Source organism: Ixodes scapularis, unplaced genomic scaffold, assembly GCF_016920785.2.
Source record: "Ixodes scapularis isolate PalLabHiFi unplaced genomic scaffold, ASM1692078v2 PGA_scaffold0__279_contigs__length_252992795, whole genome shotgun sequence".
In the NCBI taxonomy this organism is placed as follows: Eukaryota; Metazoa; Arthropoda; class Arachnida; order Ixodida; family Ixodidae; genus Ixodes; species Ixodes scapularis.
The window spans coordinates 217,685,978-217,758,066 of NW_024609835.1; the positions used below are offsets into that span (position 1 = coordinate 217,685,978).

At 42.7% G+C, this 72,089-nt stretch overlaps 1 protein-coding gene and 1 long non-coding RNA gene across 2 annotated transcripts; both read right to left on the bottom strand.

Moving 5' to 3' along the window:
• Nucleotides 1–41,853: 41,853 nt before the first annotated feature.
• LOC115308980 lies at nt 41,854–43,815 on the bottom strand. Its single transcript, XM_042294068.1, has 2 exons — nt 43,698–43,815; nt 41,854–43,559 (listed from the first exon to the last, which is right to left on the bottom strand). The coding sequence occupies exons 1-2, from the start codon at nt 43,813–43,815 to the stop codon at nt 42,124–42,126; spliced, it is 1,554 nt and encodes a 517-aa protein (XP_042150002.1). The 3' UTR covers nt 41,854–42,123.
• Nucleotides 43,816–44,627: 812 nt separating this feature from the next.
• Nucleotides 44,628–46,047, bottom strand: LOC120850388. The gene is made up of 3 exons (XR_005718136.2): nt 45,994–46,047; nt 45,265–45,372; nt 44,628–44,687 (listed from the first exon to the last, which is right to left on the bottom strand). It is a non-coding gene; the product is annotated as an uncharacterized LOC120850388 (long non-coding RNA).
• Nucleotides 46,048–72,089: the final 26,042 nt, after the last annotated feature.

A 72,089-nucleotide genomic window follows, 5' to 3' on the forward strand; every position in this document is an offset into this window, starting at 1 on the left:
AGCTCTGTGGCGCACATATCACTCCATGGAGCAGGGGGGAAAACAGCCCGACCCAGCTTCGTGTGTTCGTCTCGCACTGCAAACCACACCGAAAGATTTTGCAACTTATGCGGCTCGAACATTCTTCCCCAAATATGACGAGACTTCACCCATTCAATGCCCCGATATTGACGAGCCCGACTCCACCTCCCAGGCAGACATTTCTAGTTCTTTTAACATGGCTGAACTTATCGCGGCGACTGAAACTGCTAAGAAACGCACGACCCCCGGTCACGATGGTGTCCCTACTGAGGTGTTCCAAAACCTAGAAGGTCCGGCTCTTGACACACTTGTAGAGGCAATCAACCAAGTATGGGAGACAGGAGATATCCCCACTGACCGGAAACATTCCATTGTTGTCCCTATCCCGAAGCCAGGAAAGACACCCAACAATCTCCAAGCGTTACGACCGATTTCGTTTACACCAACGATTTGCAAGCTTGTAGAGAGGGTGCTGGCCACACCAGTATCCTGGTGGCTCGAAAGATACGGAAAATATCACCCCGCACAAATCGGCTTCCGACCGTACTTGGGGACTGAGGAAGGCCTGTCGATTCTAACGGACGACATCATACAGGTGTCACCCCACAGTCAGGTTGTACGCGCGGTGGTAGCTTTAGACATTGCCAAAGCGTACGACAATATTGATCACAGAGTCATAATGAGCAACCTTATAGAGCTGGGGCTTCCTCCGCGGGTCACACGATTTGTTTACTCCTTCCTTAGGAATCGAACATTTGCTATAAGGGTGGATGGACAACAAGAAGGATGCTTTACGTCCAATAGGGGCGTCCCCCAAGGCTCCGTCTTGGCTTCGCTTCTTTTTAACATTGCACTCACACCTCTGGCATGGCAACTCCATCGGGTACTGGACGTCAAATTTCTCGTCTATGTCACAAGGACCTCTCTAGGCAAGCCAAGCAACTTCAAGAAGCCCTTGACATTCTTCTGAATTATTCACAACGAGCCGGGCTGGAAATATCTTCGCAAAAATCTAGCTACGTTGTGGTAGCAAACAAGGCAGGACGTAAGAAATTTACCCAGGCCCCCTTTCAACTCAGGCTGGGTGCTATAACAATACCTGAGACTACGAATGTCCGGATATTGGGCCTGGATATACACCAGTCAGGAAGTGGAACTCAATGGCTCCGAAAGATTAAGCAAACATCTGCCACCACTCTCCATCTCATTCGACGCATAGCACCGAAAGCGGGTGGTGCCCGTACAGACATTGCTCGACGGATGGTGCGTGCCATCTTGCAACCGCGAATAATTTACCAAGCGCAATTCCATCGACTCACGGCGGCACAGTGGTCACATTTGGAAACCATAAATCGTGACGCAATGTGCGTCATCACGGCACTACCTCGCATTACTCCAATTCCAACCCTACAAGAACACGCGAGGCTGAACACAATCACGGAACTCATCTCAAGTGAGAACAGGCAAGGGAAATTAAAAAACAGTTTGTACCAGCGGTTGCTGCGCTACATGCGCATTTTCAACGTGGCCACCCGCTGAACGTGCAGTCGGAGCCGATACCTCCATGGAAATTCACCCACATTACCACCAACAAACCGACCAAGTTACGACGTCGCGATCAGGGGGGCACACCCTCCCAACGTCCCTGTCCCAAAACCCAACATGACGACCACTGTCAAGTTTACACAGATGCAGCGATCTTCCCAGACGGTGGCCGAGTCTCATTCCTCAGCTCCACACATACATGCATCCAAGGGCATCAGCGATATACGTCTCAGGAAGCCGACCCACTTGTCATGGAACTACAGGCCATTCACGACGCTATACAAGCAGTGACCACCAAGCTGCCGACGATCCGCCATCTTCACATTTTTACAGACTGCTTAGAGGCAACTCGAGAGCTCAAAAAGGTTTCCAGAGCAATGGAACTGTGTCAAAGGATACACACCCTTCACCGCAATACCTCGACCTGCATTAAGGTGTACTGGATTCAAGGTCATGACACGAACCAATAGAACCTTGCAGCTGATCAACAGGCACACTTTCCATCTGATCCCGATCTCTCTTCCCTCCCTCTCCCGTCTGAACCGCTTTCCCTCCTCTACGCCCGTAAACACTCTCTCCGGCAGGACACACGCGCTCTTATCCCTCCATGCGTCTGCTCCCTCCCCCGTCCTCTCACCAGGGTGGAGGAAGTTGTGCTTCGGAGACTGCGAGCTGGGGTGGCCCTTACACCGACTGTAACCTGCACATGGAGCTCTCCACCCGGCACACGACGTGCGACATGCCCCAAGTGTCCCCTAGACGGGACGGAAGCGGATGTGCGTCACCTTATGTGGACTTGTCCTGGCCTGCAGACTGAGCGCACTCGCCTACTTATCGCTGCAGGTCTCCAACACAGTGCACCCACCAGCTACCATAAGTGGCTGCATGACAACAACTATCACAATACATTGCTTCAATTCATCCATACCACAGGTCTTGTAGCACACATATAAGACATTTATGCCTAAAGGCAACCCCCTACGTAATAAAAAAAAAGGCCGTACAGTTTTCACAAATATACATGTAGCTAGAAGATTTTTAGAATGCTGCGACGCCTTTCAAGGCCGGGTAGCAATGTTGCAACTCGACTTTTTGAAAGCGTTCTATCGTGTTTGGCACCGAATACTTTTTCGTATTTTGGAACACGCCAATGTAGGGTACATTCTGTTAGGAGGTTTGAAAATGGCTTATAAAAATAGCCTTACAAGTTTGGTTGTAAATAAGAGAGTTACAGAAAGCATTGAGATACGTTGTTCAGTTAGGCAAGGTTGCCCACTTTCGCCTTTGCTCTTTGCTATATTTTTAGAACCGTTTTGTTTGAGACTTCTTCGGAACGATACGTGGTTTCAAGCTAAACACGAATGGCGTAAAAGTTCTGTCATATGCGGATGATCTTGCGGTTCTTTGCGCGGATCAAGAAAGTATTCGCGAAATTGTCAAGGTTGCCTCTTCTTTTTGTGCGAAAACCGGGAGTGTCATCAATTGGGACAAAACAGTAGGGTTTTGGCACGGTAATTGGGATAGTAAACCAAATGTTTTTATCAATGTTAGGTGGGAGAGTTTACCCACCAAGTATCTAGGTGTGCCGTTAGTCCATTATCGTGACAGTACTGCATACTGGAATGAAGAGACTGAAAACGTCAGAACAAAGGCGGAAAGGTGGAGGGGGAAGGATTTCTCTATTTTCGTGCGTTTCACCGCGTGTAATGTTTTTCTGAGTGCAAAGATTTGCTATGTATTACAGGTGCTCTATATGTCTCGGGCCAATGTGCAGAAGTTCCACAGAGTTCTTGCTGTTTTCATTGGAACTCGAACTGGGAGCGCTGTGCCCGCACAAATCTTTTTCGTTCAGTGCGACATGGCGGACTAGGGCTAGGTCATTTATTAATAAGGCAAATTGTTTTGAGATTTATGTTTCTTGGGGATCAAAACGACCCATTCTTACGTAATGTAATTCAAGTTCGCCTGCAAAGTTTTCTGCCTGGATTTGTTGTGTCATCCGGTGTTGTAATAGGCGCATGTGTTCGTGGGTACATGAGAGAAGTTTTATTGTCTTTCCGCATGTTGAAAGTTCGTATTTCTATGGAATATTTGACTACAGTATCAAGGAAAAAATTGTATAAAAATTTAGCCGATGCTTTGTTTCCTATACCATTGTATCGATCATTATACAGTGGCGGCAGTGGTTTAGACGTACTAAAAAGAATGAAAAGAATGCCGGTCAGGCCAAGTGTTAAAACCTTTTCCTTTCAATTACATTGTGGCATTCTCCCGGTGAAAACTTGGCTGCAGGAAAAAGGGTTATTCGTCCCTTGGTCCACCAACTGTTTAATGTGTAAAAAAGCCGAAACCGTAGAGCTCGTGTTTATCGAATACTGGGACGCTGTGTTCCACTGGGACATCCTCCAGAGCACCCTCAAAAAAGATTTACCTCTCAACCCACGCGGTATTCGTTATCTGGCTTTGAAATATGAAGATGAAATTCCATATGATATGATTATGCTCTTGAGTCTCCACAGTATGTGGAAGACGAGCATGAGTTTACAACACGCAGATGTGAATATTCACACGGTGCGCGAAAGCTTTATTGAATATAGTGTCTATGTAAGAGAAGTATATCGCGCCCTCGCCGAACCTCCAGATTGGTTATTACTGTTGGATGAGTTGGCCATGTTTAAAAGATTTTAGCAAACCGCCACGGCCTTCGTACGGCTGAAGTTTTTTAGCCTTTCCTTCTTGTTTCTATTGTAAGAAATCTGTCTAAGCAGGCAATAAAGCAAGAAAAAAGAAGTGGCGGAGTGGACTAACGCGTCCCAGCTCGAAAGCTTGCGCTGGGAACCTCCTGGGTTCGATCCCCGCTGCCCCCGCCTGTGCGCTAGCGATTAGTGATAACTAGCGTGTGTTTGTGTTGAATGTATTTTCTCAACTGTAAGCTAAAAATGTGTGTGTGCATGTGTATATGTATCTACTTGCAAATGTGGAAGAATTGAAATAAACTATAAATAATCGGTCTCCTTTTCTTTGTGTACGTTTAATTGCACGGTGACTAGCGCCACCTGTATTACTCATTTCCAGTTTCAAACTTTGTTGCACCCGCCATCTGGCGGCCAGTGGCATAACCCACCTTTTTACCGGAAATCACGTGACTAGTTCCGTTTCCGGTCTTTCGTCGGGAGGTAGCGCTAGCTACTAGATTCAGGTAGTAGAATACATGGATTCTACTTAGAGGCTAGTAACCGTTACTAGCTTGACCGTTACTACCTAAGGTTACTAGGTACCTAGTAACATATGTGACAAGCGGTTACTAGCTCTGATCTAGTAAATACTACTAGCTTTTTTCTTAAGAGTGTAGCTGTTCAAATATTGTTTTCCGGGTGAATCGCAATTTCAAATTAGTGTAATATTTGGGCAGTGCTCGCGTTTAGACTTCTTGAATCGACATCAATCGCCTATTGTAGTTAACCTTTTTATGATAGTTGCCCTTTAACCCTTTTATGTCCTAGCCTTCAGTGCGATCAGTCAGCAACTGCACCAATCCGGAGTGTATTTCCTCCGACGTGCGACCTATGGCAGCTCCCCGATTGCTGAGCCCTATAGTATACACGACTGAATGTTTTTTTCACTTAAGAGAGCGCCCCTCCGTGCAGAAGCACACTAACCTATTTCGCGATGATACGGGAACTGCTGGCTATGTGTATCTTTGCAATGTTATGGGTGAGGCCAGACTGCCGACTGAATAAATTCGGCTACACTTTTGACATGTAAGGTACTAGTGTATTCAATAAATGAAAGGAACATATTTTCAGCTGTATACATGTGTACAATATTATTTTCAGGAAACGCCTGCGCCACCTGTGCGCGCTCTGGGCATTATTGGAGCTATAAGTGTGTCGCGCTATTAAATCCAAGCCATGTCTAGCCTAGCGGGGCTTTTGCACGCGAGTGGAAAACCCTGCCACTCGAACATCTACTCCATTTTAATTTATTTATGCATCCAGGCAAGCTAGCGGTGTTCAAACGTTGTTAAGGCGAGCTTTTTTTTTTATTGACGAAGAAATATAAAGTCTGCCATCTAATCCAACTGATGCCTGTAACAATATTAAAATAGCATATAAGAAGCGTGTGTGATACCTTGCTCTTTTCGCACTTGGCCCACGCGCGATGGTACGTACAAAAAAGAACGGTGGCCTGTTCAAAAAGGGGCAATGGACAGACGTGTTGTGATTGAGGGTATCCTATCTCATTGGGGTAATGTAACGCAGCACAGGGAACTGCAGATTCCCACGTGCCGTAAACAGGACCTTAACGCGAACGTAGGCAACGTGGCTCTCGCGGGTGGTGAGATGGTAGCAGGAGACGACGGAGCAGCGACCCTCACTGTTCCCATAATGCCTCACGCGCACCACTTGAGTGCTCGCGCTACCTTGTAAAAAGGCCGACTGGGAACTCACGTTCACCTCATGTGTTCCTGTTGGTGGTATCGCTTAGCTGTTTCGTGGTAGGCTGCAGTGTTGTTCTAGGTTTCGCTGACGAGCCTCGCCTCTCCCGCTTGGTCTCTTCGAGTTGAGGCCGGCAGTGCGCATGTTGGTTGCTTTCGACATAGCGATCGGAACACCGCCGAATCTGTGGGTCCTCGGGTCTGAAATATATGGGTGCGGCGCACCACCAAACCCGTCGCTCACACTCGTCAGGTATTTCTTCTGGACAATGCCGATCGGATCTCCTGCTTCTCCGGTTCACAGCCGGGGGTTAAGATTTCTCGTTGTGACCGCACGAGTTCGGGACACAGACGCACCCGCTGGTCCATTGTTAAACACATAGCTGCATTATCTAACTACTCTGTCATGACTTATATGCTGCCAAGTCGAGTTCCGAAGGGCACTCCGTTCGCACATTCACCAGTTCGCATGGCTCGCGCTGCACTGTTCGTCCTCGACGGCAGCTTGGAACAGAACACTCAACCTTAGAGGAAGTCTCCATATCTTGACGGCTTGACAGCGGATCGAAGTCAACCCGAGGGGTGTTGCAGCGTGGAGAAAGCTGGCCTGGGTCACGTTGCGCTGGTACTTGCGGTATATGTAAGGTCAGGCTTCTGGGCAACTCCTCAACAGCATCATCAGGAGCCGTAATATCAGCCCCAGCTTCAGTGAAACATGGTGCTGGTGGCGACTGCTCGGACGTTGTTTTTCAGAGATGCTGAGTGGCCATAGCTGCTGGTGATTTCAAACCAGTGGAACATATCGAGGTGTGGTCCACGTGCCTGCGGATTTCTCCAACAGCCATTTGAATCAGACAACATGTAAACCCTAGATGCTTGCGTAGATTTCCTGGTAGCCTCAATTTTCTGCTGAAATTAATAGAAAATACTGGTTGTCCCTCAACAAAACAATGCGAAGACGTTAATTGTTGCCTTTGTTCCTCGCCTTCAATGCCACTGTTAGTTTCTTGTTCTGGTGTCACTCGGAGCCGATCAGCTGAGACAGACGAGGATCAGAGTGACCGCAGAGCGGGTTGACGATGTATTCGAAGGTGTGATCGCTCGGCTTCCTGTGTGCAACCAATCCTTTGAAGGGCTCTAATGTCGTCGGTCCACGTAGGGTAAGCAGGAGAGCACGCTCCTTGACGCAGCCTTCAATACCGTTTATTGGACGTAGTAGTGAAGTCGCTCCGGGACGAGAAGCCCGTGCCCGAGAACTCTTCCACGCAGCCATGCGTCGTATTCAATCCTCTAATATACCGTGGTGGAGTTCATTTTGTTTCCTCGCCGGCAATTGTTAAATACATGAGTATTTAACACAGTTGAACTGTCAATACTGGTATAACAGTCAGTCAAGCTCTAAACAGCACGCCGTACGCGCCTTCGCCAGCTCGAGAGAATGGCTTGCTTAGCACAATCTGTCTTAGCGGCTGCTCGCTGTACAACATTCACCTCTCTAAGTGCTTCTTCTGGACGTCGCCGAACGCGTGTCTCGCTTTCCGGTTCGCTGAGTAATATCTCTACTCTTGCCTCTGTCGAGACGACTGAGGTACTACTAGAGGAATTCGCTCCTATTCTCCGTCATCTACTCGCATATTATGTGAATCTGCAGTGTATTGTAAAGAACGTTCTCCCAGTGTAGCTGCGAATTCGGGATTGTAGTGTCTAGCGGCGTTGAGCTTATACGCACACGGCTAGCAGACCTTTTGGTTAACCGATTATCTTCAAGACAATGAGACGCTGCTTCAAGTCGTTGAACATTTCACGCTCTCATAAACGTTTTGCTTTTAATTTAGAAATTATCCTAAATGAGGAGACATAGATACCAATGTTTTAAGGTATGCGTGAGTGAGTGTTGTTTTGTGTGAAAGTTGTGTCATCATGTTATTTTTTTTCCTCTTAATGTTTAACCGAACAAACCTCGTTTAATTTGCTAGGTTCATGGTCTGTGAGGAACAATTTGTGTGTAACTATAGAATGAAGTTGATGTGTTCAGTAATAAGTGTGGTTATGTTCTCCTACCATTTGTATACCATCGCACGTTTATTCATATGTCGCTTCTGAAGGCCAAAGAGACCACGTCACAGTTTACTGCAAAAACGAGCTTTATGTTCACTCGCTTTTTTTGGAACAAGTACCTAAATACGTTTATGCATTAAAGGGCTCAAAGAAAATATACTACACCTTTATGTTCGGAAAACATAGATTACATATTCTCGCTCTGTACTGAATTGTTTATCGAGCTCAAGCAACTGCTTTTTTTTAAATTATATTTTGCCTACATGTCCAAATCTACCCTGTCTTCTGGTTAGAAAAAAACAACGACATTTCTTGATGTCTGAGTGCGTATTTTGGGGCGTCTTAGCTTTAGATATAGCCCTGCCTATTTTCCACTCGCTATTCCCGTGTATGCAAGAAGCTTTGTGTAACGCTGCGCAAACCAATTTCCACGCTGGACAAGAGGATATTTGGTCATTAAAACTTACATCGTTAAATACGAACCGTATGTTAAGCTCCTGCACATTCGAATCCTACGACAATAGAGATTTTTCAAGTTGTCCAGGAGGCCGCGATCGAGCTCGCGGATTTCCTTAGACATCTAATTAAGTCCCGCCTCCGTAATTAAACTAAACTTGCGACGCCGGCTCCAAACCACCGCGGTAATGAGAATACTTCAGGCATTTGGAAACAGACTTCGTGGAACAGACGCACTGATTGCTCATGAGAAAGCGTAGAGTCTTCGCTTTCGTTCCTTTCCTGCCGCCACAAATGTTCAGCTAATGACAACCATAAATCCCGTACTTTCAAGGAAGGTTTAGTAGGGTTTTACTGAACGCCTTTCAATTGAGAGTTATATATGTACCTATATTTAGGTGATTTCATATCAAATCGCGCAGTAAAAAGGGTCATGTCTGAAACCGTTTTGTAGAAAATATATATGCTGATAAAAGTCTTCTCTAGGCCGAAAATAAAAAGGTTTTCGCCATAATTGAAGCTTTCATATTTTGAAAGTCTAAAGTATTAAAGACGAATACTAGAATTTCGGCGACCCTTACAGGTCGCGTATTGGGAACATTAACCTGTCTCAAATACCTCCAAGGAAAGAAACAAAAACTCTTTAGGTGTTTTTTTTAAGTTTTTTTAAAGTAGATTTAAAGGACGCCACGTTCATAAAAGGTTTTTTTTGTTGGGTTTTTAATAATTTTGTGTAAACATATTCCAAAACATGACCCCTTTGGCAATATTTCAGGTTTAGATAATGATGTATTTTGTCACAAACCCTTTCATGGCAAACAATGTCAAATTAAATTTTAACAACGACCTACTGAAAGAGTACAATAGTCTCACAATGAAATAAAATTATCGTGGCGAAATGCCTTCGTATGAATTAAAAAGTCAAAAAGTACCAATTCAAATAAAAACATTTCAACGACCCTTTCAAATATTTTTTTAGCGTTTGAAAGACTACCGGTATGGTCTAAAACAGCCAATAAAATATAATGTAATTTATGATTTTGACATATAAATTCGTATAAATAAAGGCATTAAAAGTTTAAAGTTGTTTTAGGTTGCGAAGCTTGGTTGTCGTTATGTCCTTAACTAATTAATTGTTTCTACCGTGTCAGAGTGTTCGATGTAATCAATTTGCCAGACAATTAGATAACTCCATCGCTTATGCCTAGATGGGATAGTATGTTTAATATATGAGACTTTTGCTACACATACCCATCGTATTAAATTAAAAAAAAACTGAAATCAAACCAAATGGATTTTTTAAATCGTATCATGAGAAGTAAATGAATATTAATACTTCCCTCCGAAAGATTTCAGCGGAATGATAAAGTAATTGGGTGAAAAAAAAATGTTTTGCAGCCAGCGCTATCGCAAAATATTAACTTTTTCTAATTCGAGCTTCTCCACGCACACTGAGCCTTCCAAGAAAGTAGGCTTGTTTATTCCTACTGATATTTCTTTCTCTTTGTTTATAGAACGAAAAAAACTTGCATAGGCCAATGGGAATTATCTTCAATTGCATGAAATACCTGGTACCGCAATTTCACAGAACGCTTAATGTTTCCGAAAGCGCCGCTTTCTTGGGTTACGCCATTACTCTCGGTGCTTAAGTACTTATTAAACATGCTATACGCCTCGCAAGTGGGTTCATTTTCGTCTTCTGCGCATGAGAAAGGAAGTAGTGGTGACGCCAGAACGCCGAGCCCTGATATATATATATATATATATATATATATATATATATATATATATATATATATATATATACAAAATATTAGCCCTTAAAGGAGTTAGCCGAGCAGGTTGCCGAAAAAGTGAGATTGATAAAACGCTTCGGGCCTGGTAGGCCCTTCGTCAGTCAAGTGAGAACACTTCGTTCTCCTTTTCTTCCAATCAAAAAAAAAACAGCCGGAAAAGAGAAGAAGTTAATTGGAAAAATGCTTACCGTTTAGCGGGTACCTACTCAAGTAAATTCTCGCTTAAAAGTTTAATATATCCCGATACCGATGCAATAAATACTATGGAAATAATTAAATATAAAATTATTACTGCCATTCTTATCATAAAACCAGTTCTTGGGGCATGTGGTTTACACGTTTTCATACACACGTCCAGCTTGTTTACTTTAAAAAATAGCAAAGAAACCACGCGTAAAATAACCTCTCCTAAATTGAGCGAAGAAAATAAATAATATATAAATATTACCCTCAGAAAGCCTTCTCCGGGAAACTGTAACACTGTGCAGAACAAATATTTTTACTGATGCGCCGAGAGGCTTAGCGCGAAATTTCGCTTTTCCAACCGTTGTTAACCCACGCTCAGGAAGAATATTGAGAAGCCGGGCTCGTTCAGTCCTTTATCTCTTAGTTTTTTTTGTTTTTTTTGTTGTTTTTTTTTACAAAAAAAGCTCGCATAATTTGTGGGAACGTTGAGTGCCCCCTAAAATAGGTGCAGTTATAAGGTGGTCTGTTTTGGTCACTTATTGGATTATTCTATGACCAACCGGTAAAACTGCATCATTGTGTCGTTTTGATCCACGATCACAACCTAGCATGGTGAATACACTACAACTGCTGCCTTTACAAATTTAGCTTTTAATACTCGATAATATATCAATATTGGGGTAACTAAGCGGCCTCGTTATGTCTAAAGAACCCTGTACATGTAAATACATACATTATGCAAGATCGTAGGAACGTTGATTGTGAACGAAAAACGGCGTTTAAGTGTGTTAAAGGTTATTTTTTAAGGTCTAAAAAATTGTTTTAACAAATTTAAGGGACCATTCCTGTTTCGAGTTTTTGTCCACAAGTCGGGTAGTAAATGTTATTGACCGGTATAGAGCATTCTGTTATTCGTTTGCGTCGCAATAGTAGGCCAGATGTGCTGCTTCACTTTTCGGAAGAATGATTTCAGTCTTATGGGATGCAGATCAGAACTTAGTGTTCAGCCCATCCAGCTGTTTTGAGTTCTGTCGATCTGCGGTTGTGCAAGGAGGCTTGAAGCTTGAGTGGTTTCCACACGCCGCGACACGCACCTGGCACTGCCCGCTTGCCGTAAGACCATGCATGGCTCACTACCTCAAGGCAAAGAAATAGGAACAAAATTCTAAGTTTCCTCAAAAAAATTTGATCATGCCACGAGTTCCTCAATGCGGAGGGCAAGTTCGTCTGCTTCTTGCGCAGGGAATAGCGGTGACGTCAAAACGCCGAGCCCTGATTGGCTGATCGCGACCCCCTATCTGAGCGTTTTCTGCTCCTTTGCAACGTCGTCTGCGTCTGTCTTACCTTTCCTGCGACTTTCGGAAGTGCAGAGGCCAGATTCACGAAACGATCTTACGCCAAAAAAGTGTGTAAGACAAAACTTAACAACAAATTTGTAATCACGAAACGAAATTTCCGTAGGGTTTGCGCAGGTTACGACTAAATCCTACGGCAGCTCCGAAGCTGTCTTACGCACTTCTTACGATCAAATAAGCATGGCCGACAGCGTCGCGGTCGCAAAGACCCACGGACGTTTATTTTTCTACGTGGCCCGAAGGAAAAATCCATCAATGTAACCCTGTTTGGCAGTCAATGTTTTCTAGTGGACCGCTGACTGTGCCTGACTTTACGTTAAGCATGTCTGATAGGCCAACAAGTTACTCTGACCGACAGTCAAACTTCAGTCACACTCCTCTTGTCGGCTTTCTGATGGTTTCCTGTGGTTTCCTGGTGGCAGTCGGCCTCCGCGAAATGCCATCAGGATGTCTTGGTGGCGATTCTGACTGTGCATCGATTGTCCCTGACTGAACGTCAAAAAGCTTTGACGTGCAGACAGACGTACGATCAAAGGACGTAAAGTTCATTCGGATACCACTATTTCGTCAAATCTATGAATACGAAAAAATATATCTATGCACGAGAAAACGATTTCGGGACGTGAGCCCATAAAACCGCTGACGTTAGAGATATGACACGCAACCGACCGACAACCTTGATCAGAAGCCCGCCGAAGCGCCGAACACGACACTTCGCTTCGGCCATAGAGACTTCGCCGAGCTTTCATGAACGGTCGCTCTCGACTCGTTTTGTTTGCCCGCTTGCTCCAACCTGTCGATCCTGCCCGGGCTCTACAATGTCTTATGTTTTAGTAGAGTTTCTACTCGACAAGACCCAGCCTGTTGTGAGTTCCGACGATTTAAGGGACTCTAGCGGTGTAGTTGAAGACGTCAAGGTGTACCAGGTCTACTGGGCCGGTGACGCGCGAACAAAATGATCGTTCTACGACGCGAAAGTACTCTACATGGCAGGTGAGTAGAACTGGAGTACGGCGAGTGATGTACGAGTGCTTTGCATAACATGCTGACAGCTTAACTGCATTTGCAGACGAAACATCTCATATAAAACGAATAGTCAAATCGAGTTTCCAAAGCGCTGGCATGGCATAGGGGTCGAGGTGCCCGACTTGTACGCAAGTGGTCGCGGGTTCGATGCGCGGTGGTCATGCTTTTTTTTTTCTTTTTTTTTGTTTCGAACATTTTGTTTTATCGAGGCATTTGGCGATATTTATGAGTGCGTATAGCTTTACTCTTACATAAATAATGCCCTTGTTGATGAAATTCACTTGGCAGTGGCAGTGAGACGTCATCTGATGGGCCATCAGATGACGTCTGATGGTCCATCATGTTCCACCAAGGCTGCTGACTGGCAGTCAGTGTCCCAAATTACGTAGCTTGATGGAATTTTCAATAGGGGCGCTTCTCAAGCGTCCCGACTTCAAGCAGCAAGAAAAAAGTGAAAGGTACTTGAAACAGACCACGACGAACAAGAACGTTGGATCCACAAACACCCGGGAAAAGCTCTAACGGCCACGATTCCACCGAACGCGACCAAGCGAGCTTCGGCAGTTAGGCCTAGCAGGCACTCCGCGACTCGGCGCCCACGACCGGCCGGCGTGCTGAATGGAATATGCCCGCGCGACCGTTGTGAATCCTTCCCGTATTTACTTTGATCGCTGACCTCAATTTTAGATGAAGAGCTCAATTTCTTCCTCTTGTTATCTCCTTGTGTCCCGAGGCAACGGTGACTCTCGCCGATGAAAAGCGGTGAATCTCCGACAGACGCAGGAAAGGTAAAGCAGCCATCGCTTTGACTAGCAGACGTAAAGCAGACAACGTTAACTGCGCCAACCCGCTGACGCCGTTAAAGAGTGATGGGTCTCGCCGCACACGAAAGGAGGGAAAAAGTATTTGGGAGGGAACTTGCGGACACTAACACGCTCACCCCCTCTCGGTTCTTAGGAAACAAACCTCGGCGCCTGAGGACACTTCGCCAGTGACTCCTTTGACTTCCCTCCTTGATGCGCGTCTGCTAGTTGTTAGAAAAAAACAACGTACCACTTGAGTTATTTCGACTGCCCTCTCTGAAAGGCGAAGTCGAGCTCGCCCTTTTAGACCTGCACTTCCGAAAGTCGCAGGAAAGATGAGACAGACGCAGACGACGTTGAGAGCAGACGACGTTGGAAAGGAGCAGACGACGCTGAGATAGGGGGCCACGATCACTACTTGGATAGTTTAATCGGACGTTTCGGAGGGAACCCTCCTTCTTCAAGCATGACATGAAAGTGAATAGAGTTACATGATGGACGAGATTCTCACTCGGAGAGGGAGAGGAGAAAACAGTACATGAGAGGGGACGGCAGAAGGTACAACATAACAACACAAATACTCCAAAAAGTGACGGCAATAGCAATTATATTTGAAGAGGCGGAACACAACGGTGTCCCCAGCCCCAAAAAACCTCCCCCGGTGACGGAACTGCTATGGCAGGGCCCCAAGGGCAAGAAGCCACACGCGGCCGGCAGGGCGAGGCATCTGGGGCCGACCCCCACCCGCCCCGCTACAGGCGAGTCCCGCATACTTGCTCCCATGTCCGTCCGACTCCGACACCGGACCAGAAGCGCCAAAGGGCGCCGCTCACAATACGTCTGCTAGACAAAGAGCGAGAGGGGGGCAGAGAGGGGGGGGGGGATTGAAATGGGCGATAATTTGGCCGTTCACACGAGCTGTACGCAACTCGGTCTCCCCGGGCTCTCATTAATGCCACACTTAACCGTGTCAAATTTGTATATGAGATGCGCTTCCTTGAGCTCCCGTTCCAGGTTTGATCTCAAGCCGGATTGAAGCAGAAAGACAGAGAGTTTTTCAAATATGTGGTCAGTTTGTGCCAAGTGTTTAGAGAGTGGAAGACTGGGTAATTTGGTCGGATTGGATCGGTGGTTGTTAAATGTCTAATTGAAGGCTGTCATGGTTTGTCCCTCATACTGCACCTGACACACCCGACACTCAAGGAGGTAGACAACGTGGGGAGTGCGGAACGTAAGGTCCCCGTCGATCCTCATGGTGAAATTTGATTTCGTGCTTCTGGCAGTGTCGGTTCTGACGATGTGTGCGCACACCTTGCCCCCAGGCTTCCCGCAAGGTCTGCATGCCGAGGAGGACTCCCGTGTGGTTCGGGAATTAATGACCATGTCCTTTAGGCTTCTAGAACGTCGGTAAGTTACACAGGGAGGTGATGGAAGTATTTCTTTTCTTCGCTGGCTTTGTTCGATTATATCAAAGTGTTTGCTAATAATTTTGTTGACGCTGGGGAAACTAGTGCTGTACGTTGGGACGAGGTTAGTTGGCCGGCGATCGTCCCGTGGCGCGGGGGATCCGCCAACAGTTGGTTGCGGTCAAGTGCTCTGGCTCTATCTATCGCGTCGTCAATGACACCTCTCGGGTATTTTTGCTGTACCAATACACCTCGAAGATCTTTAGCGTTTTTTTCAAAGTCGACTTGTTCGGAGCAGATTCGTCAGAACCTATGTGTCTGACTGTACGGGATACTTTTTTTGCAATGACGTGGGTGCGAACTGTGATAATGTAGGTATATCTGGGTGTCAGTAGCATTTCCGTAGAGTTTCGTTCGTAGTTTGTTTTCCTCCACATATATGCTCACATTAAACAAGCTGACCGACGTCTGTGAGTACTCCTGTGAAAACCTAATGCTCGGATGCACCCCATTGAAGCGTTCTATGAAGCTCAATAATTGGTCTTCGGAATATGTCCAAATCAGAAAAATGTCGTCGATAAATCTCTCACAAAAAATGGGGCGGAGGGGGCATGTGTCAATAAACTGTGACTCGACGCTGCCCATAAAAATATTCGCATAGTTCGGTGCCATTTTTGTGAGCATGGCTGTTCCATTTATTTGAAGGTAGTAATTACTGTTAAATTTGAAAGTATTTAGCTTAAGGACCAATTTTGTGAGTGTTGCAGCCACGTCACTATCGGGTGAGTCGAGCCGTCTGTGTTTATAGTATGCCTCCAATAGTGCCGTTATACCATCGTCGTGTGGTATGTTGGTGTATAGGAATGAAACGTCTAAAGTTACAAGAAATGAGGCATCAGGAATATTGATCTGCGCCACCTCACGGAGAAAATGACCAGTGTCCCTAATGTACGACGAGAAGGTAGTTGGAATATGTTTGATAAGATTGTCTATCAAACCCGAGATAGGTTCTGTTAGCGTCCCAACACCAGATATAATCGGACGACCTGGGGTGCAAATTTTGTGAATTTTGGTAACATATAGAAACGGCCAGTAGCGGCTGCGTCTGTTTTAATGCTGCCTGAAGTTTGGGTGTAATTTTGTTCTGTCTTGCTAAGGTGGCGAGCGCCTCCGTTACGATTTTCGTATTGCCCACAGTGGGGTCGCAAGTAAGGTGTCCGTAAAAGTTAGAGTCATTCAGTTGTCGGAGACCCTCCTTTATGTAGTCGTCGGAATTCATTATCACAATCGAACCCCCTTTATTTGCGGGCTTGATGACGACATCGGTCCTTGAGCTCAGTGATTTTATAGTATTTCGTTCTCGAAGGCTCAGATTGCGCCTGTTAGACCTGTGGTTTTGGCACGTTTTCATAATTTCTGTCTGGACAGCGTTAATGTAGAGGTCCAAACACCTGCCTTCCCGCTGACTGGTGTCCAATCGCCAGGGCCACGTGGTATGGCTGAATTTATTATATCCGGAGGTTTATCAAGAAAATACTCCGGAAGCCTTAAGTTGCGTGCGAAGTGATCCAGGTTGCGAAACAGTTGAAACTCGTTGTATTGCCCGGTAGTTGCACAAAAGTTCAGTCCTTTAGAAAGAAGAGCTAGCTCGACGGAGGATAATGGGATTCTGGAGAGCTTTACCACATTCTGCAGATTTGTCTCTTGCGGTGTCTCTGTGTCATCATGAACCACATGGACCACAGGCCCAGACCAAGCCCCCGCATTCGGTACAATTTCAGATTCGACCTCTGTATTCATTTGAAATAGTTCAAGATGAAATGTGGCGTTGTCTGGCGTAGGCTTTTTGCGTTCAGGGCAATGAGTTCCTTGCGTAATTTTACCTCAAAATCCCGTCTATCCTTAAGTTCCCTTGGTGTGAAACTGTTGAACTTTAGAATATTTCTTTCTTGCTCTTTCAACCAAGTCGTTTTCTTGTCACAATGGCTAATGGTTAAACCGACCAATTTCAGCAAAGCGTCGCTGAGCACACTCTGCCATTCCCTGCGGTCCTCGGAATTTAGATCATTCATTGCTGGCGGATGTGAGAGGCATACTTAGCCCTTAGGCGGAACGCCGGGCTCCAGGTAAACGCGAAGAGTGGTGCTATGCAATTCATGTCGAATGCGTTTCCAATAAATTTTGCGTAATTTGAGAAAAATGGGGATGGGACAGGGCAAAGAAGGGGGCGTCTCACGTGGCAGTCAGTTGCGGAAACTTGCGACCTCAGAGAATGTCCTCACCCTCAAGTTGTAGAGGGGAGACGCGGGAGCCGAGCCAGGTTGAGAGGGTGTGCTTCGCGGAAGGTGGCCATGATGCTCCCCACCACACGTTGGTAGAACAGTCGGTGACTCGAAGCCTGACCCCCGAGTGTCCCGCGTTAACGGCAGACCCGTTGTCCGGAACGCGTCCGCATCGGCAGCCACTGCAACCGAAGAAGGACTCGCCGACCACAGTGGTAACGATGGAGGTGCTATACGGGGCAGGATCTCCCTCAGGTGCTCCGCCATCAGCGCCACGCCGAGGAAGCTGGGGTGCACACCGTCGCGGCCAGGAATCGCCTTGGCGGAAGGTCCGTGAAGCCGTGGCCCACGTAGAAGACCGTTCAGGAGCGCCGACTCAGGGTCTTGACGCTTCCATTAAAGAGCCTCGCTTGTCGATGGAACCAGAAGATGAAACGCTGGTTTGGCAAGCCTCCCCGACGGTTCGTGTGTCGGGATAGAACCTGCGAGACCAAGATCCGACGAACCTCCGGACGCTCCCTCAGGGTCCTGTACAACAAAGAGCGATATCTCTTCAGGGTCTCCTCCCCACCACGCGACGCCAAATCGTTAGTACCGACGTGGAACACGATGGTCATCACCGTTCTTGGGACGCCCTCCAGTTTGCGTTCAATATCCAGGATACGAGCTCCACGCCTGGTGATGAACCCCGGAGTTACTTTTTGGTTTGGATCAAAGTGGTTGATCCAAACCACTCTGGTCCGGTGTCGGAATCGGACGGGCATGGGAGCAAGTGCGCGGGACTCGCCTGTGCCGGGGCGGGCGGGGGTCGGCCCCAGATACCTCGCTCTGCCGGCCTCGTCTGGCTTCTTGCCCTTGGGGCCCGGCCATCGCAGTTCCGTCATCGGGAAAGGTTTTTCGAGGCTGGGGACACCGTTGTGTTTCGCCTGTCGTAAATCTTAACTTCAAATATAATTGCTGTTGCCGTCGCTTCTTGGGGCATTTGTGTTGTTATGTATTGCCTTCTGTCGTCCCTTCTCATGTACTGCTTTCTCCTCTCCCTCTCCGAGTGAGAATCTCGGCCATCATGTAACCCTATTCACTTTTATGTCGCGCTTGAAGAAGGAGGGTCCCCCTCCGAAACGTCTGATTAAACTATCCAAGTTTGTTTGAACCTCGGTGGCTTTTTTACTTATATGCGAACGCCTCTGCTCCCCACAACTTGAAGATGTCATTTATATATATATATATAAATATATATATATTATACACAATATGCTTAAATGATTATTCAATTGAAGTCAAATTACACTTCCTCAAGTGCTAACAAATAATGTAAACTGTGTCAAAAACAAACTGCTAAGACCTGGCTTTGCACAATAAATAAGAACTTATATATACCGTGTTTCAAAAAAAAAATTTTTTAATCCAAGCCCTACCCTGTATCTGAATATTATTAAATGTGTTAGACAACTTCGAGGGCTCTCATGAAAAAAACTAAATTACTTTAGTGCTTGGGATTAGGCACGGCCGCATCTACGGCATGAGATTTAACAACCCTTTTGTCTTCCTTGTTGAGATTACCTGGACGTACTGCTGCTGCCGGTCTCCGACAACGAATCAAGTTTGGGCAAGAATGCTGCGTCCTGCGGCCAGTATCTCCCATTCAATACCGGCACTCCGGCCCATGTATCTGCTTTGTTATCATAAGGGATAGCGCCGTCGGTGACCGACAGCGACAACTGCATTTATGAACTTGAACGTGGCTACTTGTTACCGACCGAGCGAACACTATCGTAAATGACATCAACTCTTCAGGCTACAAAGAGGCGCAGCGAACTGCACTTCAACATTGGGCGCGGCGGCATCTTCGGCATCGAGTTTTAGCAACCCTTTCGTCTTTCTTATTCAGGTGAGCAGAGACTGCGGAAAGGCCTTCCGTAGTAATAATGCCTGCTTGGTCTTGCTGCCCTGCCCACGGTCCTTTTATCTTCTGCTGTGTAATATGATTGCCTTCCTGAGAATGCTGCTTTTGCTAAGTGGGGATGTCGTGTAAGACCCAGTCCCGACACTGCAGCTATTCTGCACCAACTAAATGCTATTGCTAAGGACATACAATATATTAAGAGTGAAAATGTCACAACAAATGAGAGACTTTCAGCTATCCAGCTGAAGTTGGAAAGCATCGGTACTCTTCAGAAGAATATCAGTGCATGTCAAGACAAAATAACGGAGCCCGAAGCGCATGTTAAAACTATTAGAAAAAGGCTCGATGATTTAGAAAACCGAAGAAGACGTTCTAACTTGTTTGTGTACGTCATCAAATCACAGAATAACGAAAACAGTGAAATTCTTGAAAAAATAGTCGTGGATGACTTCCTCAAAGAAATTTTGCACGTACAGATATCAGGTATTGAAAGAATTCACCGACTCAGAAAAAAGGTTGGCAACAAAACTCGGGCGACTATTTTTAAACTGCTGTGCAGCAGAGATAAAGCCGTGATACTAAAAAAACTGCGTGAAACTAACGGGTACAAGCGTTTCTATAAGCGCGGACTTTCCCGCCGCGTTCAGGAAATACGAAAAAAATTGTATAACAGTACCGAAACAAATCGAGATAGCAATGATAAGTTCTTTTTTGGTTGTGATAAGGTCAAAATATATGGACAATTATACGTGTGGGATGAGTAAAAAGAAAATATCAAGTTCCCACGGTTAAAAAACACGCGGTAACGGACCAATACTAGAAGATGACTATGCAACGAGGCTAACAGACGACCATGAAACAGCGGCTAAAATAATAGTTCTCAGTATGAATGCAAGAAGCCTTTTGAATAATGTAGAGAAATTAGATTTTACTCTCTTGATTTTGAATTTCACATAGCTACAATGATTGAGACATTGTTAAATCCTTAAATACTTTATAACGAAACTGTCCCTTCAAACTACGTTATGTTAAGAAAAGACCGAACGTCTAGAGGTGGGGGCGCAGCAACCCTTTTAAAGCAAGGTATCTCTTACGTGCTTTTGCTTGAAGTAAAACAAGTAGACTCTCTTTGGTGCAAAGTGTACCTGGCAAATTAGTCTGTCTTTGTTGGTGTGGTTTAGCGGCCTCCCTACTCGGATCTAAAATATCTGTACAGCTTGTTCGACTACATGCACCAACATATCAAGCGTTAACGAATCATAATGATGGGAGACTTTAATGTACCAGAGATAAACAGGGATCTGCTGCGCCCAGGCACGTCTACTTCAAATGCTTTTTGTGATATTATGTTTACATTTAACATTACACAAATCATCATGGAGCCAACCCACGTGCCGAGGTCGTCTTGAAGTCTTCTAGACGGTATTTTTAGTGACCATTTTCCGCAAACCCAAACAGATGTAGATGTGGTGAATGGCATATCCGATCATTAGACAATTGTATATGCAATACCTGCACGCGCTTCTGTGCCCTCTCATAGTTGTATTACCTATGTCCTTGATATTAACAGCTCTTTTGATGCATATGTCCTAACCTACCGTGTGCATGAATTCTTTGACTTTCGCGAAATGTGTTAAGGTAATTATTTTAGCATGATAATCTATGGTACAGGTTCAAAGCAATTGTAAATAATTGCATTTACCAGTTCGTCCCGAACAAACCTAAAGTGACAAGGAAACATATCCCATGGATAACCCGTGAGATTATTCACCTGAAACGTCAAATCAAACGCCTTAGAAAGTCATGTAAAATGTATTCCATTACAGACTGAAGAACAACAGATTACAGAACAAAGCTTTCGGAACAATCAAATGTGCTTAAATTAAAAACTAAAGCATCTACAAAAGTACAACAACGTAACCCTTCTCAAGTTTTTGCAAACATCTGACCAAACATTTTAAAACCACATTAACCCCAAAAAGTCAGAAACCGCTCGTCTGAGACCCCCAGGGAAGCAGAGAATGGCAGATGAATTCAACAGATATTTTGAGCCTGTTTATACGGCTGACAACGACAACACAGTTTCCTTTATAACTCCAAATAATCACTCTGAAGGCCTCGGAAGCCTAACAGTCACCGAGCCAGGTGTTCTTGCTTTATTGCTTGAACTGGACACAAAAAAGTAACGGTCCTGACGAAATTCCAAATATGTTCCTAATACAGTATGCATAATGGATTAGTAAATATTTCGCGCTAGTTTTTAACAGGTCTCTCAGCTGTTCTTCTGTGCGAACTGAGTGGAAAATGGCAAACGTTGTAACTATTCACAAATCCGGCGAATACTCATTTCCCTCGAACTATAGACGTATGTCTCTTACATACACAAAGTGTAAACTTCTTGAACACACCATCCTTATATTCATGACGGTATTTATTGATAAACACAATATTTTATGCTAGCAGCAGCCCGGCTTTAGAAGTGGACCATCAACTGTTACGCAACTGGTCGAAACCATCGATGACTTCGCGACTGGTATAAATAATACAAGCCTGATTGATATTATATGTTTAGACCTAAAAGCGTTTGACCGAGTTTCCCACGTCAAACTTCTTCAACTTACGCAGTTCATGGGTGAGGGTCTTACAATATCGTGTAGTATCGTAGATAAAATATTACTTAAAAAATCGGTTTCAGTTTGTAATTTCATGAAGGACACCTCTCTACAAGTTAAGGTACAGTGTCTGGTATCCAGCGAGGCACAGTTTTCGCAACACTCAAGTTTCCTCTCTATATAAATGACATTGTTAATGGTATATCGACGCAAATATAAAACTTTTTGCCGACGACTAATATTTATCACGAAAAAACCAGCCAAGCTGACCAATTTTAAATAAACGAATCACTAAAAAAAATAACCGATTGGTGTGTTCACTGGAAAATGGCTCCACATTCTGACAAAACCATTACTCTGTGCCTAACGAGGAAAAAGGGGAATATTCTCGAGTTTCCATGCACTTGTAATGGTGTAGACTTCCGCAGGGTCACTGAATTTAAGTACCTTGGTATCATCTTAGCATCCGACCTCAGCTGGAACGCACACGTTAAATATATAACAAACAAAGCCCTCGAAAAACTATTCTTTTTTAAGGGAAAACTAAGGTATTCAACTCCTGAAATAAAGCTTTTGGCATATGCCTCTCTTGTGCGTCCAGTAGTAGAGTACGGACCTATATCCTGGTTACGGCATACGCAAAAGAATATAAGTATTATAGAATGTATCCAGAGAAACATAATCAAACTTGTTTACCACAAATATAGTCGTTTCGATTCCCCAGTAGAACTACTAAATAAAGCTGATTCATTGACTATCGCTGATCGTGTAAAAATCAGTCGACTGAAATTTGTGTTTCTCCTTCCAAACGATTCATTTAAAATAAATAAAAACAAGTGCGTGAAGCGATCGGAAGCGAGAGCCACTATACGTAAACAGCGACACACTCGTTGAGTATTCCTTCAGTAACAACAGTTTTAAACACTCGTCTTTTTCTTAAAAAAAAAGAGACTCAGATAGTTTAGATTGGCACTTTTGTAGTTGTACAAGTGTTAAAATGTTTAGTGACGCAGTTGAAAAATCACTACTTTGTCAATTTATGAATTGATGATTTTATGTTACAAATATGACGTGATATTTTGCAGTTCCGTTTTTATTGGTATTTGCATTTTGATGTGTATTTATTTTTCCCAAATACCTGCAAACGTTTGAAATAAATATATAATAAATTAAACAAGACTAGCTTTTTCAGGAAAATGTCTGCTGAAATTCGAACAGTTCGAGTTTCTTTTTGTATTCAAAAACGTTTTTCGCTGAGATAACATTTATGTCTATTACGATGTTGTACTTGTAGAATACGAATTTGGTTCAACTTTAATTTAATATATAATTAGTGTAATGAAACAAAATGTTACAAAATTTTCGTCGTCCAAATCTTTTAAATAATGGTCAAAATGTCCAGGATTTGTATTTTTTGCAAAATTAAATAGCAGCCACACAATTTTATGAACACCCTAATTTGTTTTAACGTAGTGTAGAAAGCCTTGTAAAAGTTAATTTCTTATGCGAAGGGTTTCTGAATTTCTCGACACTCTTAAATACGCTAACTCTTACGATTGTAGACAATCCAAAAATCTACATTTGGTACTTTAGATTTCGAAAACTAGAGAACTGAAAATATGAAACAAAACGGTTTTCATTTTTCTCCCAGTGAAAAATGTTTCCAGCATACGTATTTCTCAAACGTGTATAAATATTACGTTTTTTTTTCTGCGTGATTCAAAATCATCCATTGATATTTAAATATTGGAACGTAAAAGGTCGCCTTCGTAGTAGATTAATTGGCGCACCATTAATTTAAAAAAAATTGTGTCGAACTGAGAACAGGTTTATTCACAAACATCGAAGAAACCCATTTGAAATAAGGAGAAAGGTGGTCATGATTTACAAAAAGGTGGTTTGATAAACATAAAAAAATGAAGACCGTGCTAATGATTTTTTATACCGCCCACCGAAAATGCAAATATATATAAAAAGCAAACAAATACTTATAAAATTGGAAGGAACGGAGATTTATATTGCACGTAAAGTCCGCGGATTTCAATGCTGTAAGAAGATTCTAGAACGAGAGGACACCTTTCATGTCACATGTACGGTAAAGCGTATTTGTGTAGAGATTTTTTTGAGAAAGAGTCAGCAATATGCCACCACACTAGGCAGCTAATGTAATTTCAATCTAGACAAACTACTTTTAGCAATGGTTTATAAGGAAAGGTTCTTATTTATACAGTATTTATACTGTGTCGAGTGTATCTGCACTCGAAAATATATAACACTAAGGCATGCAAAATATCCTCCCAGCATTTTTTAAAATATTATTTTGCCTATTGCTGTTAATCTCCGAGAATGTTACTGGAGTGGTATAAAGAACTACACTCCAAATATACTGATTAAGCTTCATTGTGCTTTTAAAAAGAGTAGTACAGAGAACGCTTAAGAATGCTTATGTGTAGGAATGCGGAAACATTCCTGCACGCAGCACTATCTTACAAGCAGCGCGCCAAGTCTTCCTTTCGCACACGGCGCTCCGGCTTCCCCCCCCCCCCCCCCCTGTTTCCCTCTACGCCACCAGCAGTTCGGCTGGATCCTTAGCAAAAATGACGCCCTTTCTATGGAGCCACATGCCCTCATGTGGTGACGTCAGGCTTCCCAACGCGCAGGCGCGTCAAACCCAAACGCCTCCACGGCATCCATGACGATGCATCTGCGTTGCTGTGCCTTTCTTGGTGTTTTATTTTATTTTTTTTCTGAGCCGCGCCCGCTTTGATCTTGAGCGCTCCGCCGGATTCCGGACGAAGCATCTACGTTGCTCTGCTTTTGGCCAATTGGAATTTAACTGCTGTTCCACTATTACAGATGCGAATTTAACTGTCATTTAGCTATTGGAGACGGTTACAGACAACGCCGGCTTCGCTCAAGGGGATAGTTAAGGCTTTCGAATGAAAAAATCACTAAATCAATGAATCAGTGTTTATTTGAGTGTCCAGGAACACCCTTTTAGATCTTAGTGCTCGTAGACTTGTGGTAAAAATACGTTATTAAAGTGACAACACCATTGCACGGGTGGAACTCAGTCCACCAGTCTGACAATAGACCAGTCACAAATTTAAAGACAGCTGAATCAGTAGAAACAAGGAGAACAAGAAACGTAAAAACAAAACCAAAATTTGCATGTCCTAAACTAAGGCAAGCAACATTATATCGTAGCGAGATACGAGTACTTACCAATCATTTTCAAACCTCAACTGCTCACAAACAGAGATCAAAAGCTATGTAGCCCGAACCACAAATATCGAGTGCATCAGAGTACACGATGTAGAACTTCAGCGATCAAGACAGGGCTCATTCGATACTGCTGAGACATATAAAACAGTGTTTGATTCTGTGCAGGCATACATGCAACTTTGAACAAGAGGGTGGGATAATTAATAAACCGTGAAAAACCTTAAATACAAACAAAGTCCGCTTCAGCCCGACCTTCTTAATACAGGCTCAGCTAGCTCACAAGTTCGGAATCAGTTTAATATTTGAAGCGTTTTGTGCCCCAGCGTTTGTTTTGCCGGTTATCTCTCTGTTCTAAATAAAACACATGTACGCCACTCTTATTGTATCGATGTTCAATATTGAAATAAACTTATTTTGAACTTTCTCAACTGCCAACGGGTTAGATTTACAAATGCCGTTCCTCGCAACTTTCGATTTCACCAATGAGTGGTGCAGAGTCAGAAACAGAAAGCAGATTTTTAAATTATTTTATGAACGTGCGGAAAGAACGTGCGGTAACGTGCGGTAACGTGCGGTAACGTGCGGAAAGGGGCGTTTACAACCCTTGTTATGTCATCATCAAAACTCAAGCTCGAAACGAACATAACCCCCAAATCTTTCGTTTCAGGTATACGCGGTAACAACTCACTGCAGATGCTATAAGCGAAAGTAGTGTTCAATGTCTTCCGTGGAAATGTCATGACGTTGGTTTTGATCGGTAAAGACAAGGTTAACGCGAGCGCCCAGGAAGCACTCTGTGCCACGTGCGAACTGGGTCTCCGAACGAGCGGAGTTGAATAGCCCTAGAGGAGGCAAGGGAAATCCGTGACGCCTTTGGTACGGACCTAAAGAGATGGTACAAGCGCGGGAGTACGAGGACTTCAAGCAACAGTCAATAAGAGGTCGACTTGTTGCGGGACTCAGCTAAGAACTCGAGCGAAGAACTACAGCTCAACGTGGAAATACAAGGGAGACCATCCACCCCACTGCGCGCAATTCTGAGGCAATGAAGCAGTCCTTGCAGAAACTGCCACCACAAGCACGGCCAAGCGCAGCCGTGGAGAATGTCTAAGCTTTGTACTGCGAGTGAAGAAAAACACCAAAAAACGCTTTTGCTACAATTGACGCGACCAAGGACTTTCCTGTCAAGGCAACTGGTGTGGTTCTGCATACTCCGCGTCCACTTTTGCGTGCAGAGCACCCAACAGCTTACAAGACGCGCAACAGGTGTGGAGAAAAATGACATCTTCGGTCAGTTTGTCTATCCTGGAAGAAGAACCGCCCGGGAACGAAGAGTACCCCTCAGGCCACCCGCGAAGAGGCCCAAATTGTCAAAGTAACACAGCAGCTCCGGGATGAGCCATTAAGAATTACTGCAGCAGTCCACAGCTAAACGGCAGTATTCAGAGCGGATAATAGAGCGGATGTGATTTTTCTGTCCAGTTCCAACGACAAATTTAACCCATAAGCTGAACCACGTAAGCACCCTTGGAACCCCGTAAAGTCAGGATTCCTACCATTGGACAATTCGTGGCGACCTTGCAATGGAAAGGACGATCTTGCCAAAAACGGGTGTTCGTGGTGAACAAGAGACATGAAGCACTTATTGGCAATCTCTTTTGTGCAGGTCTGCAAGTAAGGGAGAGCGTATTCAATGTCACGAAAATGGCAGACAAAGTCAACGACAACGCATATATTTTGAGTGTTTTTAGAAGGGAAGCCTCTGGATTTGATGACCTAAACACCGGCTACAAGACAACACTACTGTTTGATTACAAAACTACGCAGAAACTGACGCAGGAGGTTACCTCTTCCGATACTGCCAGGCGAAACTGTAACTGATATAGTTGAAACAAACTGTAACTGATAGAAAACCTCAAACTCACGACAAGTATTAACTAAGAAACGGATTAATGTGCCATAAATTCATAGCAAAAAGAAATATCAACAATTCACCTGTGCCTGCTACAGTGGTTTGAACAGCTGCATTCTGGGAACGAGTCCTAATAATATTAGTCGAAGAATATTTAGAAGCTCTTGCCGGAGGGACGTGGTTCAGGTAACCTCAAGCCAGAGCAGGCTACTCGCAACCTTTAGTAAGAGCACAATAAGAAATCTAGAGAATCTTGTTTATATTATTTGATCGTTTTTAGTTGCTTTGACTGCCATTCGGGAATTCCATTGCCCCAAATTTTTTAAGCGTAAAATTATGAGAGCGCCTAAACGCCCTGAAGATAAAGCCTGAATTTAATATGTCCCTATTGGGTTTTAATTTACCAGATATCATGATTGACGCTAGCAGCAAACACTCTATGAAGCGCAAGAAACCGGCAGAACTCTCAATAAATACTGCGGGAGTCATCGACGAACTTTCTATTGTATATCATTGCAGCCTAAGATGTCAATGCATTATCACTAGAGGTCGAAGCACTATCTTAACTGCCCCCACCATTTTCCCACAAAGTATCGGAAGTTAGGCCGTTAATGAAAATGCTAAACTATTCGGCTAAGTTTCTCCCTCGAGATTTGCAAATTATAAAACCTATTCGCGATTAGCTTCACAATGACTCTCAGTGGTCCTTTGGCAAGCCACAACAAGAAAGCTTTAATTGGATCAACAAGCCTTTGTAATAACACCGGTATTTACGCAATACAATCCTGAGAGTGATTTCACAGTCTCGGCTGATGTATTCTTATATTTTTCGTCGGCAGCCAGTCCTTCTACAGGGGAGGTTTTGATGACGAATCCAAGTCGCCTATGAATTACAGTCACTTTCAGGTACCGATCAAAGCTACCCACAGATCAAAAAGTAAACTCTCTGAATTACTTGGTCATGCGATGGTATTAGCTTGTATAAAATAGGTCTGAAATTTTACAAATTTACCGACCAGAAGCCACTCGTATTATTGCTGCTGTCAAAGTGCATCAATGGGCAGAGATCACGTTGGCACTGACTGCGCATGAGAGCGCAAGAGTTTCAGTACGCGATCTCCTAATACCCCCCCCCCCCCCGCAAAAAAGAAAAAAAAATCACACCATGCATGTAATGTAAAATAGTTTGTTGTTGGGCGAGTTAGTGAACGTTGCACGTGAATGTACTATCTCAGACATCGAATGCATATACAGAGAGAAATTTCACGAAGCCTCAAAGGAGTCAAAAATTAACTTTATTTGCCCGCCGCAAACATTCTATTTGTCTCATTTAATAGTTAGCAAGAAATCAAAGAGCGACAGCAATCTCCGACTATTCCAAGGGTCAAGAACTACTGTTTGACTATTTTGTCAAAAGCTGGATTTGTCAAACTTCTTCTGGCAGTACGACAATGTGTCTACGTTTCCAACGAGCTCCTTTTAGTGGAGAAAATCTTCCTCGGAGAAAAATGCGTAGTCATCCAGGCACACGCGTGTCGGAATACCGAAATATTCTACACACAGGCCAACAGGGCATAGGCTAAAGAGAAGCTCGATCCCCCCCAATACGACTGTTGAGCTGGCATCACCCAACACGTCTAGGACAAAATGAGAAAAGGCCATGTGCGCCAAGAGCATCGGAAGCCTGACAAAAAAGCCTTCTGCTAGACGCCATTCCGAAAATACCCACTGGCTGTTGTGGGAATGGACCCCTCCCTCAAATATAAAGAAAACGTCTTTGTACTAGCGAAATATTTTTTATAGTTCCCCTAGATCGGAAGACCTAAAATAACCACTGTCCCAGAGACGCCGCGCAAGCATTTAATCCGACTATAGCTTGTTTCGAAGTACCTGCTGCCCTTCCGCCAAAAAACGAGCTTCAATTCGCTTCTACAGAACTCAAAACCTTTGCAAAAGAGCGGGGATCACAACATGTCAAATGTAGTTCATACTATCTCGCGGGTAATGGTGCCGTCGAAAGAACCATATAATCAGTTAAGCAGCTGCTCAGAAAGTCGCCCCAGATTCACAAAGTATTTATTTATTTATTTATTTCAATATATTCAGTGCCACACAGCGTTACAGAAGGGAGAGGGGTAAAACAAAAGTAAAAAAATAGAATTCAACACATATTAGTCAGCATAATATTTTCAATGGCAGACTTGAATGCACGAGCGTCTGTGATTGTAGCGATCGAGGTGGGCAGGTGGTTAAAGTCGTTAGTAGTCCTTGGGATAAAAGAATAAAAAAAAAGTGCCTTGTGCGGCTGACTTTATGGTGATGATAATTTTGATAGGATACGTATAGGGTTCCGAAAAAAGCTCTCCACTTAAATGCTGGTTGCGATGATAAATTTTGAGAAATAAGGACAAACGAGATGATTTCCCATGCAATGAAAGATTCGGAAGATGTAAAGTTAGTTCCATGGATGATACAATGGCAAAACGTGAGAAATTAGACAAAACAAAACGTGCGCCACGATTGTGTACAAATTCAATTTGATTCATAAAAACATTTCCGGCCAGGGTCCCCCACCGAACTCGCATACTCAAGTTTGGATCTAACTAGTGTCTTGTACAGTAGTAGTTTTAATGATGAAAGAGCCCTTGAGAAGTTGCGACGTAAGTAACCTAGCATGCGATTAGCGTTTTTAGCGATAACATTTATATGAGTTTGCCAGGAGAGGTTAGATGTGATATGAACACCCAGGTACTTGTACGATCTCAGCGGTTTAAGAACAGAACCAATGTTATATCGAGGAAGATTAGTACAGGCAGCTTTCTATGAAATTCTCATTACTTTACATTCAATGGCAGGAAGGCGCATTTTCCGGACGTTACACCAGTTAGTAATTGAATTAAGGTTAGTCTAAAGGAAAGACGTATCAGTGTCAGAATGGACTACACGATAAATTACCCAATCATCTGCAAACAACCTTATGGATGACTGGACATTGTTAACAAGGTCATTTATGTATATGACGAAAAGGAGGGGGCCGAGGACGGAACCTTGCGGCACACCCCAACTAACTGGGCAGGGAAGAGGGTTTGAGTTGTTTGCAGATACAAACTGTGTTCTGTTCTAGAGAAAATTTTTGATCCATGCAAGAATGTTGGACTCAATGTTTATTTTAGAGCGCAGCTCTTAGGCGCTCGTTTCCGGCTTGAGCGGCGTCGCCGTCGCCGTCGGTGGAACCAAAGTCATCCCAAGGTCACGTGACCCCCAAGGTCACCCCAAGGTCACGTGACCCCAAGAGGTCACGTGACCCCTCCCAAGGTCACCTCAAGGTCACGTGTGTCACGTTCGCCCGGTCCGACACGCGAAATGATTGAGACAAGACCAGGTGAGACAAAGGCATGTACATACGTAATGAAATAATGAAAGGAAATCAGGAGGTAGTCACCAAACAATAAATCAAGAAAAGGAAAAGTTCAAAGCAGACCGTGGTCAAGTCTCCACAAAAGCTCGACTCACGCCTGACGTGTCGGGGCGTCAGGAGCGTGGCGGGGCTCACCGTGGCCTCAGGAATCGGAGCGTTGCCGGGTTCTTCGTGGCTTGAGGAACCGTAGCGTTGCTGGACTCTCAGGAACCGGAGCGGGGCCGGTTTCGGTGAGGCTTCAGGAGCCGGAGCGTGGCCGGGGTCTCAGGAACCGGGAGCGGGGCCGGTTTCTGTGAAGCTTCAGTAGCCGGAGCGTTGCCGGTTTCAACAAGCGACGGGTCAGAACTCCCGCACCTGTCCCTTGTTTTTCGCGATCCTCTTCTTCCTCTCTTCTCTTCTCTTCTTCCCAGCTCCACACCCGTGACAACGTGACCCCCAAGGTGACCCCCTGAAGGTCACGTGACCCCCAAAGTCACGTGGTCCCCTCCCCAAGGTCACGTGACCCCCGAGGTCACGTGACCCCTTCCAAGGTCACCTTAAGGTCACGTGACCCCCACGTGACACCCCAAGGCCACGTGACCCCCAAGTTCACGTGGCCCCCCAGATCACGCCTCCCCGAAATCACGTGACCCCCCGGAGCATATTAAAGAATGAGGGAGGAGGAGGAGAAGGAGGAGGGGTCTATCCTCCCCTCAGTACCCTTCCCTCCTCCTCCTCAAGAGCTGCGCTCCGATTCGGCGTTACAGGGAGTTGTAAACGGCTTTCACTTTTTTGTTTTAATTTTAAGCAGAGCAGTTGGTTAGGGACTAAATCCAAGGCTTTCGAAAAATCATTAAATATGCATTCGATTGAAATATTATTGTCTAGCGCAGAAAAAAAAAACATCGTTCGTGAAACAAATCAGTTGCGTTTCACATGAGAATAATTTCCAAAAGACATGCTGACGATATTTGAGAAATGAGTTCGAGTCAAGAAAGTTGACTAGATTGGAATAGCTGATATGCTCCAACATTTTACATGGGACACTAGTTAAAGATATAGGCCTGTAATTAAGAGGAGAGTGAGCATCACCCGGTTTATACAAAGGCACCACGTTACCCACCCCGCCTTCCAATCGATGGGCAACAAACAAAGATCAAGGGAATCTGAATAATGTTTAGATAGTATTACAGAAGAGTTCATTTCAGTGTTTTTCAGAAATTTACAATTAATCCACTTAGTTTCAGATACAGAAGAAACTTTCAAATTTTTATTAGACCAAGCACACCAATGCAATCAATTATAACCGGATCTATAAGTGGAAGGGCTACAAGATCATATTCAGGGCAAAAAGCAAAACACGGTGGCATAAAAGACTGAGAAAACACATCATTTAGTAAAGATGAACATTTCGACCGTGGAACTGGGACTCCATTATAGTCGTTTAGCGATATTACACTCTCTTTTTGTCCACCAATTATATTCAAAAATGTCTTAGTATCATTTGTCAATAAGGATGGTAGGGTAACATTAAAAAATATGTTTTTCGGCATTTTCCACTTCATTCTTAAAGAGGCTTGCAACATTCCGATTAGCACACCACAAGTCAGGTTTATTGAACTGCTTTGCTGCGCGGAACAGTCGTTTCTTTTTATTCCGCAGGTGCTTTAAAGAAACAGTAAACCAAGGGGACCGGTTTTTGTGCGGGATAATTCGGAGGGGTAGGTTATTGTTTACAAGATAATTAACTTTGACTTTAAAAATAGACCACTTGGATTTTATCGTGCGATTAGAAAAATTCTGCATATATTCGTTTAGAAATTGTGCCAATTCATCATTGATGGCAGTGTAGTTAGCTTTGCTGTAATCCCGTACACGTTTCGGCATATTCTTAAGGCGATGATAATTGCGTTCAAGTGTGCAGTGAACAATGAAGTGGTCAGTCAAGCCTGGTAAAAAACTTACAAAATTAACGAGGTCAGGAGTAGTTGTAAGGATGAGATCCAATATGTTCGAACTTGACGAGGCGACCCTGGTAGGTTGAGTTATTAACGGAGAGAAATTGAAATCTGTGCACAAATTTATGAACTCGGATTTCCACCGGAGAGGTCAGACGGAACAGGGCACATACCAGACCATAATATTTTTTGGAAAGTTAAAATCGCATAATAACAAAACTGGCGAGTGTGGAAATCTTACCACTAGGCTATTTAGAACTTCATAAAGGTGTACACAGAAATTCAAGAAAGCGTTTGGTGGCCGATAACAGTCACAAAAAAAACATGTCCCGGTGATTAATGCGCACACACGCGCATACCATTTCCAAGCATGATGTATAAGAGACATGATGAGAGTCCAGAATTTCTGTGACGGCGATTAATACACCTCCTCTTAATCTATCGACGCGATCAAACTGGTAAATATTAAAATACTTCTGAGAATCAAAAACTCCTTTGTCATCTATTTTGGCAGACCTTTCAGTTACTATTATTACATCGGCGCTACCCGCGTCGATTATTGCCTACAGTTCATCTCGTTTGTTAAAAACACTACGAATATTTGAAAAAAAGAAAATAAATTTTTCTAACGGGGATCACGGTGTTACGTGATAGGTACGATAATGGTACTTTATTGTCTACGATATTACTCGAATTTTGGCTTGTGTGAGCACGTGATTTCTTTTTGTCGTATAATTCACAGACACTGTCTGATGAGGGACAATAGATGAAGCATTTTTGTTGATGTACAACTTATTGTAGCGAATTGATAACTGCCGATTACTAGCTTTCCCATATTCGAGCCGTTTCTTGCGCGAGATTTGAGTGGAAATGCAGAAGTCCTCACCAACACTAAAACCAAACGACTTCAACTTTGCCCTCGCTGCCAAAATAGAATCCCTGTCCTTTGAATTTGAAAACTTTGCAATTACCGGACAGCACTTATGGGAACGAACTTGCCCAACCTATGAGGCGAGAGATCGCTTGATCAGATGGTTGCAAGTTCAAAGCAGAGAAAACCACTTCAAATATTTGTTTTTCTCACTCAGCCCATGATTCTGATTGTTTGTCAGGAAAGCCGTGAAAAATTGAGTTTTCACGCTGAGGTCTGTCTTCATAATCATCTAAGCGACAACTTAGAGCGACTGTTTCGTTCCGAACAGCGTCAAACACCCTGCTAGCCACCTAATGGTCCGCGGAGCTATCCGACGCAGCTATTTTTTCTTCTACGACAAGTAGCCGATCGTTTAGGCTGGTCATTTGTCTCTCAAGATTCAGCTGAGTTTCTTTCACTTCATTTATTTGATACAAGACCTCAGCGTGGTTTTTGTTCATTTTGCAATGTAGTGCTATCAGCATGGATACTAAATTGTTAGAGCTTTTGCTGGGGTCCTCCTTAAGTAGGCTTGTATTCTGTTCGATATCACCTCCCAAAAGCAGTAGTTCCACAACATGAAATTAATCAGAAACAGTACCAAGAAGAACATTTGGGCATGGCAGAAGCAGCAGCATAACATTGTTCGTGCGCTAACAATGCAACGAAAGGATGTGCCTGACCTGCACGAGGAAATACAAGAGGGTTTGACGAGCCTGCATTCCTGCCACTTGCACATGCCCACTGAAGTCCGAGGCAGACGGTCCGTGCTTTATTGGGTGCGGGAGTGCTGATGTCACTGACGATGAAGCCAAAGCAGCCGGGAAAGAGCACCGATGAAAATTGATGTCTTTGATGTCTTCAATCGACGAAGCCGGGCAGCATTGTTCCGGTGACGAGCCAAGCAGGGTCGGATGACTCTGCGATGCTGACGACGAGTCATTAGAAGGCGGCAGCGAGCAAGATACGCAGGATGATAGCACCTGCACGAGGACTTACAAAAGGGTTTTACGAGTCTGCATTCCAGCTGCTTGCAGATGCAGATGAACGAGATCATTTTTTTTACGACTGGAGGGTACTTGGCAGAATTTCTTGAGGAAAGAAAGTCACAAACGAATTTGAAAACTGTGTACAGAGGCTTTAAATTATAGTAGAACAGCTGGCCTTTCCGGAAAACGAATAACACATACAAGGCCAATCAATAGGCAAATTACGACCCTCGCCGCAGGTAAACGTACGGCTCGGCGTAGATGTAAAATTTAAACCACAGTTGATCACCACCCTTCAATCGATTGATGAATCGATTAATCGGTGTCACCTATTCCCTTGGATGATATTTTTAATGTCAAAATTACATATATTTTTTTTGCCTTTGCCGAATATTTGATACACGCCGGAATATATAATTTTGCCTATAAATCAACTTTGATATATAGTTAAGAACGATTCAAAAACAAATCAAAAGCAGGTTATTACTTGAACGGCATGAGGCAAAGAGGTTCGTAGGCAAAGGGGTTCGTAGATATTCTCCGTCAAGAACGGCCTTTTTTGATTGTCGCATGGACAGTCGCATGGCGTTGAAGTGGCAGGGACAGGTGTAATGTTTTGCACTTCTCTGTATCATAAAATCTGGCACTTACAGTTAAATTTAGGTTGAAATTTCACCTAACCTTTGCCCTTCATATATATATACTCATGCATGCGTTCGCGGTGAACGGTTTTAATTGCTTGCTTTCATTTGGTAAGTCAGAATTTTATCGATAAACGGGTAAAAGAATTAATCGCGAATAAAGCATTAATCGATAGATCGGTAGGATCGATCGCTCAGCCTTAACACCTGACCCCTAAGCCTCGAAACAGAACAGTGCTAATGTTCGTTGGCGCAGCCGCAAGCGCTTCAGCTGTGCATCCCTATTTATTTTCGAGTTCATACAATGGTATCAATCATCACAGCAGCAGTCGTCTGCGACCTCTGCAGCCTCAAGTAGCTACCAAAAGAAGGCGACGGATAACGAGCTTTTTAAGTCGCCTCAGCGTGCAATAGCAAAAATACTTTAATAAAATGGGAGGGGGGAGCGGCAGCTATGAGTGTTATCACAATTAGGTTGCGCCACTAGCTGGGCTAAAAGGGACCTCTTTCTCGACACCCTCGGGCAGGCGCTCGACTGGCCAAGATGTGTGAATTCTCCACGGGGTGCAATACAGTATCTATATTTCTCACCCCAACCTGAACCCGATATGAAGCGTATCGAAAACGCACATAGTATATTCTGCTGTTATGGCGGGAATTCATGAAAATGGCTGACTAATGAAATAATTATTTAATTAGCAATCCTGAAATCCAGTTTAAATGTTTACATTTTAGGAATTTGCAGTTTATTTTTGTTTGCAATGCAAAGCAAACGGAGTCTAACAGTTGCGAGTTCACAGTTGCGAGCTCACCTGAAAGCTACCATACGTTACCTTGTCGGTGATCCGTGGTGCACAATATTTGTTTTTCCCCTATTTTCTACTGAAATCACTCAAACCTTTGATTTTGTACTGCGTTTTTGCCAAACTAACCAGATACGCTACACGGCGTTTCGCTCCTCCCGCTTCGTTCCTTGTTTCCCAACGGCGTAGAACTGGAAACGATTGTAATAAAAAAATGGAGAAAAAAAAATGCAACAGAAATACGAAACAAAATGCCGCGTGAAACCCGGACCAATCTACCCACGCGCAGATATCGCGCACTCCGGTAGGCACCATCGTCTTTCCACTCGGCGAACAAAGATATCATTTTGTAAGCCGCGTCGAAAAACCACGCATGTCAGAGGATGACAACGTGCTCGCTCCGACGGCATAGGGGGAGCAGCGGAGTGAGCACGGAACGGGGGCCGGAGAATTCGCGGCATTTCCCTCGGCGAACTCGGCAACCCCCTCCCCGCGAGACAGCGAAAAAGAGGGCGGCGAGAAGTCCCGCGCATCTGATCCGAATAGGAATGTCGCGTGCACAGCGAGAACACCACCCACCGCCTCGACCCGCGAGACGACGACGACGACGACGACGACAACGACGTTGCTTAGGCAGGGAGGCAGGGAATCGGTCGGGGGTCGCGAGGTCTCCCCCCCTTCGGAATCGGAGAGAGCAGAGCGGCGGCGGCTTCCGAAATTCCGGCTGGCAATCAATCGTCGCGTTCGGCCGCCGTCTTGGTAGCCGGAACGGCGCAGGAAGTGTCGCGAGCCCGCCAGCCAGTGATGCGGGCGTTGAGGGGTGCCCTTCCGGAATCTCCGGATTCGCGACTGCATTTCAACGGACTTTGCAGCCTTAAATTGTGAACTCCGACGGAACTGAAAAAAAGAATAATAATAAACCAAAACCAGTCGAAAGACGAGTGTGAACGAAGCTGGATTTCCGCGATGAACTGTTTCGTCCGTCTGCGCGTTTAATATTGTTATTACTTGGTGTTTCGTTCTTTTTCAAAAGCGCGACCGAAGAGAAGACAAGTAGATACAATAAGGTTTAGCTTTCTTCCGGTCTTGCTTCTAATTCTTTCTACTTGCTTTTTTGCTTTTCTTGTTTTGCAAATTCGCGATGCCGAGAGGAAAAGAACTAAATTCGAAGCGATCTTTTACACCTTACTGGTCGGACCTCATCAAACGACGAAGTGCCCGTGAAATTATTTTCTCCTCCAGTGCGGGTGGTCCCCCCCCCCCCCCTTTCATTCTCTCCTGTTTTCTTTGCCCACTTCACACTGCTGTAGTAGAAAAGACCCATCTTTCTTGTGCTTCTGCTTTCTCCTCGGCCCTTCCTTATATGTGAATTTCTTGGGGAAGCTAGGTTTTATTTCAGGAAATAGACCTGCACTTCTTAGATCTTACCCGGGGTTTTGCTTTATTGACCTCTTCTTTCAAGCGATGCTGCCGAAGAAAATTGTGTTCGGCACGAAACGCTCCTCGGCCTTTGTCACCGAATAAAAGAAAAGAAACCAGATCAGCTTTCTTTTTTTTCCTTCTAAAGGAAACAGGCAGTAAATTATTCGTCACGCGAGTTTCTCCTCGGCTTGGGAGCTCGGAATTCGTCCATCGGAATTGGCTCATCTAACCGAGGAATTGAGTTTCATTGACTCGAGCGCAGTTCGATGCCGCCTCTGAAGGTTCCGACGAAAGCTACCCCGTTTGGCGAACACTTCAGGTTACTGCACTGCACAGCCATTTTTACAATTGTTTGTGTTTTCGTTTTTTTGCGAAAACGAAAGCAGAATATAAATCGTAACATCCCCCCCCCGGCCAAAACAGAAGAAAAAGCAACTGAAAATATTTATTGTTTCATATTTTCTTTTTTTACAAATATGTGGATCCTTTTTTGCTTCACACTGCATTCACTGGGCTGTAAAATGTGCGTCCAACTCTCGTTTTCGCCTCAAGAAACGTGGTAAAGTAGTCAAAATCTTTATGAATCATTATTAATTTCCCATTATGTAGAGAATTAAGATGTATCTAAGTGCACTTTAGATTCGATGTATGTCTAATCCCAATGTAGGCACGGTATTGGGATCTAATGTTTCATTCGAGCAAAAAAAAAATATGTGGTTTCGGAGCACTCCTTTGTAGAGCCCTGTGTGGATAACAGTTTAATCTTTATTCTTTATTCTTTATTCAATGATTACCCCGCAGTGCCCAAGGGCGTTACAGCAGGGGGGGTTACAAGGATAAAAAGAACACGTCTTCATTGAAACAGCACACTTGCTCTTCAGACAGCCGATTCCAGTGTGCAATTGTTCGTACAAAAAAGGAGTTTGCAAACATGCATGTCCTAGCGCGGTACTCTCTAATTTTAAGACTATGATCATTACGACTAGAAACATAATAGGGTTCTTTTAAGTAAGTCTCGCTATTTATTCCCGTTTTATTTTTAACTATTGAGTATAAAAATTTTAGTCGCAGTTTTTCCCGACGTACGGAAAGTGGTTCCCAGTTTAACATTTTTTTCATTTCTGTACAACTTTCTTTCCTCCCGTATCGTCCAAGAACAAACCTAGCCGCCCTGTTTTGTATTTTCTCCAGCTTATCTATCAACGTTTTTTGGGCTGGATCCCAGATAGCACATGCATACTCTAAAATGGGTCTAACACATGTTAAATAAGCAGTTGTCTTTAAGTTAGGTTGTGAGCATTTTAAGTTACGTTGGATAAAATTCATTGCCCTGCCAGCTTTTAAGACTACTTCCTCTATGTGGGCATTCCATGAACAGTCAGATGACAATATGACACCCAAGTATTTGTAAGTAAGTTCCTTGGTTATAGGGTTATTATTTATAAAATACTGAGATTCAATTTGTTTCCTTTTCTTTGTAAAACAAAGGTTAACACACTTTTTGTGATTTAAATTCATTTTCCACGTAGAGCACCAACTTTGAACACGATCAAGGTCTGCTTGCAACTGGGCGACATCATCTGAACTCTTAATCTTTCTATACAATACACAATCATCAGCAAAAAGTCGAATACAAGAGGAAATTCCAACAGAAATATCATTAATATAAATTAAAAACAAAAGTGGACCCAGGACAGAGCCCTGTGGAACTCCTGATGTTACATCAACGTAATCAGATTTCTTGCCATTCAGTACTACACATTGACGACGCTGGAACAAGTAATTTTCTATCCATCTAAGCACAGCCGAGTCTAGATTTAACATTCTTAGTTTGTTGAGAAGAAGTGAGTGTGAGACCGTGTCAAACGCTTTTCTAAAATCCAAGAATATACAATCTATTTGCCCTCCCTCATCGACATCAGATGCAAGGTCATGATAAAATTCAACAAGTTGCGTAGTACATGAAAACCCCTTACGAAAACCATGTTGTTCATTAATCAGCAAGTTGTTTCTTATCATATGACCGATTACCTCTGAATATAAAATATGTTCGATGACTTTGCATGAGACGGAAGTTAATGAAATGGGCCTATAATTTACGACGTCTTTTTTTGGCCCCCCCTTATGGATAGGGACGACATGAGCTACCTTCCAGTCATCTGGCAAAAGTCCTGTGTCCAGTGACTTGGAAAAAATTAAATAAAGGTAAACCGAAATTGGGTAAGCACATCGCTTTAGTACACGCGGAGAAATGCCATCCGGTCCAGTTGCTTTTGTTTCATCTATGTTCTTTAACGCCTTCTCAATACCACTCATGCCAAGCTCAACTGGCTGCATTAATTCCACCGTACTAACAGTGGATGGATTAACATAGTTGTGTTTGGGCAAAAAGACAGACTGAAAGTAATTATTGAAGCACGTTGCTTTTTTTGTATCATCCGAAACTGTCTGTTGATTATATGTAATTTCACTTATTCCTACTGCATCCGATCCACATCCCTTTAAATACTTCCAGAAAAGCTTGGGGTTGGTTTTTAATCTGTCATTGAGTGTATTAAGATATTGTTCCTTAGCACCCTTTATGCTCCTTTTATATTCACGCGTAAGCTCAGCCAGTTTTTCAAGGTGATTACTACTTTTGGTCTTCTTATATCTATCAAATGCTCTCCTTCGCTTTTAATTATCCTAAGAGTACTTGAAGTTACCCATGGTTTTCTTCGTTTTTTTAGCTTTCTAGAATCTATGCAGGGAACATATTTATCCGTTAATTGAAGCAACATTTTCTTGAAAACATCCCATAAATTATGGACATCATATTCCTCAGAAAGACACTCAAATACGGGAAGGCGGTCAAGAAGCTCTTCAGAAAACCCAGAGTAATTGCCCTTCTCAAAGAAAAAGACTTTCCTCGATTCGCATGAATTTACTCGTTTGATTTCAGTTTGGATATTTGCCACAACAGCGTGATGGTCACTGATACCAGGGATAATATTAACGGTGTTAATAAGATAATCGGCATCCGATCCACATCCGCAGACTTTGTACGTATCCGTATCCGAACCAGATGTGCAAAATAAGGAAGCAGATCACACGCTCAATTTCTGCATTCATTTTGCATCATGAAATAAAGCATGAACAAAAATTAAAAGAACAATATCTGGTTGTATTCTATGATTCGTCTGCTTAACTTCATACAACAAACTCGCCCTGGCAGAATTCGGTGACTCATTTTATCGTATTCTCTTTTATTCTTTTTACATAGTAAGCGATCATACTTTCAGAGACGCTTCGCATCACTGAAAAAATGAGCGCTGTTATGACTTACTTTTTGGTGTCCGTGGCACTGACGCTCTGTGGAGAAAGTGCGTTCAGAAGGAAGGCCATTTATATATTGATTTTCCTTTTTTTTTCCTTTGTAATACCCGCTTCAAGCCGGCACCTATTTTATCATCATGTAAATTAACCAAGCACAAACGAATATCATAGTGTTAGTTTATTTAGGCAAAAACATAAGAAAGGGGGAGAGAAAAGGCGTTCACTCCCCGCAACGACAGTTTTTTTTTGTTTTTTTCCCGCAAACATAAACTATGCATCGCCGAACGCTCATTCTCCGCCCAAAGGTAGCGTTAAAGGTCACAACCAGATTCCAAAATTTCAGCCGGATCCGATAACTTAATTAATAGTTATAAATGATTTTCTGGAAATTTCAATGGGAAAATGGAGCCCAACTCCGCGCGTTTTCGGTTTCTGGTGCCCGTAGAGCCCCATGTATTCGAAAACTCCGCCTGTCGCTATTTTCCCATCAAAATTTTCAGAAAATTACTTATATAACTTTTGTTTAAGTTATGGGATCGGGTTGTGACCTCTACCGCTACCTTTGAGCGGTGAATGAGCGTTCGGTGATGCCTAGTTTGTTTTTGTGGCAAAAAAGAACGTCTAAAATTCAGCTTTAAACACCAGCTCTCAACTGAATGCTCGGAAACGTATAGTTAAAAACAACTCACTGACACCTCTCGAGAACACAAAAACGCAGACACAAGCAACGTTTAACTTGTCGAGGCTGCTTTTAGAAGCAACAGAATATCGCCAACAGGGACGGATTCGAACTGGTTCGCCTTTCTGAAATTAATATCCGCTAATGGGAGGTCTCTCTCTGCTTATGAACTTGATGCTGGGATGGCATGCACCAACTGCTCTACTAGAATCATGTGCGGACACTCGTCCTAGAGCAAGTACACTCTAATCATGGTAACCTTTGTAAAGGCGCACGTTTTCACATTTTTGTGCACCTATAAGTTAAAGGTTACACAAATGTAACCTTTCCTAATGTAACTTTTGTAAAAGTTACAGTGGCAAAGGTTACCTCTAATTTACTTATAGAAAGGTTACAATCTCGTTAGCATTGTAAACTTTATAAAGGTATCTGCCCGCCAGAAAGTTATAGGTAACTTCCATGTGTTCGTGTAACCTTTGAGTGAAGCAACATCTGGAATAAGAAATCCTTTTATTAAAATGGCATTTTTGGCGAAAATCCACAAAAAGCATCCTGCTCGATTGTGATTTGACCCGTACAAAAATAGGACAACCCATGAAATAGTGAAAAACTAAAGAACAAAAAAAAAATACTGTAATATACAAAAACGGCACTTGATTCCGAAGTATCACAATATACATAATCACAAATTCCCGAGTCTGAGATACATCAATAAAAAGCTGTGATATAAATTACGTCCATAATGTAAAGGCACTATTATCGTAAGCGGTTAGCAGGTATCGTAGCATATATGCATCACAAAGAGCGCTGTTGAACGGTGTACAAAGCACTTTAGAATCTAAGGCCATATTATATCAGTGCTAGCCGCACACAAAAAAAGTTGAAAATTCGCATAAAGAAAGCAAATAAACTCACGTTAAATCTCACTTCGACAGAAGCTTCGGCTTAAAAAAAAATCGCTAAAAAACAGCAGGCATCACTACAGAGGTGACTCATGAATACATTTTGTAATAGCATAAAAAGCCTCATTTTTAGCATATGTATACAGTGGCCAAGGATACAAAAGATCGTCAGGTTTAATCACTATGGCGTGTGGTGTCTTGAGAAGAATACATGCATTCAGTCGCTTTGAATAGCTCACTTTGACCAGAACCAGAACAGCGATGAAAATCTTGTCTTGCCAAGGTACAATTGTTTCTATTTCTCCAAACATTGCATGGTCATTTTGTTCAAACACAACCACATCAGAAATAGAGATCTTGACACCAGAGATAAAGGCAGAACGTACGGACATAACAGTTTGACCAACAGCATTAGGCTGCAGTCCACATGGCAAAAAATCAGATGTTAAGCTGACTGGTACACCGGCTGCTGGTGCAGTGTCACATTGTGCAAAGCTCAGCTTAGGCTGCCCTGGTCCTAACCACAGGTCACTTGACATTTTCATCTGAAAGTAATTTGCGACAGATAATGGAATATTTTTGAAATTCCAGAACTTCTTCGACTTTGGAAGAGCGTTTTTACTTTCGAATCTCATTGTCCAATGATGATGGGAAGGACCGAAGCGCCGTATCTGAGTGACCATGTGCACCAGCATGTGCAATTTCGGTTTAAATGAGCTGGAACCATACAGCTGCACAAAAAGCTCATTATGGCGTGCTACTAGGCACTCAATGTCTCCAAGTGCATCTGGGGAGATAGCAGGAGAAAGAAATAACTGTGTGATGATGCAAAGCAGCACAAAACATTCACAATGTGGTTCTTCCGTAGCCTCTTCAGGCAGATATTCATCAATAATAAAAAGAAAATGAAGATGGAGTATTAAACTGGAGCTTGCTGCAAATGGAAAACTGAAGTCGGATTCAAAGCTGCGAGGATAGTCACTCTTACTCACTTGCCTATGAAAGCAGAACCGAGACAAGGCAGTGTTAAGCTGGCTTAAGGTCATCCATGCTGCCTCCCTTACAATGAACTTACTGAAAAGTGGCAACTCCAGAGGAATGACTCCCTCCAACAAAATGTGCATAGGGTCATACAGCAAGTCCGTGAGTATTGAGAAATTAGGAATTTCTGCGAGGACTGATTTTGACTTAATCCCGCACTGTGCTGACAATTCAGTACGGTCTTTCTTTGAGCTAGCTGCCTCAATTGCCCTAAGGTTCTCTTCATATTGAGACTCTGTACGTAGTGGACATTGAATTTCATAGTGAAAATTATGAAATTCAGATGTGGGTACTGTGCAAGTTCGAAAAGCAAGGCGAACATTTTTGCTGAAGCTTTCCTTAAAGCCTGCTATATTGTGACATGCCAATGCGTCTCCAATATAGGCAAGCAAAAAACCAAAAAAGAGCTTTTCACCACATACAGTTTTTAACGTGCAGCCTCTGTGAAGTAAATTTAGAGTGGCAATGAAGTCTTATAGAAGCATATGTTTTGCTTCTAATGATTTAAGAGCTTTTGCTTGCCCCACTCCAAGCAAAAAAATGTTGGCTAGCTTGGACCTTTCTGATGGTGGTAGGTTTACAAAAGAGACATAAAATACTGTTAGCTTGCCTCTGCGACCTCTTTTCATGCCTAGTGGATTGGCCAATTCAATGTCATCGCAAAACAAAAGCATCACAATAGTGTTCTTCTCTTGGGTGCTTGCTACTGGGTGCATTTGAACTCGCATGCCATCAGTAAAATCTTTTAGCAACGCACTGTTTGAAGTCTGCAATGGAGACTGAAAGTGGCGGGAAAAGATTGGATGACGAAGCAAATTTTCAATTAGTCTCTTGAGTGGCACAAAATAAGCTTTTTCACCATGCGGAAGTTTCACTTCCTCTGGTGGAACATAAATCCCCTGAGAAGTGTACAGGGCCTTTCTTGCGCGGTCATTTTCGAGTGCGGACACATCGATTGCGGTACCAGCAGTCTGTAAGATGTCTGCTATTTTAGCAACAACTCCATCAACTCCAACAATCGGACAGCGATATTGCGACTCAAGCTGTCTCGCCAGACATGACAGCTTTGTAAGAATATCTGGGCTTGGAACACTTTCTAAGTCACAATCCAAACCAGTTTCCTCAAAACAAGACGCAACACTTGACGAAGCATTGCTTAAGCTTTCGGCTGTATTAAAAAATGATGTCCGATTCTCAGCCAAGTCAACAGTACATTGCTTTTCATGCCTATTTAGAACGCGGTAATCATTGCTTTCTGAAGATGTGCATCTACACTTGGTATGCAATTTATATTGAGCCATGCAGACAAATCGCTTCCGACACCTAGTGCACACCAAAGCAACCTTGTTCATGTGCACTTCCCGAACATGTCGCATAAAGGCATAAAAATGCCTGCTGGTGAACCTGCACGCCACACAAACGTGTTTGCTGACCTTGGGTGCAGGTTTTGATGGCGCAGGAGATTCATTAATGGCAAGTTGCTGGCTCATGTCTACAGGAAGGTCCGAAGGAGGTGGAGCTTCCACCCATAGTGAGCTATCTTTCGAGCAGCCAGGCTGTGCACTCTCTTGCAGCACTTCGGCAACTTCTCTCTCGTGGTCTGTGTTCCGTAGGTAGAACAAAGGGTAAAAACAGATGGGATCAGTTCACAACGAAGGGGGAAATCGCACTACTTTACTATTGGTTGCTTCACGCCGCCGATGCTGCACTGATGACTCAGTCGAGCAGGCTGGATTGCATGTTAAATAAAGCATGGTCCATGCATGCATCCATTCTGTAGCCGAGCAAGAAATATTTTCCTCGTGCGCGGAATACAGCACCAAGAACTTGTCATGCATAAGTAAGCCCATAAGCATCGAAAATATGAACGGAATTCTAGAACTTACGTCTTGAACACTTATATAGCGATACACTGAAGGCTTGCGTAAATCAAGCATTAAAAGCATGCACGGTACCACTTTTCTCAAAGGCATGTGATCTGGCAGTAATTAGTGGTAAAGGTCAAATATTATCGTACCGGTAAAATGTAAACTTAAAAATCAGAAAGCAATAAAAAAAAAAATCTGCATCGAACTAGCGGTTCATTTAGGACACAGTGATTGGCTATTAAGGCGCGACTTTCAGTAAAATAACGGGATTTTTTAATATATAATTGCGAGCATGTTGCGCCCACCAACCTTTCGAACAATCAGGATGATACGGCTGTTGCACTTCACTCGGTCCATTTATCCCTGTGCCAACTATTGGTAGAATAGGTGGCACAGTAAGTCCTTGCTCTGTGTCACCTATTGGTAGAATAAAAATAAATAAATAAACGTGACGGAATAATTGCACAACAAAACGAGATAATTGTTTGTCCTATACCGTTCATTCTGCACCACACCTTAAACGAGCAGGATGTTTTATTTCTTGACTAAAACAGGGATATATGCCTATATCAATTCTGCATGCCACACATTAAATATTTTCTTGTACCCTGAACGTAGTGCGAAAAGTTTCGGTGCAAAAGCCATTCCGCAAGGAGTGATAAGACGTACAGAGTTACAAAATTCAGTTACCAAAAATAATAATACCGCAGCCGTGCATTGCAAGCTTGCGCCTATGTAAAATGCACAAAAGCACGCATATCCCCACCGCGCGCGCAAGCATGTAAATAGGCAGTAATTAGTCGTGCATTACCACCACACCGTTCACTGACGACACTAGACAGCTACGGCAGGGCTCATCTACAGGCATTACACATAAAAAGAGCTAAATCGACACAGAGTGCCACGAGGACAGACATGCGCTCGTATAAAACGGCTCAGAATCATTTTGGTCCTAAATGCACACAAATAACGAGCTTTGAAAATGAGAGCTCGCACGTCGCTACTGCAACGGTTCCGCTAAGAAGAAACGTCACTTACCCAAATCGGTGATTCTTCCGTGAATGCTTGGGCAGTGATTGCAGAACTCACAACCAATCTTTGCCGGGCTTTCGTCTGATGGGCACACGACGACGTAGCGCTGACAGTCACACAAAGGCTCCCTGCAACTGCCGCGCAGTACACCCCACATGTCTTTGCTGGTTAGCGACATAACTGCTTCCGTAATTTGTCGAAACAGACCGAGAGTCTTCCAACTCGCTCCGAACAGAGTATTGGCGCAAGAAATGTGCCGCCAAAAAATGGCGCTCCAACGGCCCGGGCGCACGCGAGACAGCCGCGACAGCGGTCACTCATTCCCGCCGTACTGACTTCCCAGCATGCAACACCGCTAAGCAACTCAGGCTTTCACAGCCATTGTTCTTCTTTGCTCTTCTTTTTATTGCGAAAGAATGCTGCCAGCAAGGCGTCCGAAAAAAAAAATGACAAAAAAAAAAAAAAAAAAAACATCGCTTATACTTCTTTCGCGTTAAAACTAAAACTATAAAAATGAAACCTCGGAGCCTTGGTGACCTTGTCGACGCGCTCCTCTGCTGTTTCCCTCTCCTGGTGAAAGAGGGACTCTCATCAGGCGATGTTTTCTTTTTTTTTTTTTTTTTCGGACGAGAGTGCATAGGTTACTACGTTATTCATACGTTACTGCACAAAAGTTACATGGCTCTAATTCTCATGGTAACCTTTGCATCGTCAAATTTTGGCTGTTGTAACCTTTAGTCACCGCAAGAATAACGAAAACACATAAAATAAACGACTTGTAACCTTTATTTTATAGGTTACTCACTACTAAAAGTTACGTTAAAGGTTACCATGATTAGAGTGTACAACCCATCCAGGGGATTGAATGTAGAGTCCTCGATCTACTGGTAGGTGAAAAAGACCCTTGCAGGATTCTGCTTTCTTCTGGCTTGTACGTTTTGGTTTTTTTTATTTTTTTTATTTTTTTGCTCAAAGAACTTTCTTTTTTTTTTCCCCTGCCAAGCATGAACACGCGTTCCCGGGACGACTGATGTTCCTGCATTCCTTACTTCTTCTGGGGACAACATTTTTGGCGGGATAGACGATTCTAAAGCTATCTTCGCCGAGAATCAAATATTCTTGACGTAGATAACAATTTTTTACCCATTGGCACCTTTTATCTAAGGAAGTTGTTTGCTCCTGTAATGCCCTTGGTGATGCACTTCATAGTATCACCCACTTATTCACTGTACACTGTGCGGTCGCCCACGTTCATGGGCCGCCTCGGCACAAATTGGGATCCGCAGCCGCTGGAATCCGCATCCAATGTGAAATCCGCCAAATCTAATTAACTTTTATCCGCATCCGCCAGTTTACTGCGGACATCCGCGAATGATTCGTGGGTAATCCGCGTATATGCAAGGCTCAACTGACATGGAAATCAAGTTAAATACAATGTTTAAAAAATGCAGCAACTTCAAAACATTTATTTTTGAACACAATTTCATTGTTTTCTTTTCGTTTTATTAGTAGCAAGGTGTAAGTGCGGTGAATTGGCAAAAAAGCAAAAATATTGTATTATATATGCATCACCGTCATTATAGCTTGAATATTGTAAGTTCGTTGTAAGTGCGTCCTACCACAAGCGCTCTCCTAGACAACATTATGGCGTGGATAGGGTGAATGATCTAAACATAATGCTTTACTTAGTATGTAAGCTTAAAAATAGCTGAAAGTGAATTTTATTTTACTCGGTAACAGCTTCGCGTTATACACCGCAGATCTGATAAGATACAAGCTTTAATTTGTGTTCATGTGAAGAATTTTTTTATAGTAATACACATAATAATATTTATCTTTCGGGTTCCCTAACAGAAGGCAGGTCTATTATAATTCATAGTTATATATTTCAATAAACCGCTTTCCTAAAAAAACAAGGACTCACTTGTGGAGGAGGGAATCGGTATTACCCACTGTAAGATGTAATTTCAAAGCAGACTCAGCGCTGGAAGACCCTGGCTTGCTTACGCGAACCTCAAAGAACCCCCTCTCCTCCCCTTACTCCTTCCCTCAAATTTTTTATCTAGGTTAGAAGGCATCGAAGAGCGCCGAGCTCCAACCTCTTGCATCCTCACGGTAACTTAACTTCACTAGTACGGATCCCTCCCTGGGCGCCCCACTTGCCCGCCCCCCCCCCCCCCCCCCCCCTGCGGGGGATTTCCATATACCCGTCGTCTCCTGTGTGACTGCCCTTCTCCCTCTTTCCCGCTCCAATGCTCTCGCAACCCGCCCCCACCCCCCCCCCCCCCTTACCCTCCCGGGACACTGGTGCAGTGGCTCACCCCTCTGTTCCCCTCATTCTACCCTACCAGCGGGCGCCGGTCACTCACGTCCAGTCGACACACACACACACACACACACACACACACACACACGCTCGCGCGCGCGCGCGCAAACAGACACACACACACACACGCGCAAACAGACACACGCACACACACACACACACACACGACGCACACGCACACAAACATACATACACACACACGCGCACATGCACACGCACGCACGCGCGCAGGCGCACACGCGCACACGCGCGCACACGCACACACGCACACACACACACACACTCCGAAGTTTATACTAATAAAAATTTAGCAATTTTAACATTGGTCTTCTGAGAAAATCGATCCTAAAGTTGCATAATTTGTAAATTGTTCACTTATTAAAAAAATGTCTAACAAAATTTATTTTTAGCATATGTGTTATACTCATATTATTTTAATATAGCTAAATTTGAGATTTTTTGTGATATCAAGCTTGTTGAAATATATTAAATAGGTAATACGTAAGAACGTGCCAAACTTAGCCCAAATCATCAAAAGAACAGAGGTTCGACATTTGTTTAAAATTTATTTCGAAATATATTTTTTTGTTTCATTCATTGAGCATTCGAGGAAAAGTTGGTAAAATTTCATAGTTGTCATCTGCGAAATTCCATGCCCCCATTTGGAGTGGTAGATTCATTCTGCATTTTTTTTTTTATATAACCATCCTCATAAGTCGCCCAAGTCTAAAATTCAGATTTCTGTCACGCAAGTTGTCCCCGATATGGACGTATGCTGATGATTTTTCGGGAATAGTAAATTATAGGTAGCATTTGTTCTTTTGCGCTACTTACGTATGTTCTTTTTAAGACTACAATATCTGCAGTAGAACTTTGATAGAATGTGCTCTGTTGTCATATTTTGATAGTAATTCCCATGCAAGGAAATGACGAAACTGTTAAATGATGTAATGCGTCGGGTCAATACTTTGATATACATTTTGAGTGTTTTTGAGTATGTAGACGTATATGACTGGTTTCGAAGACTAGCAAAATATTAATGGATTACTAGTATTATAACATGCAACCGATTTTAGGAGTGTCAGAAAAAGTACTACTCCAGTTGTTTTTTTATGAGTGACAAATGCGATCCCCAACGGGTGGAAAATAAGTCAGCTTTCGCCTCGGCGGCTTCGATTGTCCAGAACTTGAAAACAACGAATTAACCATGCTTAGCGTTCGCATTTCCCTGATTTTAAATAATGCACCAATTTTGTATATCCTTTTTTTTATCGAATTTAAAAATTCAATTTTAAAACCATGCAGGAAATGAAATTTTGAGAACATCCATGTAGAATTTTGTTCTTCAGGTGAGTCACGCCATCCAGCTATACCGATTCTTATTCCACAGCAATCGCTGGGAGGTTTCGGGATATCTGCGGTTTCTTCTCGGGCGTCTTTTTCCCACGTTAAGCAATTTGCTCTATCCGATTATTCGAGTCAAGGAAGATAAATCTCCTCATTTGAATTGGCCACAAAACATACATAATCAATAAAAGTTTTACATTCAAAATATAGTCCTGGCCGAAGGTATGCTAAGGTTTCCCAGCTCGGGAAACCATCGTCAACCTAAATCCTGAAGTATTCTAGTTGTATTGAATAATATTTTTGTTAGCCGATTTAAACTTAGATGTTAAGTGACATTGTTAGATCCAATTTATCACGTGCTTTCTATATAATGCACTAAATCTACATCCAACCGAATGTGTGTCAGAAGCTGAGCAACAAAACTTTGAAATTAGTCACTGATGCGAAGAATCTTGCAACAGGCTTAAAACTGATACCCAGCCCTGCCATTCAATCTGCTGATTGAATGGTTTCTGGCTGGTAGGTTATATAAGCATACCAGGACAAATTGAATTCGCACAGGTAGTGAATAGTTGAACTGTTGAGTCCTTAACTTCAAAATAAACCCTGAATTTCTGCGCCACTTGTCCAACTCTATACAAATATATATTTAGCAAACGAATAAAGCCGCTGAATGTGGCGCATACTATTGCGTGCAAATAATCCAGTTTCAAGCTAGCGAGGTGTGCATGTTCACACTGACACTTTGAGCGTATGAAATCCGCCATTTTTTGACCTGTCACTCGACACACGCTTAAAAGTGTAACATACTGTCAGGATTAACACCAATACAGTGTTGAAGGTAACCAGAAAAATTATCACAAGCACATTGGCGCGTACATAGCAGAGTTGGCAGCTCACGCCAACTACGTGGTAGATGTAAAAACAAATTTCTGAATCATCGCGTTCACGAAAATTTTGAGCCCACCCTTCGCTGACATTGTGAGTCCTGGTTCAGAATAATCATTATTATAACTATCGAGAGTCAGTTGTTTGGGTTTTGTTCCTTGTAGAAAATGTGATACCTATAGGAAAATTATTATCTTTCACTGTGGTAGTAAAATAGAAAATGGCAATAGTTTGTCAATTTTACGATGCATATACATAGCTGAAACCGTACGCGCGCACACTGACTTAATACGCCCCAAGGACGAGCATGTGTTTGTAGAGGATACGCTTTAGGTTTTCTTTTCAAAACGTTGAGCAAGAGTAATGTTATAATTTTTTTGCGTGTTTCTTTTAGATATTGCACACGGTGGAAGAAATTTATAACTAATTTGTATCTGATGTGCATTTCAAGCAATGACGAGGCCATCACAAATAACACTAAAATAACCAATGATTTAACAAAGCGAACATATGCCTGCTACTACAATCCAAATGAACTACAACAGCCGACGTCGAGAGGTTGACTGGCATCCGAAATCGGCCGTGGCTTTTTTGTAGCCTCCCGGCATCCACAGGATTTCCAAGAATCAGACTCTGTCACACATTTCTTTTAGAGTAGATGAGTCCGGTACACAAAGCGGTGTTGGTATTTTGTCTCAAATTAGGGTGAGGGAAAAGATTATGCGACCGAATAAGTAAAAAAAAAAACAATTTCCATATATCTACTTAAGTAGAATGCACCCATATTTATATATTATTAAGATGCACCAATATTGCTTCAATATCAAGATACATTTCGGAACTAATGTAATATATCCGTCGTCTTACGTCGCATTGGAGCGAAAAATAATTAAGAAGATAACATTTAGGTTTTATCACGTTTCTCTAGCAGTTAACATTGTATATATGTTTCCGCAAAATCAGATTGTGTATTTGATACAGACTTGGAAGAAAAATGTAAGTTAAAAAAGTTCAAGCACCTTGCAATGAAGTAAAAAGAAAAATTGTGTAACGTTAAAATATTAGGCTCGCACGAAAGTTGACTAAAGTTTGTGCCAGTTGCTGGAACTTTCTTGGCCGGGTGTAAATTTAAAAATTGAAGTTGCGTATCGCACAAGGATGCCTAAGAGCTTCACATTGCGGACAGATTTCAGCTAAAATGAAATTATAAAATGAAGTTTGCTCCGTCTGTTTGGAGATCGGCTGCGGCTCTATTAGAATTTCAATCTTTACAATATCGCCCGTGCAATTATGATTCATTTTCGGTACACACAACAGGCAACGGCTGCGAGCGCTTCATCCGGCGGAACCTCCCTGCAATGGACGCCTCCGGTCAATTATCTCTCGAGAGCTCCGTAGTTTCTCGTTATTTATTTTTAGAACTTGCTTTCAGTTTAATTAAATTTCGCCCGACGTGACGTAAAATCCCGACGAAATGTAGTCGAAAGATTATTGCTTCCAATTTTCTCGATGTAACTTTCACATCTCCGTTCCGTGTGTGTTTTCCGTTCCTCGGCTGACCGTGCGTCAACCCCAGCGCTTGTCTGCCACTCGGGACTAGAGTTATGGAAATTTAATTTTCCCGTCAAATTATCGCCAGGTCCCTCGCCGCCTTGCACTAAAGTTTTAGCTTCTCCAACCTTCTATTTAAGACTCATGGAAAGTTGCTTTTATTTTCTACGAATACAAGTTAACAGCGAATGAGGCCCGCTATATATACAATTAATGCATATATTTATCATACACTTCAACGTTCTTTCTCACGTGCTCGTGCACTTTCCGTAGCCTTCCGTTTCGCCGTGCCACTTTCGCTTAATGGCCTTAGCATTTTTTCCTAATATTCCTGAGTGGGTACCGTTGAGTGACCGAGAGTGCTTTGGTCACTCAACGGTACACGTGACTTCTTCAAAGCAAAGTAAAAGATGTTGCTGAAGAAGCCACTATTGTTGGTTGTATATGAATGGCGATGGCATATGTCATGAGACTTAAAACGCAGCTTACTAAATACGGCGACGCAAATTTTGAATTAACAGGTTATTATTTTAATGGTTTACAACGCAATCATTGACGTCAGCGCGAGTGCCGCGCGCCACTTCGAGATTGAGAGAGCACTTTGTCTCTGTGTAATCACATCGTCTTCTGTCTTTATGTAATCGTTTAATGTTCAATCTGTTTTACCACCGCACTCACCATGTACCAACTAGTTCAACTAAAACCAATAATTCCTTTGTATCTTGCGGGAGCAAGAGTCTCCCACCACGGCCAGAGGCCGCTGCCGAATGCCCAAACTGGACAACGACCAAGGCGCGCAATAGCGCACGTATAGGACAGGCACAGAAGCCTATAAAAGAGGGCACACGCCTACAGAAAGAGGAAGACGGACCGTGGCTACGGAGGCGTGCAATTCGAACGCTCCGGCAATGTATTACGTTGATACTAACAATCCATTCCTGTTACTTTAATAAATGTAGTTTCTCGTCTCGGAAACCCCGGCTTCGTGTTCTTCCTCCCGAATGGGCATGCAGCAAGGCAACCCTACCACAATCTTGAGTGCAAATGTGAATGTGTGTGCACTGCCGCTCTGTGTACGCGCGGCGGGGGTTACTATGCCTGATAGAACTACCTCGAAAACGATGTCCTAGAGGACAATGTAAAAGAAGACGTCTGGGACGACCTCTAGGACGACGTCAAGTACGACCTCCCGGGCAATCTTAAGGACGATCTCTAGAACGACCTCAATGACGAGGTCGAGGACTACGTCATAGAGGAGGACGTGAAATGCGACGTTTAGAATGATCTCTAGAACAACCTCTTGGAGATCTAAAGAATGACCTCTTGAACGAACTCAAGTACAACGTCTAGGACGACGACGAAGACGACGTCTAGGACCACAGTGTTCGGCAGAGATTAACTCAAAAGTATTTGGTAATACTTATAGACCACCAAAGGCGATTTTGGCAATTCTTTCAAAAATTTGCTTATCTTCCTTGCTACCAATCAACTACCGTTTATTATAAGGGGTTACGTAAATATTGACATGAACTTCAAAAATGCAGCCGCCACAGAACTGTATATTATTATAGCGTCCTTCGGATGTACGAATACGACATCACTACCCACCAGGATTTCTTCAGGGCATGCTTCCTTACTCGACTTTCGTATAACCAATGTACACGACACTGTCTTCACTTCTGGGCTTTTTCCGCGCTATTAGTGACCACCTTCCGATATTTCTTTAACTTCTTTGTGAAAAAAATGAACGAACAAAATACTTTTTTATCGATAAATATATTAACTCTCTCCCGCTTCTCTGCCTTGATTGACAGTACTGACTTGAGCAGCGTTTATGAAGAAGCGATTCATGATGCGGCACATAACCACTTCTCAAAGATTTCTAGAATATGCTATGACAATGCATTCCCCATTTTACAATCTAAAAATGAAAAGCAGAAAGTGAGGAAGCCATAGATAACAACCTGTCTTTATAAAAGTTTAAATAAAAAAAGAACAAAAAAACATGCACCATGATTTTGATAGAACACGAAACCAGCAACCTCTGATTCGGTTAAAAAACGTAAAGAAATAAATTAACAGCCGATATAAAAAAGGCCAACCATGAGTATCATCAGAATATGTTCAAAGATATAAAAACGAGCCAAAAAAGGTATTGAACGCAGCGAATGATACCACAAATGTGATCTAATTTCGTGTGTATGGAGAAAATTATTATCGATAATAAAAAGTTTAAAGGGAAAAATCTTGAAAATATTATTCTGCACATTTTGTCAGTGTGGGTGAATGTGAAAAAGATAATGAGAGCGATTTTGTCTTTGGAGTAACAAAGCCTTTCCTGAATTCTCCAATGTTTAAGCTAACTACGCAGGTCGAAATTAAGATACTAATTAAAATTTACAAAAAAAGAAAAACAAAAAAAAAATAAAAAAATCAACGTTGCCGCCGGTATTGACTGTTTTAAATCGGTTCCAGTGACACCTGCCTCACAATCTGCTTGCCACGTCCTGTCATGCATTACAAATATGATGCTAGAAACAGAAATATTTCCAAACGCGTAAAAAACATCTAGAATTAGTCCAATATTTAAACGCGGAGAAAAATGGTTTGCACAACTATCGGCCGATTTCCATTCTGTCAATTATTGTCGGATATGTTTAAAAATGCAATTTAAACTAGATTGGAGGCAATATTTTGTAAGTATATTGTATAATAAATGAGACAAAATATTAGTTTCAAAAGCAAGCATCTACAGAACAAGCCCTTCTTCACATAAAAGACAAAGTTATAAGAAATATTGTAGATAAACGGTTTTTTTATACGTTACAAAGGTTTCCGACACAAGAGAGCACAATATCTTACTTATTAAGCTTTAATACCATGAGATATGCGTCGTGGCATTAAAACTAATTGGAAGTTATTTAAAGAATCGATATCAATATGTGCATTTAAATGAATCAGCCTCTGATAAGTGAGATGTACGACACGGAGTGCCGCATGGATACTTTCTAGGCTCTCTGATATTTCTTTCCTATGCAAATGATATGGCAAATGAGGAGGATTTCCCAGAACTAATCATTTAGGCAGATGACACGAACACGTTCTTTAAAACAGGGTCAAAAGGTATATTACAAATATTGCCCAACGAATATTTGGAGAAGCTTCCTGACTGGCTTAAACGTAACAAATTACAACTTAATACAAAAAAAACTTAATACATGATAATTTGTCTAATTAACAAGCAAGACAACACGTATATACTTGTTAATTTTAATAGAATACGTTGAAAGCATGTAAAAATATTCATAGGCATATGGTTCAATGAAGACTTCAACTGGTCGACGGATATACATAAACCTTGTTCGGAACTATCTAAATCAATATAATGTATGTATAGAATTTACGAACTACTACCTCCATGGTTAAAAGATAATTATATTATTTTTATGTTACTCAAAAGTGTCATACGTTACATTCGTATTAATTGCCACAAATATGAGCATTATAACAAAATAATAGTCCTTAAAAATGAACACTTTGCATGCTCAACAACTTTTAGGGTAACTTGCGATCTTGCCTACAGACCCACTGTTTGAAAAGTACACTTTTGTTAAAGGCTAATAAAATGTACTACTTCAAATCACTTCAGCTGATCCAAAAAAGAGAAGATATACCAAATCCCGAAGAAGGTTAGTTTAGAACATGCACCGAGAAAAAATATCTGTAAAAGACCTAAAGTAAGAACCAACAATAGCAAGCAACAATTGCATTGTCAAATTTTCTGCTTTGCTAAACAAATTTGAAGAAAGGGTAAACTTTCACTGTTCCTTTCAACGTTCTTTCTGATGCAACTAGTACTCGTTTCTCAGTCGTTCTAAATCTAGTACAAGTGTTGCTTATGAATTTGTTTTGTTCTGAATGTGCATTTGCGTGTGTCCTGTTTTGCGCTGTACTGCAAAGGGAGGTAGAGGCCTCGTGAATCTGAAACGGCAGTTTTTCTTTTTCTACCGCCCTTCCTCCCCTTGTTCGAAGAGAAATAAACAAACTAGGCTGAACAAAAAAAAAAAAAACACTCAGGTACATGTCAAGAACAGTTAAAATAGTAATACTGAAACACACTTATAAAATTGTCAAGTGTATCAGAAATACAATAAAAAATAGAAAAATACTTCAATATACACACGAATTAATATATTTTATTTGGATTGAAATACAGACACTGAAACACGTTTCTATAAAAAAACTTGATTTTATTTTTTTAATACGCCCCTTAGAGCATATAAAGACACAAAAAGAAATATGCTCTAGAATACAAAGTTTTGTTTCTAAACCAGCAACCGATTTTTCACTGCATGCTGAAGCCTGAAATCAGCTCGAATTCAATTTACCGCAGATTTAGCATCTCGTATTTTGGGGAGTAGTAAGGGAATCCAGCGATTGTTTCACCGTGGCTCGAGCAAGGTTTCATTTGGGCATTTTTTTAATCTTTTTGTGATAAATTCTCAGGGAAATCTAACTTAGTCTTGTGTCCTTCCAAATTACCTCAAGAAGTAACTACGATTACGTCGAATGCGGATGCCTCTTTAAGTAATGACCTTATAACGTAACCGTTGAATGAAGTTCAAGGAACACGCACCTTTTTATCTGTTAGTTGGGATTGGAATCGGCTGGAATAGTCGATAACCTAAAATGTGAGAAAAGGTTTCTTAACTTTTGCACAATAAAGAAGGTAGTCATGTGTAGTCGGAAACACAAAAAACCTTGACAAAACTGTGTCTCGACCCTTTGTGTGAAGGTACACAATTGTTTTAAAATTGTGACCAAATACATCGGCCCTAATTGTATAGTGAAACCAAAAAGGAACCCGAAAATGTATTTTGATGCAGAAATACAAAATAAAGTTGCAAAATTGTATCGCCATACATAAATAGAAATGTATAATGTAATTCGGAATTACTATTGCGATGAATTTGTATCGAGACACTGCTCAATCCTGCTATTACGACCTCTAGGACGACCTCGACGACCACGTTAATGAAGACGTCCGATTACGCAGGCGCCGGGCGTATGAGGACGTCGTCCTGGACGTCGTTCTAGATGTCGTCCGAGAGATCGTCCTTAAAGGGACACTGACACCCCAAAGGTCGTTTTTTTTTATTGTCTAAAACGATGCAAGTTGCAGTCATAGACACGAAAAAGAAAACCGCATCGCGAAAAAAAACTTTCCCGCGCGCGCGCACTCCTTTTTATTTTTGGCGTTTGATTCTCCCGCCTCTCGCCTCCTCGCTTCTTTTGATTCGTGACGCCAAAAATTATGAAATTTAGAAGCTTTGTAGGCGACATTTCTATAACATTTAATAACGGCAATCGTAAAGCATGTTTTTTAACGCAACTACGAAAGCACTACGGCCCTTCTTTTTGAAATACCAAAAATCGGAGTCCGTTTCGCTGCCGTCTCCTGGATTTGTATCCTCCCACGGAAAACAGGTGACACCGCTAAAAACCGGTCCGCCTGCGCTTGCTCTTTTCCTTCTCGCTTTGGGTCCCCATGGCAACAGCAGGGAGTCGTTAAAGAAAGTGGACTCTCAGGGCTCCGCAATATTTGACGTCAACGCACCGGCGCGGATCGCGCGGGAACTTCAAATTCGGCATTTGGAAATTGCTTTTTTACTTCACAAATACTGAATTCCCAAATTTCGATTTTTGAGGGTAATGTCCTGGCATCGTTTTCAATCGTTTTGGGCAATAAAAGATACATAATTTTGATGTGTCAGTGCCCCTTTAAGGTCATCCTCGACATCGTCCTAGACAATGTTCTTGACGTCGTTCCGCGCGCATGCGCCGCGCGCATACATGCCGTGTACGTGCGCACAACGTATATGAGCTCATATAGCTTACATAGCGTATCACCAAAACCGGTTTAAGTAGCTAAAGAATGCTACCACATTAATAAGAACAATGTAGTGATGATATACCAAACAATACTGATTTCAACTATTCTCGGGCAGATTCACTCAACGTTTGTTGTCATTGTAAGCTGAAGAAACTCAGCACGTGTTTAGTCCATAGGAACTCATTATTGCCCCACAATCAACCTGATGGCCGATTTTGCCGGAAGTTCGAATAAATAATTAAAATCTGTCGGTGAACTTTTAAATTAATGAAAATTGCCATATGTTTTCAATTAGAAGTTTGCTGAGCGTCATCAGAAACCACTGAATCAGTAAATTTTATAAATATTTGGCGCGCGTGAGAAGCGAAGTGATGCGCTAAATTAGCCACTCGTGCAGCGGAAGCAAGGCAGGGGGCAAAACCGCCGATAATAACCCTATCGCTCGCTTATCATTCAATTTTTTTGCGCGGGCAGCCTTGAAGCTCGTTCCACGAGTGGCGATTTCAGCGCACTGTCTGTTACTTGTTTTCTTATTAATTTTTTGGGACATATTGAAGCGTTTTATGCTTACAAAACTATTTCATGTTACACCAGGCGTCCCGTTTCTATCCTGTCGTGCGCTCTGAGCCCGTTCTCTTCTTCGTCGCTACTTTATCTCTCCTCTGTCTCTTGAAACTGCGCCCAGTTTTAACAGAGTCCTTCATACAGGCAGCCCACGATCGATCGGTGCGTATTATGCGGTCTACCATTGCGCTGAGTCATTTAACGGGTGTAAGAGGTCCTTGCCAGTGTCGCTGAAACTTTGATTTCAGTCATTTGTTCTTCGAATTGGGTTAAAAAGTCATACCCTGTCCCCGGGATAAAATGGCCTTATTGTGGTGTGTCCGTCGTACCGGGTCTTTATGCGAGAGTGGCTGCTTGCGAATCGTTGCTGAGCAAATACATGCATCCGTTCGATGGTTTTTCCCACGTCGCTTACATAGGACACTGGTTCTGTGGCCGATGTTGATGTTCGTGGAATGACTATTTGGCAGGGCATTTGAAGTACCTGACCAAAAAATATTGTGGCTGACGTGCTGCCATCACCTCGTAAGCAGCTGCATTGTACGCGACGACGAGCAGAAACCTATTTCTCCATTCAGACCCAAGAAACGGTCCCAACACGTCAATGCCAAAACGTTCGAAAGGTGCCTCAGCTACATGCTGCTGAAGTGGTACGTGCTATTTCACGTGAGGTTCATTATGCGTTGCGCACATGTCAGACTGATGGTACCACTGTTTTACATCATTGTGGCACTGTAGCCAGTAGAAGCGTTGGCGCACCTTCTTTATTCTACGATTCACGCTAAAGTCTGCTCCTGCTGTCTAGAGTATAATTGCCGGAACACCAGGGAACACAGTTTACGTGGCAGGACCAGTTGCCAGACGACAGATCCAATAGCATTGGACTCCCAACTTCTGTTAGGATGTTTTCCCGCAGGAAAAGAGTCCCACTGCACTTGGTAGCTTTTAAGGGTGAAAGACAAGCTTTACACCTTTTTGAGATTCAGATATGCAGTTCTACATCTTCTATAGAACTAGTGGGTTGATGTCTAAATCGTCAAGCTGAGCGGCACGGGGGTTTTCCGATGTCCATGCGTCGTTGTTGCGAGGACAATATCTCAGAACATTCAGCGAGATAAAAGGGTGTTTTGCAATACTCAGGCACTGTTTGCACAACTTTTCATCGCACGGACGACGCCGAAAACCATAGGCGTTGGCGTGATGTGGGCCAGCACGATGCTGGATGTCGAAGTCGTTTTGATGAAGGCGCTTCAGCTATTAGGCGACCTATCAATCAGAAATTTTGAAACTGAACATCTATTTTAACGATGCGTAATCCGTTCGGTAGCGATTTTTTGGCACCAAAGATATTAGCGAAAATCGGTTATGGTCTTGATGATGGCCGAATTTCGCGTCTGGTGCTACAATAATTGAGTTGGTGTTTCGTGAGGACTTCGCTGTAATACGCAATGATTGGCTCACATTCGTCCTGTTATTGTGACAGGACAGCACTGACTGTCGAGGCCCTGGCATCAATCTCTAGTATAAGTGGTGCGGTGTCTTTTGGCTAGCGAAGCGTTGACGGAGACGTTAGTACATTTTTAAGAGCCTAGAATGCATGTTGATATTGTGGTGTCCAGGCGAACTGAGCTTTTTTCTGTGTCAGGTAATATAAGGGGTTGCAGATTTCAGCGAAATTGGGGACAAATTTTACGTAGTATAATGCCATCCCAATGAAGCTTTGTACTTCAATGGCGGGTTTGGGATCGGCCACTTGGTGAAAGCATATAATTTCTGACTATCTGTAGAAACTCCGTTTTTCAAAATACTGTGTCCCAGGTATTCCACCTGCCCAATGAACAACAAACATTTATTTGGTGTTACATTCAGATTCGCCTTTTGCGACCGTAAATACCATCTCGAGTTTCGTCGGATACTCAGCGAATGTCTCTCGAAAAAGAACAATGTCGTCGAGATTTACAAGACAAACCTTTGCCGATAACATGGTGCAAGGTCAATTTCATTAATCTGAAATGTATGGCAGAGTCCAAATGTCATCACACTAAATTGATGCAAGCAATTACCTGCGGCGAAGGAAGTCTTCTCGAGATCCTCCGGGTGCACTGGGACCTGCCAATGGCCATTCTTTATGTCACGCGGTCGAGCTTAAAGAGCCACGTGCAGCCCAAGAGATTGCCCAAGATGTCGTCGGTTCGAGGCAAGAGATATGTACGTTTCTTAGTGATATCAATGAGTCGTCGATAGTCGACGCAGAAGCACATTGACCTCTTATTTATCTTCACTTGTATGGCTGCTGTAGATCAGGGTTAACAAGCGGCTCATGACGCCTTGATGTAGCCTCGTTGTGACCATGTCGTTGAGATATGTCCACTGCGCCCCGTGGACGCGTCTGGGTGGCTGCCGTACAGGGCCTGCTTGTTCTGCTGTTACTCGGCGTGCTGTTGCCGACGTGAGACACAAATCAGCGTTGCCTGTACTTAAAAATGTTGTGTATCGTTCACGTAGCTAGCGAACCCTATCAACACATCCTTTTTCTAGATTTAGAGTTCCGACATCGTATAGATAGAATAGCTTTGCAGCCAACTTGGTAGGCAGCCCGCGAAGATCAAAGTACGGAGCACTAGAATTTACAGGGAGCCCACTGTTGCACACCGACAATCTCGTGGTTCCTGGATGCATCAGTCCAGCATCGAAGTAAGGCAAGCACTTTTGCACTTTGAAGAATTTAACGGCAAAAATGCACTGCTCATCAACAATCGCGACAATGAAAGACACAACCATTTGAAGGTTTCGCTCGGTGAAAGCCATGGTTGTGCAGCCCAGGACCACCACCATCTCCCCGGTTTTGGTTTGGAAAACACAGTTTTCCGAGTTTGGTGGACTGAATAAGTTCGCCTTCAGCAAAACTTACGGGTGGATTCCGCTGGTCGCTACCCTACTATGAACTGAGCGCACTGGCACAGCATCTATGACACCCTGGATGTTGATGGGTGTCAAATTCGAAGCCGAAAATAGAGTTGGCGTCGTTACAGTTGTCGAACTCTTGCTGCCATGGAAAATGTGAACCCTCGGGTACTATCCCCGTGATTGATCTCGCAGATGGCCATCCCTGTAAATAAGAGCTGGCGACGCCTTTGTCCTAACAGTGGGGCTCTCAGATGGCAGACACGTAAATCGAAAAGCTGTTTAAAGCGGCTTTTACGTCCAAGGCACGAGTGCGTGCTGCCTGCAGAGCTTTCGGACGTGCTAGGCGAAGTGCATCCTGCACCTCGACAGACGAGATGGCATTCATGAATGCCATGGAGGCAACAGCCTCAATTTTTTCTTGTGGGCAGCCGGGGAATGCAAGACGTTCGAGGCGTTCGATGTTGTCTGAGAGATGTGAGATTGTTTCTTCTGAAGACTGACGGCAGCTTAAAAGTTTTACTAGATGCAGACACCAAAGCGGACCTCCGCCGAGCAGCTGGTCTAATGCTGCGACCAAGCACTGGTAAGTTTGTAAAGATTCAAGTAGCAAATGATGCATTAGATTCAACGCTGACCCAGCTAGATGGAAGCAAAAACTTGAGCCGTTTGAGCCTATGCCCAATCGTTCACGACCGACATGATGTCGAATTGCGAATATAAGCCACCAAGGAGCACTGCCGACGTGTGTTGAGGATGAAAGGTGCATATGTGAAAGTCCCAATGTGTTCAGGACTGGTACGTTAACGGAACGGATCGCCTCGGGTTCATTAGGTTTGAAGCCCAAGTGCTGCTGACGTTCAGTGACGGAGGGTGTCAAATCGTCGAAATGTGACACTGCGCCTTGCAAGTACTTATTCTCTTGTCGAGGTTATGATGCTTCGGCTCGATCCAGGTGTTTCAAAGAAAGAGCCAAGAGTTGGGAAGCAGGCGGGTCCAAGGCAGTCGGGTTTCCGAAGCTCCTGTTACTCGCTATGCCGTCCCTTCCAGGAGTGAGGAATTGTTCGATCTTCGGAAAAGGGGTCTACTGGGGTAGAGAGCCCCCTTCTGTCATAAAATGAATAGTTGTCCGCACAGAAAAAAAACATTTCAATTTCAGACTAGGCGTCCAACTTCGATCCTGCCCAACGCTCTAACCCCGTGCGCAGCATAGTGTTCTTCGTCCTTACTACAATGTTCTATTCAATTACCCCAAGTATCATAACCATTAACTCCATTTCTATGTCCGCCTGGTTGCAAAGCTCAACTGCGCAGGCTGTAACAATGAAATTTCGGAGTTTTCCTTCGTCTTTACTTTTCGTAAAGCCTGAAAAGAACACCCATTTATACCTCGTACCACTGCTATCAGCAGATAACTCCTATAATACCCTACTACCGTCAAACATACTCGCTGAGCAAGTGTTCCAAAATGCGCCTTTGGCGCATCGAAACGCAAGGAGTGGCACGCTAAAGAAAAGGCAGCAAAGAAAACGCGCATTGAACGCGCAATGAAAGGAGCGCTCGACCTCGTTGATTGAGGTCGGAGGAAAGAAAATCACGCGTGCGCGTATGAATGGTAAACAGACGCCCAAGGTGAGTCAACAGGGGGCGAACTTGCACGCTTCATATGCCCACTTTGGTCACCGACTTCACCTTCAAAAGGGAAAGCGTGGATTACTGTGTTCACTCTTTTTGCTTCGTCATTCTTTTTTCTATGCCCGGCCAACTAACGCCGCAATGTCATTTGTTGCGGAGGGATCTGAGGATACCGTACGTCACTACGTCAGGCGTTTGTTGGCTGTCAATGAAAAAGTGGAGCACCTTAAGCTAAGAATATTAATTGTATCGCGAATTGCCGGACAATTATGTTGCATACGTGATACATTTTAGCATTACATGACATCAAGCCGCGGAAATTGAAATGATGCGTAGATTGCGTGGCGTTCTTTTTCCCACTACATTTAGTGTGGATGTTTACGTCACGTGTCCCAATTTCACGTGATCTAGACACTACTTCAACTTCCTCGCTAAACTTGAAGGTAGAACTGAATTGGCGCGTTGGTCTTTGACGTCCCATAACGAAACACTGCGCGCGTTACATACAGGACCTCAAAGGCCACGGCTTGACAAAATGCGGCTGCACAGTATCCACAAGAAACAAGCCAAAGAACGTTTCACGTTAGCAAGACGTTTCAACCTTTGCCAGAAACCCATGTTATGCTTAATTCTTATCGCCATCAAGAAAACATGAAAGAAATACGTGCATTCTCGAAGAACTAGCTTGCGCACACCAACGCGACCCACGGCTGCGCATGTATGTTGTTTGACTCTGTCCCAATGAAACGCAAACTCGGGTAAACACGCGGGTCGAGCATCCTATCCATCAAGATCAGGCCAAAGACCCCAGAGATCATCTGCGCCATGGGGACCTCTTCGACGCTCGCTCCGCTGATGTCTTCCCGACGTCGATCCCTCACGGAGAGCGTGCCTGGTCTCCATCGGCAGCGTCGTTAGATGCGAGGTCCTAATGATGCGCCAGTGTTCTGTACGATCTCCGTGGTACTATGCAAATCCTAAAAATAAACCCTTTTCGTGCTGATCAGCTGAGTGTAAGAAGCTCGGTATAAACGAACGCGAAATATACACAACAAACTCGTTTGAATGCATCGTATGTTTCATGATGTCTACATTTCACACTTTTTTTTCAAATATTACACTAAAACTGGAGAATTCAATAATTTTGCTTTGTTGAGACAGAAGTCTGCATAAAATATATGTCACACGTTTTCCGAAATTCTTTTTGTAGAGTACTAAGAATCAGATTTGAGTTTCCTACAAATCATTATCATCATATCGTCACGAATATTCCTTTAAATAACATATGCATCCATAATGCCGTTTTTACTCGAGCTTTCAATCAATCATTCAATCTCTCATTATTTTTTATCTTGAAGCGATCGGCTCGCAATAAAAAAAGTCTGCCAAGGGCAGCGTGACGGCGACTGGAAGCCGTTTGATGTTAAGCAGCAGGACAAGTGTTTAATATAAGAAGAGAAACAAACGCTAATAAAAGAAGACCATATTTATCAAAATACCCACACATTAAAGAAAAGAAATAGGTCACACAAAAGTTCACAATAACAAGGAAAACGTACACGCCCCCCCCCCCCCCCCCCCCAGCTACTGTTCATACTCTACAAAATACAACAGCTTCTGATCAAACACGGGTCGCAAAAAAAAGCAAATTACCTGCAAGCACCAGCTTACAGCGTTAAACAAAAATACACAGTCAGCTAGAATACATATACGTAATAAAAGAATTAGCTGGCATAAAAAAAAAATATTTCTTTTACACAACGTCCGACAGATTTATACGAAGTGGATCAGAAATCATGTGTTTCGCCCTTTATATGTATATATAAAAGGTATTTTTTTAAGCATTACAGGTATGTTTAAAAAACATTAAAGCTACACTTATCCGGTTTGTGCGAGTGAGTTATACGGCCAGGGGGACATTATGAGGGTGGCTAATATTTGCTATAAACCTGCTAAATTATTAAAAAATAATTAAATTTTTATTTAGAGGAAACAGACATAATGGTTCCAATTAGAAACTAGCTGAGCGTCATTGAAAACCACGAAATGCACTGTTTTTGGAACGACCTGAGGCTCGTGGGAAACTCGGGGGCGCACCAAAGTTACCACTCGTAAAGCAGGCGCAAAGCTTGCAGTGGCGGAACGCGATAATAATCTAATTATACGCGTTTTGCCACTGATAGCTTTGCGCCTTCTGCATGAGTGATACATTTGGTGTGCCCCCGTGTTTCTGACGAGTTTCAAGTAGTTCTGAAAAGAGTTGATTTAGTGTTTTTGATGACGCTCAGTACGTTTTTAATTGTAACTATATGTCCGTTCTCACTAATTAAAAAGTTATTTAACGAATCTTAATTAATTAGCCTACTTATAACAAAGGTTTATCCACCCACATAACGTTCACCTGGCCGTATAACTCACACGCACAAACCGGATAAATGTAGCATTCATGTTTTTTTTTTTTTTTTAACAAATCTGTAAAGATATGGTAAAATGGTATATATATATATATATATATATATATATATATATATATATATATATATATATATATATTAGTACGTAATTGGTTAAATAATTACGGTAGGCGGTATATAATTGACTAATGAGTATAATTAGTACAAGCTCGGGGTATAATTCATATTTCCGAAATGCGCGAGTTGCTGCAATGAGGACCTTCGAAGAGCTTCGTCATTTCACACAAAAACAAAATATGGTCAAAATATGAAAAGAGGAAACCATGGAGTAATCTAGAATCACACATATTGTTCGCACTAATTAGAGGTCGGCTGTTATGCGAACAGAAGCAGCGCGCCAATTTTACCACATAATACACATATTCAATCATTGCTTTCCACGCAATAAACGCGGAAATACCGATGTCGAGAAAAAAATTACCTGCCAACAGGTTATCTGCGCAGCTAGCTTTTTCGCTTTATGACTACGTCACCTTCTGACCACCAAATCGATTGATCATCCACGTGTTGAATGGAACTGTTGACCCAGAGTCTCTGTTCCTAAGCAGTGCTCAAGTAAAATTGAAAATTTGTAATTGAACACGACATCAAGTATGGTACAACGGTAATATCTGTCAAACTAATGTCAGTTCACACAAAATAAGCTTTTTTATCGCATCAGAACAACCGTTGCATTAGCAATGAGTTCTGAATAGCTACCAGCCATTTGTGCAATTACTACAGCATTTAATACAGCGTTCTCAGGAAGAAAATTTTAAAGGGTGCAAGTTAAACGCCTGTCGTCATCACCGTGTATTTATCAGGCACGACATCCATTAGATGAACGAATGACCATCCCAATGATTTGTATAAATGTCTAAAATATTTGAATTATTTTTTTTAATATTGGCGTTACGTTCATCTTGTAGGTATTAACGGCAATTAATAAGAGAGTCCTAACGTAATTGAAATAATTTACGAAAAAAAAAACTTTTTGATACGGTAATTGATTAGTTTTTGCGTTTTGTCAACCAATCTAAAAATTTAACACAAAAAGCGTCGGAAGCATTGCCCATAGTGACTCTCCGTAACATAGTTTCTCATACGACCTTATTACGTCGCAGGCGTGCCGTCGACAGTTCCAACAATGGCACCATGCTGAGGTAGGGATGACGTAATTCAAATGATGATGACACTTTTCCAAGCGGCATCGTGGGCAGGGCTTGTGGCGCCTATGCGGTCAATTTCAAATCCCTGAAAAAACGCGAAAGCTGATCAATCAATATATGTAAAGAAAAAAAATGTGCTGTTCGGTAATTTCTTTTTAATTTGGAAATAGATCAGCTTCAACTTGATAACTATACTCGAAAACGACAAAAGAAAGGACAAGACAAGGCAGACAGCTGTCCTCTCCTGTCGTTTCTTCGTCCGTGTTCAGGTATCGTGGTGGTTAGGCCCTCAACTAACATCTGCCACACCGAATAAAACTATGATGTGTAACTCACACAAACAATTTTCTTCATCTGATGGAATTAAAATTGAACCAGAGTACGAAAATGTTTTAAAAATTGTCACCGTATTGATCAGTATTTGTGTTAGTATCCAGGGGTAGCCAAATTGCGACTCGCGAGCCGCATACGGCTCTTCGCGTGTCCGCGAAGTGCGGTCGTGGCTTCCTGGTATGCGTGCTCCGATTCCCCTCCTGAGTCCGCAAGAAAAAAAAAATATTTCTAGGATTAAGAAAACAAACAAAAAACCTCACAGTTTTGGCAGCCTGGTGTTACACTACGTACTACGTACAGCTGGACTGCTTTTCGATACACATGTGTCCAGTGACCCCGTTTCTTTTGTAGTTCAAGAAAGAATTTCGAACCTATATTAGCAAAACGAACGTCAGGGGCACTTCGATGGCGATTGATGCATTTATGTTTGCTTAGCGGTTTAAGATACATTCTGCTGCCCGGTGTCAATTGTTGTAGTCAACAATCATACTTGCCCCTTTGAAAAAAAAACAAAAAAACTGTTCCGTTCATATTGTTTCTTACTAAAATTAGCCCCCCCCCCCTTTTTTGTGTTTCACTTGCAGCCCTTTACCTTCCGTAGTTATGTCTGCGGCTCTAACCCTACGTCGCGTTGGTTACCTTTGTTATAGTCAATCACTGTAGCACTAATTTGAAGAACGTAACCGTGAAGAACAGTGCATTTCGCTCAGAAATCGCAAAACAAGTCCGCGAATGTAACAAACAACTGCGCTGCGATTTGGTGGGAGACAGAAATTAATCGCAAAGAGAAGTAGGAAGACGGTGCGGATAAAATCTCTAGGTAATTGCATAAGACAGGCTTCGTCACAGTTAGGTAAAAATTCATTTTTTTAAATATATCTTTTTTTTTTTAATGGGATGCAAAGGATGCATTTTCGCACCGTTTTAGGTTCAGTATGTGTCATCCCTCCTTGATGGCATAATTTTTTTTTTTTTTCTGAAAAGTACAGTGCTTTTTTGTTTTGAACTTTTTTTAAAATAGAATAGGTACTGATCCCTTTGTTAAATTTTGGGGGAGATTGTAGAGTTATCTTTGTGAATCCGCATGGAAGCAGTCCATAGTACTACTTTGTGTATTGGAGGGTTTGGCGTTTGGACTGCTTAGAGGTGATCGCTTTGTGTTGGTGGTGGCTGATTGTGGGCTACTTAAGGAGGTGAACTAAATAAACCATGTAGCTGAGTTTGAGACGTCGTCCTGTCTTTTTCTGTTCCTTCAACCTACATGTTCATTTCTACCCTAGTTTCAGGTTTATTAAACATGGCTTACAGTAAGCCCATTCGCTGTCTTCTCGGTGTGTTGTGTCACTCTCTGGGAGACGAGCAAAGCTCATACCGATCGGGCGGCGATTATTATAGAGCGAGATCACCACAAAGAATACCACAAATGGCACATCCAACGTGGGGCCCGCTCAATATGCCTCTGCTTCTAGTCGTCCCTAGGAGGTCACACGGATTCGTTGAGCGGGTTGTTCACTAACGCTAGCGATGCCCATTAAGACAAAGTTTGTTGACATTTCGGCGACTTGTTACACAGCATTTATAGAGTGTGAAATTTTGTTTCCGTTTCTAGCATTGTGTTTTGATTTTAGCTCTTTGTGTGGTATGTAGTGTCTTGGTATATGCGTGTATTACGTTTGTTAATTTTGTAGTTAGTATTGATTTATTTGTGCCTCAACAGAGAAATGCATCTTAATGTGATTGTGATTTTGTTAATAGTATACCAAAAGGTAGGCTTTCGTGGCCGTTTTTGGACACTACCAGAAAATAAAGTATACTATTATTATTATATTAATGCTTAGCAGGTGATTTCTCCAAATCCAGGTGGCACCAGAACATGTCCACAAGACGGCGTTCACGTGTTGCAGTATGTAGTTCGAGTTTACCCGTCTTCCGTTTGGATTGTCAAACTCGCCGTCAAGTTTCCAACGGCTCATGGACATCGTGCTGGATGATGCGAAATATAACGTTGGTATGGCCTGCATAAACGACGTTGTGTTAAACTCCAAGTCGTTCAAGGAGCACCTCACTCATCTCGAGATCGTCTAAGGTCGAATGAGCGAGGCCGGTCAAGCAGTCAACCCCAAAAAAAGGTGAAGCTGGCAGCCTCATGGGTAAATCTCATAGGCTTTGTCGTGGACAACGGTACCTTGAAGCCGAACGATGATAAATTGAGGGCCATTTCCGATTATACACCACCGCACGATGTGAAAACACGCCTATAAATGGCGTATTTTCACTTACTCACTCACGTTATTTTTATTGCGGTACTGCTAATCCATAATTATATGGGTTAAAATGATTAAATAAACAAGCAAAGCTACGGGCTATGACAAGCATCTCACGCAAGCAAACGGCAGTTGCGAAATGACCTCCTTTCGGAACCTCTCGGTTTTAAAGCGGCTCGCCGTCTATTCCGCAGTAGTGGCGAATGAAAAGAAGCTATTTTTTGTGAAAGACACTTATTTGCAGAGTAATCACTTCATGTGTACGAAAACAAAAATCAGCTTAGTCATTCAACTACGACTCAACTTTTGTGCAGCGCATGTTGGCAGACCCAAGAGTAATATAAATTATTATTTTAACTATTTCCTGACCACGCGAAAAGTATCGATCTTCAAAAGATCCGTGCTAATTCTTTTTTACTTTCCTAAATAATTTGCGTATGCAGCGTATGTTTGAGAAAAAAGGGTTAATTAGTTTTTTTTAAAGAAACTCGGGTTATACCAACCTCATTTTTTTCTGTGAAAAAATATTTTAAAGTTTTATTGTTTGAATATACAAAGTACGCGTGGAAGGCATATATAAACACCTCAGCTTCTACATCTATTCAAATTAAAGGACAAACAAAAACAAATCAGAATATATAAAATGTCACCCACCCTCACGGCTATAACGTTTGAAAGTTGGTGTACTATAACTGGCGTCGTCTATTTTTGGTTCGTCGGAGATAGCCTCCGTAACACGTACGCTTTTCAACGGAGGAATGCTTATATTGGTGAACACAAATAGAATAGCTCACAGCCCCAACAGAATGCTTTCTATGTGTTATATCTTAGCTTTGTCATGCACCTGATAGCGTTTTGTGTTCTCTTTGTTGGAAACATAAAACGCGCAAAGCGTATCTGATATTCATTAAAAGAAAACATAAAGCTACGCGCTAAGAGAAGCATCCCGCGCAAGCAAACGGCAGTCGCGAAATGACCTCCCTTGGGAACTTCTCTGTGTTTCAGCTGCGCGAACAGATTGGAAATTACAGCGATGTTGCCTACAACCACCTGCTACGTGACTCCTATAGCATCATTTAAAGTGTCCCCAGAGCTCTTAATATCTAAAAAATGCCAAAATACGGTTGAAATATGTAAATTATGTCATCTTTGTTACAAAGAGTGATGCAAGCATTTAGCCGCGTTAGACAAGTGCAACCAAAGTACCCACGACTATTTTTGACAGCCCACCAGATTGCAATAAAGCTCAAACCTACGTTGAAATTTAATTTACACTTATTTGCCTATCCACGAGATTGGGGAAGATAATTCTTTGTACTAAATTTAGTTTCTTGACTGCGCTTGAAAATTGTCGATCACCGGTGATCAATGGCCGATGGGCGCATTCAAGAAGGAGTTCATTGGCTGTAACTAATACCGTTGGCACTTGCATCAGTTCAGTGAGATTAATGAAGTTAATAACATAACAAATAGTTTATAGAAAAAAAGGGTTACTCGCACTTAATAAATTCTAAATTTTAAAGTGTCAGTTTATTCGGATTCCACAGGCGCAGCCCGGCAGGGATTATAGCAGAGATGACTTGTTCAGAGGACATTCAAGCCGTTTTTGATAATACTTGCAGAATGTAGCTCGGAGTAAACAAATAATAAAGAATCGCGGGACTTGAGGCAAGCGTATTTTTTATAATATTTTCTATATTATTCTGCACTGAGCGCTACAAATTACGAGATCTGCATTCTTAGCCTATCACCATATATTTGTGGTATGCGTATAATGAGAATTTGTCTTTGTTTTTGTAATTTACATTCCCAAGTTGTATTGTTGCCTTGCACGATTATGGGGACTTTTAGATAGATTCTTAAGTACGCTTCTTCCATATTTTTATTTCCTTATTTGTAATAATATATTTCATACAGTTATTTATTGAACACAGTGCTACTTTCCCGGACGAGGTATAGAGTTTGTGAACAAAGAACACAGACATCATTGGATAATTTGTTCTTCCCGATATGTAGATGGAGCGCTAGTAAACTATGAATACATTAGAAAAAAGAAACAATTCAAGCGTTACCAATATTACACAGAACATTGCAATCTCCAAGCAAGAAATGTAATACATCAAAGCGAAGCTAAACAAATTGCATAAAACACGCAAATCTGATTTTCTTACACACTGATTGCAGTGCAATCAATAATTGAGCGATGAATACAGCGGTAGTGTTAGCGATAGTCTCACCAAGCTGGCTCCAAAAAGAGATATGTAAAGACAACAACTTTTGATCAGATAAAACATATATCCACACGTCCATTGTAATTTGTATCTTGTTTTTATATTTGAAGAACTAATTCACTAGTTCTGGTTACTTCTAACGTAAGCTACCATCGTAACCAATAAATAAAGCGCAGAATTAAACATAAGGAATATTTACAAGTAAGGTATAATTTATATGAAGTAAAAAAAGGCCTGACCCTTCACAAATCTTCATTTAGATTTAGTTTATCCATAACAAAATGTTTATTTCAAAACGTCATTATACTGTGTGGTCTGCGAGTGTTTTGTATAAAACAATGAGGTGTCGAAAGAGCTTATTGAAAGAGGTTATTTTACGTTTTTGCTTATCACTATTTTCCAAAGTGATTCGCTCTCATTATCCACGTGGACGTCTTGGCTCCTTTTGCATATGTTTTTTGTTTCGAAGCAGTCTAATTTCTGTTGAAAACGTTGTCCACTAAGGTCTTGCTCGTTTTCAACGATAACTTGATATATCACCTAG

Excerpts from the sequence above, each read along its gene's own strand:
- LOC115308980 (XM_042294068.1), bottom strand. The coding sequence starts at position 43,815 with ATGCGAGTTCAAATGCACCCAGTAGCAAGCACCCAAGAGAAGAACACT. Across the intron at positions 43,560-43,697 it reads CATGAAAAGAGGTCGCAGAG|ACTTCATTGCCACTCTAAAT; the intron begins GCAAGCTAACAG and ends TGCTTCTATAAG.